We start from the raw sequence: 72,089 nt of genomic DNA, 5'->3' as shown, positions 1-72,089 counted from the left end.
ATAAAGGTAAAATAAATATACAGTATCTACCCTGACTATTTACATTGGCCCTCTTTCTATTTGCACTGACTCAATGCAACACTCACTGGACTATACCCACACACTCACACATACTACACTGACTCAATGCAACACACACTGGGCTATACCCACACACTCACACATACTACACTGACTCAATGCAACACACACTGGGCTATACCCACACACTCACACATACTACACTGACTCAATGCAACACACACTGGGCTATACCCACACACTCACACATACTACACTGACTCAATGCAACACACACTGGGCTATACCCACACACTCACACATACTACACTGACTCAATGCAACACACACTGGGCTATACCCACACACTCACACATACTACACTGACTCAATGCAACACTCACTGGGCTATACCCACACACTCACACATACTACACTGACTCAATGCAACACACACTGGACTATACCCACACACTCACACATACTACACTGACTCAATGCAACACACACTGGGCTATACCCACACACTCACACATACTACACTGACTCAATGCAACACACACTGGGCTATACCCACACACTCACACATACTACACTGACTCAATGGAACACTCACTGGGCTATACCCACACACTCACACATACTACACTGACTCAATGCAACACACACTGGGCTATACCCACACACTCACACATACTACACTGACTCAATGCAACACACACTGGACTATACCCACACACTCACACATACTACACTGACTCAATGCAACACTCACTGGGCTATACCCACACACTCACACATACTACACTGACTCAATGCAACACTCACTGGACTATACCCACACACTCACACATACTACACTGACTCAATGCAACACACACTGGACTATACCCACACACTCACACATACTACACTGACTCAATGCAACACTCACTGGGCTATACCCACACACTCACACATACTACACTGACTCAATGCAACACTCACTGGACTATACCCACACACTCACACATACTACACTGACTCAATGCAACACACACTGGGCTATACCCACACACTCACACATACTACACTGACTCAATGCAACACACACTGGGCTATACCCACACACTCACACATACTACACTGACTCAATGCAACACTCACTGGGCTATACCCACACACTCACACATACTACACTGACTCAATGCAACACTCACTGGGCTATACCCACACACTCACACATACTACACTGACTCAATGCAACACTCACTGGACTATACCCACACACTCACACATACTACACTGACTCAATGCAACACACACTGGGCTATACCCACACACTCACACATACTACACTGACTCAATGCAACACACACTGGGCTATACCCACACACTCACACATACTACACTGACTCAATGCAACACTCACTGGGCTATACCCACACACTCACACATACTACACTGACTCAATGCAACACACACTGGGCTATACCCACACACTCACACATACTACACTGACTCAATGCAACACACACTGGGCTATACCCACACACTCACACATACTACACTGACTCAATGCAACACTCACTGGGCTATACCCACACACTCACACATACTACACTGACTCAATGCAACACTCACTGGGCTATACCCACACACTCACACATACTACACTGACTCAATGCAACACTCACTGGGCTATACCCACACACTCACACATACTACACTGACTCAATGCAACACACACTGGGCTATACCCACACACTCACACATACTACACTGACTCAATGCAACACTCACTGGGCTATACCCACACACTCACACATACTACACTGACTCAATGCAACACTCACTGGACTATACCCACACACTCACACATACTACACTGACTCAATGCAACTCTCACTGGGCTATACCCACACACTCACACATACTACACTGACTCAATGCAACACTCACTGGGCTATACCCACACACTCACACATACTACACTGACTCAATGCAACACTCACTGGGCTATACCCACACACTCACACATACTGCACTGACTCAATGCAACACTCACTGGGCTATACCCACACACTCACACATACTACACTGACTCAATGCAACACTCACTGGACTATACCCACACACTCACACATACTACACTGACTCAATGCAACACTCACTGGGCTATACCCACACACTCACACATACTACACTGACTCAATGGAACACTCACTGGACTATACCCACACACTCACACATATTACACTGACTCAATGCAACACACACTGGGCTATACCCACACACTCACACATACTACACTGACTCAATGCAACACTCACTGGGCTATACCCACACACTCACACATACTACACTGACTCAATGCAACACACACTGGGCTATACCCACACACTCACACATATTACACTGACTCAATGCAACACACACTGGGCTATACCCACACACTCACACATACTACACTGACTCAATGCAACACTCACTGGGCTATACCCACACACTCACACATACTACACTGACTCAATGCAACACACACTGGGCTATACCCACACACTCACACATACTACACTGACTCAATGCAACACACACTGGGCTATACCCACACACTCACACATACTACACTGACTCAATGCAACACTCACTGGGCTATACCCACACACTCACACATACTACACTGACTCAATGCAACACTCACTGGGCTATACCCACACACTCACACATACTACACTGACTCAATGCAACACACACTGGGCTATACCCACACACTCACACATACTACACTGACTCAATGCAACACACACTGGGCTATACCCACACACTCACACATACTACACTGACTCAATGCAACACACACTGGGCTATACCCACACACTCACACATACTACACTGACTCAATGCAACACACACTGGGCTATACCCACACACTCACACATACTACACTGACTCAATGCAACACTCACTGGGCTATACCCACACACTCACACATACTACACTGACTCAATGCAACACACACTGGGCTATACCCACACACTCACACATACTACACTGACTCAATGCAACACACACTGGGCTATACCCACACACTCACACATACTACACTGACTCAATGCAACACTCACTGGGCTATACCCACACACTCACACATACTACACTGACTCAATGCAACACACACTGGGCTATACCCACACACTCACACATACTACACTGACTCAATGGAACACACACTGGGCTATACCCACACACTCACACATACTACACTGACTCAATGGAACACACACTGGGCTATACCCACACACTCACACATACTACACTGACTCAATGCAACACACACTGGGCTATACCCACACACTCACACATACTACACTGACTCAATGCAACACTCACTGGGCTATACCCACACACTCACACATACTACACTGACTCAATGCAACACTCACTGGGCTATACCCACACACTCACACATACTACACTGACTCAATGCAACACACACTGGACTATACCCACACACTCACACATACTACACTGACTCAATGCAACACTCACTGGGCTATACCCACACACTCACACATACTACACTGACTCAATGCAACACTCACTGGGCTATACCCACACACTCACACATACTACACTGACTCAATGCAACACACACTGGGCTATACCCACACACTCACACATACTACACTGACTCAATGCAACACTCACTGGGCTATACCCACACACTCACACATACTACACTGACTCAATGCAACACACACTGGGCTATACCCACACACTCACACATACTACACTGACTCAATGCAACACACACTGGGCTATACCCACACACTCACACATACTACACTGACTCAATGCAACACACACTGGGCTATACCCACACACTCACACATACTACACTGACTCAATGCAACACACACTGGGCTATACCCACACACTCACACATACTACACTGACTCAATGCAACACACACTGGGCTATACCCACACACTCACACATACTACACTGACTCAATGCAACACACACTGGGCTATACCCACACACTCACACATACTACACTGACTCAATGCAACTCTCACTGGACTATACCCACACACTCACACATACTACACTGACTCAATGCAACACACACTGGGCTATACCCACACACTCACACATACTACACTGACTCAATGCAACACACACTGGACTATACCCACACACTCACACATACTACACTGACTCAATGCAACACACACTGGGCTATACCCACACACTCACACATACTACACTGACTCAATGCAACACACACTGGGCTATACCCACACACTCACACATACTACACTGACTCAATGCAACACACACTGGGCTATACCCACACACTCACACATACTACACTGACTCAATGCAACACTCACTGGGCTATACCCACACACTCACACATACTACACTGACTCAATGCAACACACACTGGGCTATACCCACACACTCACACATACTACACTGACTCAATGCAACACACACTGGGCTATACCCACACACTCACACATACTACACTGACTCAATGCAACACTCACTGGACTATACCCGCACACTCACACATACTACACTGACTCAATGCAACACACACTGGGCTATACCCACACACTCACACATACTACACTGACTCAATGCAACACACACTGGGCTATACCCACACACTCACACATACTACACTGACTCAATGCAACACTCACTGGACTATACCCACACACTCACACATACTACACTGACTCAATGCAACACACACTGGGCTATACCCACACACTCACACATACTACACTGACTCAATGCAACACACACTGGGCTATACCCACACACTCACACATACTACACTGACTCAATGCAACACACACTGGGCTATACCCACACACTCACACATACTACACTGGCAATACAACACACACTCACACATACTACACTGACAATGCAACACTCACTGGGCTATACCCACACACTGACACATACTACACTGACTCAATGCAACACTCACTGGACTATACCCACACACTCACACATATTACACTGACAGTACACACTCACTGGGCTATACCCACACACTCACACATATTACACTGACTCAATGCAACACACACTGGGCTATACCCACACACTCACACATACTACACTGACTCAATACAACACTCACTGGGCTATACCCACACACTCACACATACTACACTGACTCAATGCAACACTCACTGGACTATACCCACACACTCACACATATTACACTGACAATACACACTCACTGGGCTATACCCACACACTCACACATATTACACTGACTCAATGCAACACTCACTGGACTATACCCACACACTCACACATACTACACTGACAATACACACTCACTGGGCTATACCCACACACTCACACATACTACACTGACAATACAACACACACTGAACTATACCCACACACTCACACATACTAGACTGACAATACAACACACACTCACACATACTACACTGACAATACACACTCACTGGGCTATACCCACACACTCACACATATTACACTGACAATACACACTCACTGGGCTATACCCACACACTCACACATATTACACTGACTCAATGCAACACACACTGGGCTATACCCACACACTCACACATACTACACTGACTCAATGCAACACACACTGGGCTATACCCACACACTCACACATACTAGACTGACAATGCAACACACACTGGGCTATACCCACACACTCACACATACTACACTGACAATACACACTCACTGGGCTATACCCACACACTCACACATACTAGACTGACAATGCAACACACACTGGGCTATACCCACACACTGACACATACTACACTGACAATGCAACACACACCGCTGTTTATACTGATTGCCAAGTCACTTTTACCCCACCTACATGTACTCTACAAATGACCTCAATCCCCTCCACTACCCCTCCACGTTGACTCAGTACTGGTACCCCTGCACATTGACTCAGTACTGGTACTCCTTGTATATAGCCTCGTTATTACCTCAACTACCTCATACCCCTGCACATTGACTCAGTACTGGTGCTCCTTGTATATAGCCTCATTATTACCTCAACTACCTCATACCCCTGCACATTGACTCAGTGCTGGAACTCCTTGTATATAGCCTCGTTATTACCTCAACTACCTCGTACCCCTGCACATTAACTCAGCACTGGTACTCCTTGTATATAGCCTCGTTATTACCTCAACTACCTCGTACCCCTGCACATTGACTCGGTACGGGTACTCCTTGTATATAGCCGCGTTATTACCTCAACTACCTCGTACCTCTGCACATTGACTGGGTATGGGTTCTCCTTGAATATAGCCTCGTTATTACCTCAACTACCTCGTACCCCTGCACATTGACTCAGTACTGGTACTCCTTGTATATAGCCTCGTTATTACCTCAACTACCTCGTACCTCTGCACATTGACTGGGTACGGGTTTCTCCTTGTATATAGCCTCGTTATTACCTCAACTACCTCGTACCCCTGCACATTGACTCAGTGCTGGTACTCCTTGTATATAGCCTCGTTATTACCTCAACTACCTCGTACCCCTGCACATTGACACAGTGCTGGTACTCCTTGTATATAGCCTCATTATTACCTCAACTACCTCGTACCTCTGCACATTGACTGGGTACGGGTTCTCCTTGAATATAGCCTCGTTATTACCTCAACTACCTCGTACCCCTGCACATTGACTCAGTACTGGTACTCCTTGTATATAGCCTCGTTATTACCTCAACTACCTCGTACCTCTGCACATTGACTGGGTACGGGTTCTTCTTGTATATAGCCTCGTTATTACCTCAACTACCTCGTACCTCTGCACATTGACTGGGTACGGGTTCTCCTTGTATATAGCCTCGTTATTACCTCAACTACCTCGTACCTCTGCACATTGACTGGGTACGGGATCTCCTTGTATATAGCCTCGTTATTACCTCAACTACCTCGTACCTCATTGACTGGGTACGGATTCTCCTTGTATATAGCCTCGTATTACCTCAACTACCTCGTACCTCTGCACATTGACTGGGTACGGGTTCTCCTTGTATATAGCCTCGTTATTACCTCAACTACCTCGTACCTCTGCACATTGACTGGGTACGGGTTCTCCTTGTATATAGCCTCGTTATTACCTCAACTACCTCGTACCTCATTGACGGGTACGGGTTCTCCTTGTATATAGCCTCGTTATTACCTCAACTACCTCGTACCTCATTGACCGGGTACGGTTTCTCCTTGTATATAGCCTCGTTATTACCTCAACTACCTCGTACCTCATTGACTGGGTACGGGTTCTCCTTGTATATAGACTCGTTATTACCTCAACTACCTCGTACCTCATTGACTCGGTACGGGTTCTCCTTGTATATAGCCTCGTTATTACCTCAATACCTCGTACCTCATTGACTGGGTACGGGTTCTCCTTGTATATAGCCTCGTTATTACCTCAGCTACAACGTACCTCATTGACTGGGTACGGGTTCTCCTTGTATATAGCCTCGTTATTACCTCAGCTACTACGTACCTCATTGACTGGGTACGGTTCTCCTTGTATATAGCCTCGTTATTACCTCAACTACTCGTACCTCTGTACATTGACTGGGTACAGGTTCTCCTTGTATATCGTGTCATTATTACCTCAACTACCTCGTACCTCATTGACTGGGTACGGGGTTCTCCTTGTATATCGTGTCATTATTACCTCACTACCTCGTACGTCATTGACTGGGTACGGGTTTCTCCTTACATATCGTGTCATTATTCCTCAACTACCTCGTACCTCATTGACTGGTACGGGTTCTCCTTACATATCGTGTCATTATTACCTCAACTACCCTCGTACCTCATTGACTGGGTACGGGTTCTCCTTACATATCGTGTCATTATTACTCAACTACCTTCCGGTACCTCATGACTGGGTACGGGTTCTCCTTACATATCGTGTCATTATTACCTCAACTACCTCGTACCTCATTGACTGGGTACGGGTTCCCTTACATATCGTGTCATTATTAACCTCAACTACCTCGTACCTCATTGACTGGGTACGGGTTCTCCTTACATATCGTGTCATTATTACCTCAACTACCTCGTACCTCATTGACTGGGTACGGGTTCTCCTTACATATCGTGTCATTATTACCTCAACTACCTCGTACCTCATTGACTGGGTACGGGTTCTCCTTACATATCGTGTCATTATTACCTCAACTACCTCGTACCTCATTGACTGGGTACGGGTTCTCCTTACATATCGTGTCATTATTACCTCAACTACCTCGTACCTCATTGACTGGGTACGGGTTCTCCTTACATATCGTGTCATTATTACCTCAACTACCTCGTACCTCATTGACTGGGTACGGGTTCTCCTTACATATCGTGTCATTATTACCTCAACTACCTCGTACCTCATTGACTGGGTACGGGTTCTCCTTACATATCGTGTCATTATTACCTCAACTACCTCCTACCTCATTGACTGGGTACGGGTTCTCCTTACATATCGTGTCATTATTACCTCAACTACCTCGTACCTCATTGCCTGGGTACGGGTTCTCCTTACATATCGTGTCATTATTACCTCAACTACCGTCGTACCTCATTGACTGGGTACGGGTTCTCCTTACATATCGTGTCATTATTACCTCAACTACCTCGTACCTCATTGACTGGGTACGGGTTCTCCTTACATATCGTGTCATTATTACCTCAACTACCTCGTACCTCATTGACTGGGTACGGGTTCTTCCTTACATATCGTGTCATTATTACCTCAACTACCTCGTACCTCATTGACTGGGTACGGGTTCTCCTTACATATCGTGTCATTATTACCTCACTACCTCGTACCTCATTGACTGGTACGGGTTCTCCTTACATATCGTGTCCTTATTACCTCAACTACCTCGTACCTCATTGACTGGGTACGAGTTCTCCTTACATATCGTGTCATTATTACCTCAACTACCTCGTACCTCATTGACTGGGTACGGATTCTCCTTGTTATATCGTGTCATTATTACCTCAACTACCTCGTACCTCATTGACTGGGTACGGGTTCTCCTTACATATCGTGTCATTATTACCTCAACTACCTCGTACCTCATTGACTGGGTACGGGTTCTCCTTACATATCGTGTCATTATTACCTCAACTACCTCGTACCTCATTGACTGGGTACGGGTTCTCCTTGTATATCGTGTCATTATTACCTCAACTACCCTCGTACCTCATTGACTGGGTACGGGTTCTCCTTACATATCGTGTCATTATTACCTCAACTACCTCGTACCTCATTGACTGGGTACGGTTCTCCTTGTATATCGTGTCATTATTACCTCAACTACCTCGTACCTCATTGACTGGGTACAGGTTCTCCTTACATATCGTGTCATTATTACCTCAACTACCTCGTACCTCATTGACTGGGTACGGGTTCTCCTTACATATCGTGTCATTATTACCTCAACTACCTCGTACCTCATTGACTGGGTACGGGTTCTCCTTGTATATCGTGTCATTATTACCTCAACTACCTCGTACCTCATTGACTGGGTACGGGTTCTCCTTACATATCGTGTCATTATTACCTCAACTACCTCGTACCTCATTGACTGGGTACGGGTTCTCCTTACATATCGTGTCATTATTACCTCAACTACCTCGTACCTCATTGACTGGGTACGGGTTCTCCTTACATATCGTGTCATTATTACCTCAACTACCTCGTACCTCATTGACTGGGTACGGGTTCTCCTTACATATCGTGTCATTATTACCTCAACTACCTCGTACCTCATTGACTGGGTACGGGTTCTCCTTGTATATCGTGTCATTATTACCTCAACTACCTCGTACCTCATTGACTGGGTACGGGTTCTCCTTACATATCGTGTCATTATTATCCCCAACTACCTCGTACCTCATTGACTGGGTACGGGTTCTCCTTACATATCGTGTCATTATTACCTCAACTACCTCGTACCTCATTGACTGGGTACGGGTTCTCCTTACATATCGTGTCATTATTACCTCAACTACCTCGTACCTCATTGACTGGGTACGGGTTCTCCTTACATATCGTGTCATTATTACCTCAACTACCTCGTACCTCATTGACTGGGTACGGGTTCTCCTTACATATCGTGTCATTATTACCTCAACTACCTCGTACCTCATTGACTGGGTACGGGTTCTCCTTGTATATCGTGTCATTATTACCTCAACTACCTCGTACCTCATTGACTGGGTACGGGTTCTCCTTACATATCGTGTCATTATTACCTCAACTACCTCGTACCTCATTGACTGGGTACGGGTTCTCCTTACATATCGTGTCATTATTACCTCAACTACCTCGTACCTCATTGACTGGGTACGGGTTCTCCTTACATATCGTGTCATTATTACCTCAACTACCTCGTACCTCATTGACTGGGTACGGGTTCTCCTTGTATATCGTGTCATTATTACCCTCAACTACCTCGTACCTCATTGACTGGGTACGGGTTCTCCTTACATATCGTGTCATTATTACCTCAACTACCTCGTACCTCATTGACTGGGTACGGGTTCTCCTTACATATCGTGTCATTATTACCTCAACTACCTCGTACCTCATTGACTGGGTACGGGTTCTCCTTACATATCGTGTCATTATTACCTCAACTACCTCGTACCTCATTGACTGGGTACGGGTTCTCCTTACATATCGTGTCATTATTACCTCAACTACCTCGTACCTCATTGACTGGGTACGGGTTCTCCTTGTATATCGTGTCATTATTACCTCAACTACCTCGTACCTCATTGACTGGGTACGGGTTCTCCTTACATATCGTGCCATTATTACCTCAACTACCTCGTACCTCATTGACTGGGTACGGGTTCTCCTTACATATCGTGTCATTATTACCTCAACTACCTCGTACCTCATTGACTGGGTACGGGTTCTCCTTGTATATCGTGTCATTATTACCTCAACTACCTCGTACCTCATTGACTGGGTACGGGTTCTCCTTACATATCGTGTCATTATTACCTCAACTACCTCGTACCTCATTGACTGGGTACGGGTTCTCCTTACATATCGTGTCATTATTACCTCAACTACCTCGTACCTCATTGACTGGGTACGGGTTCTCCTTACATATCGTGTTATTATTACCTCAACTACCTCGTACCTCATTGACTGGGTACGGGTTCTCCTTACATATCGTGTCATTATTACCTCAACTACCTCGTACCTCATTGACTGGGTACGGGTTCTCCTTGTATATCGTGTCATTATTACCTCAACTACCTCGTACCTCATTGACTGGGTACGGGTTCTCCTTACATATCGTGTCATTATTACCTCAACTACCTCGTACCTCATTGACTGGGTACGGGTTCTCCTTGTATATCGTGTCATTATTACCTCAACTACCTCGTACCTCATTGACTGGGTACGGGTTCTCCTTACATATCGTGTCATTATTACCTCAACTACCTCGTACCTCATTGACTGGGTACGGGTTCTCCTTACATATCGTGTCATTATTAACCTCAACTACCTCGTACCTCATTGACTGGGTACGGGTTCTCCTTGTATATCGTGTCATTATTACCTCAACTACCTCGTACCTCATTGACTGGGTACGGGTTCTCCTTACATATCGTGTCATTATTACCTCAACTACCTCGTACCTCATTGACTGGGTACGGGTTCTCCTTACATATCGTGTCATTATTACCTCAACTACCTCGTACCTCATTGACTGGGTACGGGTTCTCCTTACATATCGTGTCATTATTACCTCAACTACCTCGTACCTCATTGACTGGGTACGGGTTCTCCTTACATATCGTGTCATTATTACCTCAACTACCTCGTACCTCATTGACTGGGTACGGGTTCTCCTTACATATCGTGTCATTATTACCTCAACTACCTCGTACGTCATTGACTGGGTACGGGTTCTCCTTACATATCGTGTCATTATTACCTCAACTACCTCGTACCTCATTGACTGGGTACGGGTTCTCCTTACATATCGTGTCATTATTACCTCAACTACCTCGTACCTCATTGACTGGGTACGGGTTCTCCTTACATATCGTGTCATTATTACCTCAACTACCTCGTACCTCATTGACTGGGTACGGGTTCTCCTTACATATCGTGTCATTATTACCTCAACTACCTCGTACCTCATTGACTGGGTACGGGTTCTCCTTGTATATCGTGTCATTATTACCTCAACTACCTCGTACCTCATTGACTGGGTACGGGTTCTCCTTACATATCGTGTCATTATTACCTCAACTACCTCGTACCTCATTGACTGGGTACGGGTTCTCCTTACATATCGTGTCATTATTACCTCAACTACCTCGTACCTCATTGACTGGGTACGGGTTCTCCTTACATATCGTGTCATTATTACCTCAACTACCTCGTACCTCATTGACTGGGTACGGGTTCTCCTTACATATCGTGTCATTATTACCTCAACTACCTCGTACCTCATTGACTGGGTACGGGTTCTCCTTACATATCGTGTCATTATTACCTCAACTACCTCGTACCTCATTGACTGGGTACGGGTTCTCCTTACATATCGTGTCATTATTACCTCAACTACCTCGTACCTCATTGACTGGGTACGGGTTCTCCTTACATATCGTGTCATTATTACCTCAACTACCTCGTACCTCATTGACTGGGTACGGGTTCTCCTTGTATATCGTGTCATTATTACCTCAACTACCTCGTACCTCATTGACTGGGTACGGGTTCTCCTTACATATCGTGTCATTATTACCTCAACTACCTCGTACCTCATTGACTGGGTACGGGTTCTCCTTACATATCGTGTCATTATTACCTCAACTACCTCGTACCTCATTGACTGGGTACGGGTTCTCCTTACATATCGTGTCATTATTACCTCAACTACCTCGTACCTCATTGACTGGGTACGGGTTCTCCTTACATATCGTGTCATTATTACCTCAACTACCTCGTACCTCATTGACTGGGTACGGGTTCTCCTTACATATCGTGTCATTATTACCTCAACTACCTCGTACCTCATTGACTGGGTACGGGTTCTCCTTGTATATCGTGTCATTATTACCTCAACTACCTCGTACCTCATTGACTGGGTACGGGTTCTCCTTACATATCGTGTCATTATTACCTCAACTACCTCGTACCTCATTGACTGGGTACGGGTTCTCCTTACATATCGTGTCATTATTACCTCAACTACCTCGTACCTCATTGACTGGGTACGGGTTCTCCTTGTATATCGTGTCATTATTACCTCAACTACCTCGTACCTCATTGACTGGGTACGGGTTCTCCTTACATATCGTGTCATTATTACCTCAACTACCTCGTACCTCATTGACTGGGTACGGGTTCTCCTTACATATCGTGTCATTATTACCTCAACTACCTCGTACCTCATTGACTGGGTACGGGTTCTCCTTACATATCGTGTCATTATTACTCAACTACCTCGTACCTCATTGACTGGGTACGGGTTCTCCTTACATATCGTGTCATTATTACCTCAACTACCTCGTACCTCATTGACTGGGTACGGGTTCTCCTTACATATCGTGTCATTATTACCTCAACTACCTCGTACGTCATTGACTGGGTACGGGTTCTCCTTACATATCGTGTCATTATTACCTCAACTACCTCGTACCTCATTGACTGGGTACGGGTTCTCCTTACATATCGTGTCATTATTACCTCAACTACCTCGTACCTCATTGACTGGGTACGGGTTCTCCTTACATATCGTGTCATTATTACCTCAACTACCTCGTACCTCATTGACTGGGTACGGGTTCTCCTTACATATCGTGTCATTATTACCTCAACTACCTCGTACCTCATTGACTGGGTACAGGTTCTCCTTGTATATCGTGTCATTATTACCTCAACTACCTCGTACCTCATTGACTGGGTACGGGTTCTCCTTACATATCGTGTCATTATTACCTCAACTACCTCGTACCTCATTGACTGGGTACGGGTTCTCCTTACATATCGTGTCATTATTACCTCAACTACCTCGTACCTCATTGACTGGGTACGGGTTCTCCTTACATATCGTGTCATTATTACCTCAACTACCTCGTACCTCATTGACTGGGTACGGGTTCTCCTTACATATCGTGTCATTATTACCTCAACTACCTCGTACCTCATTGACTGGGTACGGGTTCTCCTTACATATCGTGTCATTACTGTTATTTTATTGTGTTACTATTTCCTTTTTTTGCAAATATTTCTTAGTGTTTAACTTTGCATGATTTGGAAAGGGCTTGTAAGTGGGCATCTCACTGCAAAATTGTAATTATTCGCCTACCTCCTCATGCCTTTTGCACACATTGTATATAGACTCCCCCTTTGTTTTCTACTGTGTTATTGACTTGTTAATTGTTTACTCCATGTGTAACTCTGTGTTGTCTGTTCACACTGCTATGCTTTATCTTGGCCAGGTCGCAGTTGCAAATGAGAACTTGTTCTCAACTAGCCTACCTGGATAAATAAAGGTGAATTTTTTTATTTATTTTTAAACAGTCTACACCTTTGTTAATCGGCATGTGTGACAAATCCAATTTGATTTGACTGCCACAATTTTAGGATTGTGTTCTAAGAAGAGGAAAGTATGACAGGTACTCCAGTGGTGTGTTGTGTGGATTCTGTCCATTAATCTGGAACACATTGGGGGTGGACCCCTTCAAAAAGGTTCCCAAATGGTTAGACAAGAGCAAAGCCTCTCCTGAGTTCTGGACTCAAATATTGTTTATGTTATTTTTTTCTTCTAATAATGAGCAGAGATTACACACTTTATGCAATGTGCACAAGGTTGCTGTGTACAATGTCAGTTCTCATTGATGAAAGGAACCTTGTGATCTTCTGTAGGCCTCTAGGTTTTATTAAGTGATGGTGATGCATGCATTGTGGAATGTTACATAATGTATCAGACTTGAGCGTTATGTGGAGTTTTTATTACAACTCTTGGCAATTGGTATGGGTTGGGACCAGGGACTGGGACCAAGCTGGTGGGGCAGGCCCTGGCGAAAGGTGGGGCAGGCCCTGGCGAAAGGCAGGGCCCGTGCAATGCAGATGCAGCACATTTTGGTCAGCTGCAGCCAACGGGCTTTCACAAATCTACTTTGCAGTCTGAATGGGGAGTCTACAGAGGGTAGTCGTCCTGCGTTTACATTTGAAGCAGATTTTCTGGTAGACTTCAGACGGAGCCTACGACGGCGGATGACTATGAACTTGGCCAAACTTCGTTGATAATCACACGTATACCAACGCGTATGAGAGGAGGCCATATTACATATATTTTTTTTATTCAAAATCCTTAGTCCAAAATGACGAATGTTCTTTGGTTTTCACCTACGGCTTTAATTTAGGCGAGGATGAAGAATGCATTTCGAATCGACTAGAGCGAACTACGTTTCGCCGCGGAGTGTTACTGATTTGAATCGTGTGCAACAGTGTAGTGGTGGAGTGGTGCGGTAATCGCTGAGCCAGTCTGTGCGCTAAAATTGGTAGCTACAAATGAACTTTGTTTGTGCAGCATATGTGTACATTTAACAAAGTCGTTGTTCAAGCGCCCACTTCATTTTGTCCTTTGGATAGTTTTACAAAATATTTACATCTGTATCTTGCGAAACAAGGACCACAGTACTGGAAGGACTTTACTGACCTCAAGATGTCAATTCTGCCTTTTACTCCCCCCATTGTGAAAAGGCTTTTGGGTTGGAAAAAAGGCGAACAGAACGGACAAGAGGAGAAATGGTGTGAAAAAGCTGTGAAAAGCCTGGTGAAGAAGTTGAAGAAAACAGGGCAACTGGATGAATTGGAAAAAGCCATCACGACACAGAATATCAACACGAAATGTATTACTATACCAAGGTAGGCGACTACAAACATACATTGCAATGTTTGCGCAAGAAATGGAATCGATTGAATGTGACAGTTTTCAAACACAAATCTGGCTAGGTAGTTAGGTTGGACTTTCCAGTTGTAGCTTTCCCTTCCTCGCAAACAATTTGATATTGTAGCCATTGAATATTTCTCATTCAATAATAGTTTGGCTTTTGGGCATCCTGCACAAACCATGGGTAGGTAACTAGCCAGCTAGCTAACTGAGCAAGTTATACAGTGAGCTGCCTCTTGTCTGCATCAGCAATCACAGTACAGTAAACATAGCTAGGTAGCAAATGTAGCTAGCTAGCGAGTGTTGAATGTTTTGAGGGTTGCCCGTGTTTCTTTTCAACAATAATCATTGCATGCCACTTTTGTTGCACAACGAATTCTAGTTCACTGTCCTAGCTGGCAAACTACACACTACCCTCGGTAGATATATTTATGATGCAGGAAACGAGGCGAATCTGCATAGTGGAATAGACAGCTGTTCAATTCTAAACACATGGGTGACGAAGTTATATAATTTGGCCTTAATCTGGGGCGCTTTCTACTAGGATGGTGCGTAGGCGAGACTGAATCATCGTTTTCGCCATGCAGTGCAATACATCCACTGCTGTCTTGACAGATTTCAACCCTTACACTGTAATACCCGAACGTACTCTCCTTAAAAAACATCAATTAGGCCTAGCCTAGTTCTTCAGCTGCATCCTTGTAAGCTTGTCATGTCACTGTAATGCTGAAAAGCTAGCTTCTACTTACACCTCCTTGTCAGCTCAGTCAATGTGTTGTTTGTAAACTCATCCGTGTTTATTGTACAGAGAGCTTTCATATCCTTCAGTTATACGGTATCGATGTTTGGTTTATTTGCAGCCACACTAGTATGTAATGCTTAAGTTTGGGTAACTTCTGTGACCGTACTGCTGTCACTGTTGGTATTTCAGAACCTCACAACAAAGCAGACCTGTGATTGGCTGAAACTTTCATGTTGTCCCATAAATTCCAGCAGTTAATCAATGAATCGGACTTCAAAATCTCATCTCCACTTTTGTCTGACATGGACTGTTGGTTAGCAAGCTGCTGGGGCGGTGGTGTGGGCTGAAGTTGGATATATTTAGCTAATCAGACACTCCCACATTCTTGTTTGACCATCACAAGTGTTGTGCATTCTTCAGTCAATTGAATATCCTCTTAGCCAGGCTTGTACCACTGAAGATATCCGGCCCGGAAGTATAATATGCTAATATCTCCCTAATACCCTGGCTGTAGTGCAAAAGCCCTTGTCACAGACCAGTGTCATATAGTGAATGCTGGGACTGGAATGGGGAAATCTGATCCAAGAGCAGTGCTTAAGGGGACTTCCTGCCCCTGAATAACGGCCCACATTGCCCGGGAGGTCTGTTCCTATTTATTCCCCTGTGGTGGGGCTGACAGCAGCTGCTTGCTCAGGCCTGTCGAGGTGGTCATGGGGGAGCTCTCCTGGCTAACACATGAATTCCCCAGCGCCTCATCATTACTATCCTCACAGCTGATGAGCTAGCTCTGGATTTCACTGAGTCACAGCTGGCTTGATAGAGCTGATGGTGGGGGACTTGTATGGGACGGTAACATGTGTAGCCTATAGGACAGGTGTTTGTGGGGAGACCCTAGTTGACAAATGATAATTAAAAAATATCTGTAAAATGTTGTCATATTGTTACATTCAATTGAGAATTGAACTCCCAGTAAATAGGCATACTTTGAATAATTTACTCTGAACAATAAAAATGGTTATTACCCATTTAGGCTTTCTGTTTTCAGAGTAGGGCAGTTCATGCCAGATTGGCCAAGAATAAATATATTTATGATGTTTTGGATCCTTCTGAGATGAAATCCATAGATAGGTCCATTGAGGGAAGTCTATACATGGGATTCCCCAGTAACACATCAGATCAAGGTACTCACTGATCTCGACCCCAAATCCTATACCTGAGGAAGTTGAGCAACCGACCAGATCTAGACCCCAAATCCTATACCTGAGGAAGTTGAGCAACCGACCAGATCTAGACCCCAAATCCTAAACCTGAGGAAGTTGCGCAACTGACCTGATCTAAATGAAGCACAATTATTTCATATTGAAACAGGAGCTGTGTTAAACACTAAAGCCTCGGTGCCCGGTGTGGATTTAGAGGCCCTGAGTTGTTAGATAACATTTCAAATGGGTTTAACAGCAGCAATCTCCTCTAAGAACTTGTGTAATCAGAGAGAATTCTAGCCTATAGCTGGCCTAGTGGGTCATGGTGGGTCATAGAGCCGTTTTAGGCCTCATGATTTTTTTTTTTCCTTCCTGATTGTCTGAATACAAAACATTGAAATAATGATTTGTTTGTTTGGAAACCAGTAGTCTTATTTCCTGTTACATTTCTCTTTTCTAAAATGTTGCGCAACAAATGGGCAGTTTTCTACCCAGAGTTTGTCTTATTTTGTGGTGCAAAGCTATTGCTCGGCATGCTTCTTGGCGCCTCTACACTTGTGGTTTTGGACAGTCATTTTTTTTGCTTTTTAAATAATGGGTAGTTCTGAGAAACTAAGGCTCTGGGCCAAATTCATGTCTTAGTCATTCTGCAGTGTGTACTTATGGCTTTGTGATGGCTCACACTCACACTCTCTCGCCTGAGCAATGCTGATGGCACTGGCAGGAACTTCGGTATGAGAGGCCTGCTTAGAGGCCCACTTCCGCCTAAAACAAACATTCTCACATCTGTCAAGTCATTTTAGAGTGACTTTCTCAGAGCCAGTGGAGGCGGCTGTTAAGTGACGGAGCCTGCTCTGTTTGAGTGGGGAGAAGACTAATGTTCTCTCCCTGTCCTTTTTAAATGTGCTTTAGTGAACTGTAGGCTAGGTGTGGCCTTCCTAAAGCAAAATGGGACAACACTATCATTTTCATGGGAGTCTCCCCTTTCTGTAGTGGGGTCATATTCGTTTGTATCTGTTTATTGTTTATTGTTTACTCCATGTGTAACTCTGTGTTGTCTGTTCACACTGCAATGCTTTATCTTGGCCAGGTCGCAGTTGTAAATGAGAACTTGTTCTCAACTAGCCTACCTGGTTAAATAAAGGTGTTCTCAACTAGCCTACCTGGTTAAATAAAGGTGAATAAATCTCAAACGGTCCGGACGCTACAGACAGAGGTTGGCACATCGGCGGTACCGACCTCTGAGTCCGTAGCTTGTGGGGGTCTTAGAGCAAAACGGAGAACACCATGGTGTTGGTGAGAGGCTAGGTCCCTGCTAGGTCGTCATTGTAAATAAGAATTTGTTCTTAACTGACTTGCCTAGTTAAATAAAGGTTAAATAAAAAATAAATAAAATCAACAGTTTTAAGGATTAGGAGGAAAACACTTGCAGAGTCAATTCCATCTCAGTGGCTGTGAATGAATAAAATAGAATGGAATTGACAATCCTATTTGAAAATTAGGAGCCAATTGTCAATTAGTTTAATGAGTTGACTGTATTTTAACTGGTCTTCCCTCTTGACCCGTCCCAAACTGTAGGCCTTTACTGTGGAGCAGAGCTGAGAGAGCAGAACTGTAACAGATGGCACAGAATTGTCTCTCTCACTCCTGGTTCGGGGCCAGGACCCGGGAACAGCAGTCTGTCTTGTCCACACACGTCCCTTTGACTGCAGGGCTGCAGGCTGCTGCCACCGACTCACACGGCAGCATGTTTGAGCAGGAGAAAGACAGTCCCTCAGTTTGTGTCTGGATTAAGAACCAAAGTCACAGAATGGCCAATATGCCTTATTTACTGTGGTATTGTTTTGGTAAAGAGTGTTGAGTATTGTTTCTTAACCTGGTATGGAAGTAAAAATTCTGGTATTGTGACAACACTAAGGGAGAGGAAGCAGGAAGATCAGAGGGAGGAACTTGAGCTGATAACAAAAATAATTAACAGATTGGTGTCCCCACTGTTGGTGTCCCCACCACAAGTGGTCTACAGTGCTGTTGTACAGCAATAGAAGCGTGGGTGATGGTGTCTATTAGATAAAGCATGTCATGATGAATAAACTGGCCTAGTTGCGATTTTAGAAAATATTTGAGAATGCATTATACCACTGAAGTGACCTACAGTGAAATCTCAACTATGTACACACGCACTAGAGGTCGACCGACAATGATTTTTCAACGCCGATACCGATTATTGGAGGACCATAAAAGCCGATACCGATTAATCGGCCAATTTTTATTTATTTGTAATAATGACAATTACAACAATACTGAATGAACACTTCTTTTAACATAATATAATACATCAATAAAATCAATTTAGCCTCAAGTAAATAATGAAACATGTTCAATTTGGTTTAAATAATCCAAAAACAAAGAAAGTAAAAGTGCAATATGTTCCATGTAAAATATGTGCCATGTAAGAAAGCTAACGTTTCAGTTCCTTGCTCAGAACATGAGAACATATGAAAGCTGGTGGTTCCTTTTAACATGAGTCTTTAATATTCCCAGGTAAGAAGTTTTAGGTTGTAGTTATTATAGGACTATTTCCCTATATACCATCTGTATTTCATTAACCTTTGACTATTGGATGTTCTTATAGGCACTTTAGTATTGCCAGTGTAACAGTATAGCTTCCGTCCCTCTCCTTGCTCCTCCCTGGGCTCGAAGCAGCAACACAACGACAATTACCGTGCGCTAACTAGCTAGCCATTTCACTTCGGTTACACGAGCCTCATCTCGGGAGTTGATAGGCTTCAAGTCATAAACAGCACAATGCTTGACGCACAACGAAGAGCTGCTGGCAAAACGCACGAAAGTGCTGTTAGAATTAATGTTTACGCGCCTGCTTCTGCCTACCACCGCTCAGTCAGATACTTGTATGCTCAGTCAGATTGTATGCAACGCAGGACACGCTAGATAATATCTAGTAATATCATCAACCATGTGTAGTTAACTAGTGATTATGATTGATTGTTTTTTATAAGATAAATTTAATGCTAGCTAGCAACTTACCTTAGCTTTACTGCATTCACATAACAGGCAGCCTCCTTGTGGAGTGCAACGAGAAAGTGGCAGGTCGTTATTGCGTTGAACTAGTTAAGGTTGCAAGATTGGATCCCCCGAGCTGACAAGGTGAAAATCTGTCGTTCTGCCCCTGAACAAAGCAGTTAACCCACTGTTCCTAGGCCGTCATTGAAAATAAGAATCTGTTCTTAACTGACTTGCCTAGTTAAATAAAGCTTAAATAAAGGTATAAAACATTTTTTTTTAAATCGTCGAAACGGCGCCCAAAAATACAGATTTCCCAACTGTTATGAAAATTTGAAATCGGCCCTAATTAATCGGCCATTCCGATTAATCGGTCGACCTCTAACACGCACACACCAAGGTTGTTATAGTAAATATTTAGTTAACTGAAATTAAATAATTATCCCCGTTTGGAAAAAACTCAAACTAGACTTAAGCTATTAACTTTTACTCCAAAAATTAACAAAGCTAAAATATAAACCATCATGAATTATGTTAATCAAAAAAAAAAACTATTCTCAATCTGTGGTTTTCAAGCTGCTGAATCTGGTGGGTAAATGCAGCCAGGAGATGGAGACGTTTCAAAAAGGCCTCGCTTGTCTATCACTGCTCCGAGGCGTCACTAGCTAACATGGAAAAACATAGTCTAGGTAGCTAACGTCAGTCTAACACGTACTACTACAGTTGAAACTGGCTTTGGATCTTGACTTTTTGGGACTCCTCTTCCTGAACGCTAAAGGTCTGCCAGATCCCATAGTGATAGTACCATTTTTATTCATTTCTGTTATGAAGAATACTATTTGTGGGGTGCTTATATTTGTCCTGTTACACACGTGTGTTTTGGAAATGTGTTTTTGGCATATCCCAACTCCCCCTGAGAAACACCCACAGGGAATGGGGTCACGGCCTGGGTCAGCGTTGTACAGCACCCTCGGAGCAATTAGGATTAATTACCTGGCTCAAGGGCACAGCGACAGATTTTTCACCTTGTTGGCTCCGGTATTTGAACCGGTGACCTTTCGGTTACTGGCCCAACGCTACCTGCCGCCCCTGCCAAATATAACTGCATAGTATAAAGTTACTGTAAGACAAGAAACACCACCTCATTTCTTATATTTCAGGATGTGGGCAAAACTCAAGTGTGCCACTAGGCAAAATATGTGCTTTGATTGAAACTTAAAAACAGGTAGGCTTTGCTGCAGTTTAACACAATCTGCTCCAAAATGTGCTCACTGTACTTAATTCAAAAAGACACTGTATAGCTCAAGTTGATCTGAATGAATATTCCCATGAAAGTGATTGAGATCACATGGTTAATATGCAGATGCTGTGTGGACATTTCACTGGAAAAACTTGAAGAATTATCATTCACGGTTTGACAGTGAGAAATGTGAAGGGAGAGTGACCACAGCAATGTGGGCATAATGTAGACGTCAATAAACCCAGGGGTCTTTTGCTCTGGGGGACACGGGATCCGCAGCCTCTGAGACAAGTTAAAAAGCATTGGATTGTCGTCAGCATGGGCTTCAGTTTCACTCCACTATATAAGTCACATTGAGCTTGGCGTTATCATTTGAACTGCCCGCCCCCAAGTGACATCCTCCAAAATCACTATACAACACATGTCTCCTAGCCTCCCAGCATGCTTTCTGTTCCTAACACTAAATAATAGAAAATATTTTAAAACCAAACTAAAGCAAATCAGGTCTAAAAACAAACAGATTTACGAATTAAAATCTAAAAATGAACAGTAGCCTTGGCGCGCACATGTAAAGTACTGATAAATATATATAAACAGAACATGTAAAGTACTGATAAATATATATATATAAACAGAACATGTAAAGTACTGATAAATATATGGAAAGTACTGATAAATATATATATAAACAGAACATGTAAAGTACTGATAAATATATGTAAACTACTGATAAATATATATAAACACAACATGTAAAGTACTGATAAATATATATAAACACAACATGTAAAGTACTGATAAATATATGGAAAGTACTGATAAATATATATATAAACAGAACATGTAAAGTACTGATAAATATATGTAAAGTACTGATAAATATATATAAACACAACATGTAAAGTACTGATAAATATATATATATAAACAGAACATGTAAAGTACTGATAAATATATGGAAAGTACTGATAAATATATATATAAACAGAACATGTAAAGTACTGATAAATATATGTAAACTACTGATAAATATATATAAACACAACATGTAAAGTACTGATAAATATATATAAACACAACATGTAAAGTACTGATAAATATATGGAAAGTACTGATAAATATATATATAAACAGAACATGTAAAGTACTGATAAATATATGTAAAGTACTGATAAATATATATAAACACAACATGTAAAGTACTGATAAATATATATAAACACAACATGTAAAGTACTGATAAATATATATAACACAACATGTAAAGTACTGATAAATATATATAACACAACATGTAAAGTACTGATAAATATATATAACACAACATGTAAAGTACTGATAAATATATATAACACAACATGTAAAGTACTGATAAATATATATAAACACAACATGTAAAGTACTGATAAATATATATAACACAACATGTAAAGTACTGATAAATATATATAACACAACATGTAAAGTACTGATAAATACAAGTGCATCATGTAAAGTGTTGGTTTCATGAGCTGAAATAAAATATCCCAGAAATTCACCATACGCTCAAAGCGTATTTCTCTCAGATTCTGTACACATTTGTTTTACGTCCCTGTTAGTGAGCATTTCTCCTTTGCCAAGATAATCCATCCACCTGACAGATGTGGCCTATCAGGATCAATCATCCACCTGACAGATGTGGCCTATCAGGATCAATCATCCACCTGACAGATGTGGCCTATCAGGATCAATCATCCACCTGACAGATGTGGCCTATCAGGATCAATCATCCACCTGACAGATGTGGCCTATCAGGATCAATCATCCACCTGACAGATGTGGCCTATCAGGATCAATCATCCACCTGACAGATGTGGCCTATCAGGATCAATCATCCACCTGACAGATGTGGCCTATCAGGATCAATCATCCACCTGACAGATGTGGCCTATCAGGATCAATCATCCACCTGACAGATGTGGCCTATCAGGATCAATCATCCACCTGACAGATGTGGCCTATCAGGATCAATCATCCACCTGACAGATGTGGCCTATCAGGATCAATCATCCACCTGACAGATGTGGCCTATCAGGATCAATCATCCACCTGACAGATGTGGCCTATCAGGATCAATCATCCACCTGACAGATGTGGCCTATCAGGATCAATCATCCACCTGACAGATGTGGCCTATCAAGATCAATCATCCACCTGACAGATGTGGCCTATCAAGATCAATCATCCACCTGACAGATGTGGCCTATCAGGATCAATCATCCACCTGACAGATGTGGCCTATCAGGATCAATCATCCACCTGACAGATGTGGCCTATCAAGATCAATCATCCACCTGACAGTGTGGCCTATCAATATCAATCATCCACCTGACAGATGTGGCCTATCAAGATCAATCATCCACCTGACAGATGTGGCCTATCAGGATCAATCATCCACCCGGACAGCTGATGAAACTGAGGAGTATTTCTGTCTGTAATTTAAAAAACTCATTCTGATTATCTGGGTCTGTCTCCCCAGTTGGTGGGCCTATGGCTGTGCCCCTGCCCAGTCATGTGGGCGGCAGGTAGCCTAGTGGTTAGAGTATTTGGCCAGTAACCAAAAGGTTGCTAGATCGAATCCCCGAGCTGACAAGGTAAAAATCTGTCGTTCTGCCCCTGAACAAGGCAGTTAATCCACTGTTCCCTGGTAGGCCATCATTGTAAATAACAATTTGTTCTTAACTGACTTTATTTAAAGGTAAAATATATTTATAATTTTAAATGTGACATACAGATCAATGTATTTAAAGCGACTGATTTCCTTATATGAACGCTAACTCAGTAAAATGGTTGAAATTATTGAGTTGAATATTTTTGTTCAGTATGGTGGTAGTTGTGGTTGTAGTCGTGGCCAATAGGACACAAAGCAGGCTTGTTGTCTGTGTGAAGAGTTAGTGTTCCTCTCCCCCACAGACAGATAGTGGTCAGGCCAAGGCAAAGCAGAGTAGAGCTTTCTCTCACTAATACAACCTAACTCCTGCCGCCTCCACACAGAGCAGCAGTTGCTAACCAAACAGCAGCCCACACCCTCCCCAAGGCCCCAGCAACCAGCCGCAGCACATTCCTCTGGGCTGACTAACCACGCCTCACACACACACACACACACACACACACACTATAAGCCCCGCACACACTCAGCGCATGGAGGGAGCGTGGAGACCACGATTGGGGCACTCACACTTAATACCATGACCAGACCTGGCACAGCGCACACACGCGTGCGCACAATACCCATGATGCCCTCTGCTTGGACACACAGAAGCAGTCAACAAGCCAAAAATGCAGATGACCCGGTGCCCACATACACTGGGGAATCGTCACACAAAACCCTCCTGCTTCTGGATGAGGTATGGTGATGGTACACGCTGGAGCTACCAGGCAGAGCAGACAGGCAACACTGTGTCCTTCTGTACCCATCTGCCAAGACTACACACACACACACACACACACAGACGGAGACACACACCGAAGGAACAGAAAGAGAGATGTCTCAGACAGCAGTATCCACTTTCTGTCAGACAAATCAAACAATGAGTTGAGCAGCCAGTGGTAATTACAACACAGACAGACACACTCTCAGTGAACCAGAGTGTATCATACCACTAGAGAACAATACAGTCTGGACTGTGACTCAGGTGCCTGCTTCAAAATGTGTGGGTGGGTGTGTGAGGAGGAGACATTGTGATGGCTCTGAGGGGTCTGTCCCAGACAGATTGAGATTAAACACCTTTGTTGAGCGAGTCAACCAGAAAGTGTGTGTCGGTCTGTTTTAGTTAGTTTTAGTTGCAGTGCTCAGGCTAGTGTCCCTGTCTGTTTGTTTTTAGTTGCAGTGCTCAGGCTTGTGTCTCTCTCTCTGTTTGTTTTAGTTGCAGTGCTCAGGCTTGTGTCTCTCTGTTTGTTTTAGTTGCAGTGCTCAGACAAGTGTCTCTCTCTGTTTGTTTTTAATTGCAGTGCTCACGCTAGTGTCCCTGTCTGTTTGTTTTTAGTTGCAGTGCTCAGGCTTGTGTCTCTCTCTCTGTTTGTTTTAGTTGCAGTGCTCAGGCTTGTGTCTCTCTGTTTGTTTTAGTTGCAGTGCTCAGGCTAGTGTCCCTGTCTGTTTGTTTTTAGTTGCAGTGCTCAGGCTAGTGTCCCTGTCTGTTTGTTTTTAGTTGCAGTGCTCAGGCTAGTGTCTCTCTGTTTGTTTTAGTTGCAGTGCTCAGGCTTGTGTCTCTCTGTTTGTTTTTAGTTGCAGTGCTCAGGCTTGTGTCTCTCTGTTTGTTTTTAGTTGCAGTGCTCAGGCTTGTGTCTCTCTGTTTGTTTTAGTTGCAGTGCTCAGGCTTGTGTCCCTGTCTGTTTGTTTTTAGTTGCAGTGCTCAGGCTAGTGTCCCTGTCTGTTTGTTTTTAGTTGCAGTGCTCAGGCTAGTGTCTCTCTGTTTGTTTTAGTTGCAGTGCTCAGACAAGTGTCTCTCTCTGTTTGTTTTAGTTGCAGTGCTCAGGCTAGTGTCCCTGTCTGTTTGTTTTAGTTGCAGTGCTCAGGCTAGTGTCCCTGTCTGTTTGTTTTTAGTTGCAGTGCTCAGGCTTGTGTCTCTCTGTTTGTTTTAGTTGCAGTGCTCAGGCTTGTGTCTCTCTGTTTGTTTTTAGTTGCAGTGCTCAGGCTTGTGTCTCTCTGTTTGTTTTTAGTTGCAGTGCTCAGGCTTGTGTCTCTCTGTTTGTTTTAGTTGCAGTGCTCAGGCTAGTGTCCCTGTCTGTTTTAGTTGCAGTGCTCAGGCTAGTGTCCCTGTCTGTTTGTTTTAGTTGCAGTGCTCAGGCTAGTGTCCCTGTCTGTTTGTTTTTAGTTGCAGTGCTCAGGCTAGTGTCCCTGTCTGTTTGTTTTTAGTTGCAGTGCTCAGGCTAGTGTCTCTCTGTTTGTTTTAGTTGCAGTGCTCAGGCTTGTGTCTCTCTGTTTGTTTTTAGTTGCAGTGCTCAGGCTTGTGTCTCTCTGTTTGTTTTTAGTTGCAGTGCTCAGGCTTGTCTCTCTGTTTGTTTTAGTTGCAGTGCTCAGGCTTGTGTCCCTGTCTGTTTGTTTTTAGTTGCAGTGCTCAGGCTAGTGTCCCTGTCTGTTTGTTTTTAGTTGCAGTGCTCAGGCTAGTGTCTCTCTGTTTGTTTTAGTTGCAGTGCTCAGACAAGTGTCTCTCTCTGTTTGTTTTAGTTGCAGTGCTCAGGCTAGTGTCCCTGTCTGTTTGTTTTAGTTGCAGTGCTCAGGCTAGTGTCCCTGTCTGTTTGTTTTTAGTTGCAGTGCTCAGGCTTGTGTCTCTCTGTTTGTTTTAGTTGCAGTGCTCAGGCTTGTGTCTCTCTGTTTGTTTTTAGTTGCAGTGCTCAGGCTTGTGTCTCTCTGTTTGTTTTTAGTTGCAGTGCTCAGGCTTGTGTCTCTCTGTTTGTTTTAGTTGCAGTGCTCAGGCTAGTGTCCCTGTCTGTTTTAGTTGCAGTGCTCAGGCTAGTGTCCCTGTCTGTTTGTTTTTAGTTGCAGTGCTCAGGCTTGTGTCTCTCTGTTTGTTTTAGTTGCAGTGCTCAGGCTTGTGTCTCTCTGTTTGTTTTAGTTGCAGTGCTCAGGCTAGTGTCCCTGTCTGTTTGTTTTAGTTGCAGTGCTCAGGCTAGTGTCCCTGTCTGTTTGTTTTTAGTTGCAGTGCTCAGGCTTGTGTCTCTCTGTTTGTTTTAGTTGCAGTGCTCAGGCTTGTGTCTCTCTGTTTGTTTTTAGTTGCAGTGCTCAGGCTTGTGTCTCTCTGTTTGTTTTTAGTTGCAGTGCTCAGGCTTGTGTCTCTCTGTTTGTTTTAGTTGCAGTGCTCAGGCTAGTGTCCCTGTCTGTTTGTTTTTAGTTGCAGACAAAGAGACTAGCCTGAGCACTGTTTGTTTTTAGTTGCAGTGCTCAGGCTAGTGTTTCCTTGGCAATATTAGGTTAAGCATTAAGCAAAGGCCCTAAAGCAACATCCAGGGTGGTCTGCAATACCTTTTATCAGTTGAAATCAAATGAAGCACAACGTATTTTGGTCCAGGCTAGATCCTCCCTGCCTCCCTGCCTATCTAATGGTTGAACCTATTTAACTTTCAGTTAGTATTTCATCTTGGCTGAACGAACATTAGCCTTTTCCCCTTGTGTTTGATGTTGGTGTTGAGACCACCCCAGACGCAGGCAGGCACACACACATTGTCTCTACTCCAGCTGTGCTCACTGAAACAGGATGTGTTTGCCTGCTGTTTTGAGCTGAGGGGAAGAGAGGAAATATCTAACTAGCTAGCAGGTGAATGACTGGCAGGGCAGGTGCACACACCCTTAGGATTTCCCCCAGACATGGAAGCTGTAAAGGTAGAGTTCAGGAAGTGTGTGGTATCATTTAGGCCTGCCCCCCCCCCCCCCCCCCATGTTTTGCTTGCTGATGCAGTGTCATTTACCAGGTTAACACTGACTGCTTCCAGTCAGATTGGACACTTTGGCTGGCCACAAGCTTTTATGATGGGGCACACAATGCTTGGAGGGTGGAGAGGAGGAGAGGGGAAGTAGTCGGGCCAGGGGGACAGACGGAGGGGTGGTGGGGGGGGGCAGCAGACACACTGAGCCGCCCTGATCTATTGAGACAGTCTGTCATTCTTTACCCCCCTTTTGTCCTGCTTGCTCTCTCTGCTCTCTCTCGCTCTCTCTGCTCTCTCTCTCTCTCTCTCTCTCTCTTCTCTCTCTCTGCTCTCTCTCTTCTCTCTCTCTGCTCTCTCTCTCTTCTCTCTTCTCCTCTCTTCTCTCTCTCTCTCTCTGCTCTCTGCTCTCTGCTCTCTCTCTCTCTCTCTCTCTCTCTGCTCTCTCTCTCTCTCTCTGCTCTCTCTCTCTGCTCTCTCTCTCTCTCTGCTCTCTCTCTCTCTCTGCTCTCTCTCTCTGCTCTCTCTCTCTTCTCCTCTCTTCTTCTCGCTCTCTCTGCTCTCCTCCTCTCTGCTCTCTCTGCTCTCTGCTCTCTCTCTCTGCTCTCTCTCTCTCTGCTCTCTCTCTCTGCTCTCTCTCTCTTCTGCTCTCTCTCCCCCCTGCTCTCTCCCCTGCTCTCCCTCTCATATTTCTGTATGAGGACATGGCCATTCTGTTATTGTAGATCAGTCTCTGTAGTTTATGGACATTAGAGACAGGAAAGGTAGTCTTTGTTGTGTTGCTCGACTGTAGTTAGTCATTATGAGGGAGCAGAAATAGAAAGTTTAGTCTAACTAGATTCTATATCAAAGCATAGCCTATAGGCTAGACCAACCAGGATTAGGATTATTAGTGAATAAACTGTCATTCATTTAAATATCTTAAATAACTACAACGATGTAGCCTGGTGGATGTTTTTCTACCAGTCCAACTTCCTTTTGACTCACTGTAGCAGTGTGCTGAGTGAGTTGAAGAATTCCGTGGCCAAAGTTTTGGCCTTGGTCCACAGAGGGGTGTGTGTTTGTTCAGAGGCGCTTGGAGCACAGAACCGTAGCCAGTGTGTGACTGTTCGTGCTTCAAAGTGTTTGTTTTGCCCTCTCAGATTAGTGCAGCTCAGCCTGGGCCAGTCGGAGTCTCTGATCTGAGGCACACACACACACACCCCACCAACCCCTTAAATCTGAGAACCCCCTCTCACACAACCCCTAACCCCTCCACCCCAGCAGCAGCCTGGGCCAGTCGGAGTCTCTGATCTGAGGCACACACACACACACACACACACACACACACACACACCCCTTAAATCTGAGAACCCCCTCTCACACAACCCCTAACCCCTCCACCCCAGCAGCAGCAGCTGTACCAACCCACAAATCTGGGCCCTTTCTTCTCCATACTACACAAACATAGACAACACACACAACAGCAGGCGATGTGGGTGAGGAAGGGGGATTTAGGTTGCAGGTCTCCCATCTCCTCCAGGGTTGTGAGGGGGCTCCGGGTCAGTCTCTGTTGGAGAGCCACAGTACCCTCCACCCAGTTCCCCCAAAGCAAATTCAACTTCTAACCCTTTCCACATCAGTTCAACACCTCCATTTAAATGTCCACATTGTTAACAGGTTTCCTTTGTCACACTTTATTCAAATGCCTGAATGCATTCTGCAAACGGTGGAACAGGCTACATCTGATAACACAACAACTTAATGACAGTGGCCAACTACTGTAGCTATCTAGCCAGCTGACCTCTGTAACTAGCAGGCAAGCCAGCAAGCAAAGCTGAAGGGATTGCAAACGGGTTAGAGTAACTCTAGCCAATGCAACCTTTGTTGGCCTAGGACCCGTCTTTTCAATGCTGTCTTCGTATTCTGATAGCTGAAGTTGCATGTAAGTGTCGGGTGTATACCGAGCTATACTGTAATGCCGCATAGGCCTAGCTGAATGGAATCAGGACTGGGGATAAATATGAGTAACCATGCTCCATTAGCTAGGTCTAGCTGAATGGAATCAGGACTGGGGATAAATATGAGTAACCATGCTCCATTAGCTAGGTCTAGCTGAATGGAATCAGGACTGGGGTTAAACATGAGTAACCATGCTCCATTAGCTAGGCCTAGTGACTCACCGCTTCTCACTAGTTTTCCCCCTAGATACACTCTAGAAGGTCATGTACTTGTTTACCCAGTTTCTGTCACTGAAATGATATTTTTGTATATGGCCTGTCCAATGCGGGATTGCTGAGAGTGTCATTCAGTGTAACTTGCCTCAGTCACACAGCCATACCTAGGGCCTGGCTGTTCTGCTGGCCTGAGTCCATGGAGGGCTTGGACTTGGACTGGGTTTTCCATTCCCCAGCACCCGATCCATCTTTCATGTCTTGTCAGAGTTCTCGCCCACCGGCACCGGCAGGGCATACCGGGTCAAAGCCATTCCTCCACTGCCATCCTGGAACATATTTGAAACACAACGCGCTCCACATACTCATAAAGCATATTTGAAGAGTGCGAGGTCGTCTGCGGCCTGGTATGGCCCCTCCAACAACATGGTAGTCGCTCGGGGACGGTGGCATGTTATGAATGGCTGGGGGTTGTTCTGGGCAACGTTTCACTCACTTTTATCGCTGTGGTAAATGTCTTGAACAGTGACTCAGCGGCTGTATGTGAAGTTGTTGGCGTTTTTGCCTAGGGCTTGTTGTATGGTCCCTTCCTCCCTCCCTGGACTGTGCTAGTGGAATCGCTCAGCACATTAAGTCTGCGTCTGAATCTCTGTGTCTTGTGTTTCCTGGACCTGAGTTGGTCCAGACCAGAAAGCTGTTGCGGGGGTGCAGTGACGAGAGTAGGGTCCCAGTGAAGGGCTGAGTCAGGGAATGAGAATGGGCAATTCCAAGGTAACGGAATTACGCAAAGACTCTAAAATGTATGCCAAACAAAAACTATTGATTTTTCAAAGTTTAACAAACCATACAATTTTATGCACAAAGACTACTTTTAACAATTACCATAGTAAATACAACCAAAAACATTTACTGGAAATTACAGTAAAATCTCCTGGTTTATTCTGTTACCAAAGTTGTATCTGCACAGTTCTGCTGTAAATGTGGTTTTGCCACACACTGTAATAGTTTTGGTGAATAGGATGTTTTTGTCTGTTCCATGTTCAGTGTCAACCCCCAGCCTAAACCCCAAAGGAATACACCCACTGTAGAGCATGGGCCTGAGACGCAGTTACATCACCTCAGCACAGTCTGTACACACACACACACACACACACACCAAACAAACCTGGGTTCAAATACTATTTCTATTACTTTTCAATACATTTCTTAACAATTATTCAGATAACTAAAGGTTATCTAGTTAGTTTTATGGAGAAAAAAAAACAGGTTGTTGAATATTGGAATGTATTTGATACACTTTTTGAAAATACTACACTGACTCAAATCCACGCCCAAGCCTAACCTTTAACCCATAACCCTACAACTATACCGAACCCCTAAACCTACCTGTATCCCATAGCCTTAATTATAACCCTAATTTGAACCGTAAATGGAACCCCTAAGCCTAAAATAGCATTTTTCCTCATGTGGACTGGAAAAATGTCCCCACTTACCCAAATGTTTCCTTGTTTTACTGTCCTTGTGAGGACTTCTGGTACCCACAAGGATAGTAAAACACACGCACACAGAACACTAGAGAGTGAGCTGAGCTAACCCAGCCCCCCATTAACCTTAATTCTTTATGATGGCCACAGGACTCACTGATGTGCAAAGCCCCAGGAAATGGCTGCTCGTTTACGGGCTGTGGCAACAGCAACCCACTGACTCCTTTTCAGCCAATTGGGGCTCATAAAAGGGGACCTTGCCCTGTGCCATGCGCTGTGTGAAATAACTTTTTGTTTAATAAGAACTGGAGGATGTGTTTGAGTAGGACCGAGAGCTCATCGGGATAGAGAACTGAATGCTCTGTGTTACAATGCGACTTCTGATTAGGGACTGTATGTTATAGATTTTCTGCTGGTGGACACACACACACACACACACACACACACACACACACACACACACACACAGAGGTTTTCATGGTTTAATTATTTAGTTTGGTTTAAGGCAACATTGTTGAATCCCAACCCCCACACACACACCTGTCCTCCACCACCACACACAGAGGGATTCTGCTTGTAACACCCCCCCCCCCCTCCCCTTTCTCAAAATGCCAAGACAGTGAAACGCTGCTTTGAAATATTAAAGGCCCTGATGTTTTTCCCACTGGAGGCACAGTAGTTGGCTGAGACTAACACACACGCGCTCAGTCTGGCTGAGTACCACTGAAGGCTCCTCCAATCACATTACAGCATGGAGCGTTGGTACGGTGAGGTCACTGGTTAGACTCCTCGTTGCTCCGCTGAGACTCTCCTGCAGGCTTCTAAAGAGCTTAGTGGGGGACCAGATTAAACCCTAACAGGGAAAAAAATGGAGGTTGACCGATTTTTATGATTTTTCAACGCAGATACCGATTATTGGAGGACCAAAAAAAGCTGCTAACGATTAATTGATATATATATATATATATATATATATATATTTGTAATAATGACCAATGAACACATATTTTAACTTAATATAATGCAGAAATAAAATCATTTTAGTCTCAAATAAATAATGAAACATGTTCAATTTGGTTTAAATAATGCAAAAACAAAGTGTTGGAGAAGAAAGTAAAATTGTAATATGTGCCATATAAGAAAGCTAACGTTTAAGTTCCTTGCTCAGAACATGAGAACATATGAAAGCTGGTGGTTCCTTTTTAACATGAGTCTTCAATATTCCCAGGTAAGAAGTTTTAGGTTGTAGTTATTATAGGACTATTTCTCTCTATACCATTTGTATTTCATATACCTTTGACTATTGGATGTTCTTATAGGCACTTTAGTATTGCCAGTGTAAGAGTAAAGCCTCCGTCCCTCTCCTCACTCCTCGCTCCTCCCTGGGCTCGAACCAGCAACACAACGACAACAGCCACCACATCGAAGCAGCATTACCCATGCAGAGCAAGGGAAACAACCACCCCAAGGCTCAGAGCGAGTGAAGTTTGAAGCTCTATTAGCGTGCGCTAACTAGCCAGCCATTTCACTTCGGGTTACACGAGCCTCATCTCGGGAGTTGATAGGTTTGAAGTCATAAACAGTGCAATGCTTGACGCACAACGAAGAGCTGCTGGCAAAACGCACTAAAGTGCTGTTTGAATGAATGTTTACGCGCCTGCTTCTGCCTACCACCGCTCTGTCAGATACTTAGATGCTCAGTCAGATTATATGCAACGCAGGACACGCTAGATAATATCTAGTAATATCATCAACCATGTGTAGTTAACTAGTGATTATGATTGTTTTTTATAAGATGAGTTTAATGCTAGCTAGCAACTTACCTTGGCTTACTGCATTTGCGTAACAGGCAGTCTCCTTGTGGAGTGCAACGAGGAGGCAGGTCGTTATTGCGTTGGACTCATTAACTGTAAGGTTGCAAGATTGGGTCCCCCGAGCTGACATGGTGAAAATCTCTCTTTCTGCCCCTGAACGAGGCAGTTAACCCACTGTTCCTAGGCCGTCATTGAAAATAAGAATGTGTTCTTAACTGACTTGCCTGGTTAAATAAAGATTAAATAAAGATGAAATAAAGGTGTAAAGAATTGTGTTTTTTTGTCCAAAAATACCGATTTCCGACTGTTATGAAAACTTGAAATCGGCCCTAATTAATCAGTCGACCTCTACTCCATACATCTGGTCAAATATAGAGAACTGATAGTGTATACTGGCTGTTGGATTGTCATAGGGTCCTTGGGTGTCTTTTTGAAAAAAGAAATTGATTCTTCATGTCTTACTCATTTGTAGGAAGTAGTTTGGTCCAACTTGGATGTTGGGTATTATATTTACTGACTAATATCTAAATCCTATAAATTCAAATGGCCAATTTGGTTGCAATCAGTTAGCTGAATTTCTCTGCTATTTAAAATGTCAACAAAATGTTTCAGGAATGGCATTTTGTTTCTAACTCCAGAAACTATTTCAGACCAATCTGAGATGGTGGGTGTCATGGCTGGCTGAAATGACCTGAAATGACCTGATGACCTCATGGTTTACTTTGGACCGTCAGCAGGATGATATCTCTTTACCGAAGATGGTAATAATTCACGTCATAATTTTGACCATGTAATTGTAACCAGAGAATTAATAGTGAAGTTACAAAAACAAGGAGAAATTCAGTCCTGATGAATCGGCTGCACGTTTCCTAACCCCCCCCCCCACCACAAGTTCTACTAATAACAAGCTGAAAGCCATGCGTAGCTTCTCCTTTTACACTTCCTGTTTCTAAGTTAGTGATATCATTGCCACTTATTATTATTATTAGACCTTAAAACCCTTCTCACACAGCTCTGACCCATGACAATAAGGGGTTGTATTAAACCAAACGTTCACAAGCTGTGGTGTGACTGCTGTGTAGTTAGATTTTATACGCTGTGAAGACGTCTTTCTGACTGTCTGAAATTCTATGAAGGAACATGTTTAATTGCATTGGTAATGTTTTGAATGTTTACACGGTTATAGTGGAATCATTTTTGTTCAGTTCAATTCAAGAGTGCAGGCTGTTTCCCCTACATGTACCCTGGCTCAGTGGTCTACATGTTTCATTGACAACAGATGGCCATGGGGAGAAACCCTGTCACTACTGTAACCTAGTAACTGGTCTTTTGTGGCCTAGACAGCCTCCCTCTGCTGCTGGGATCCTAAATCAGGGTGCATCAGAATGAGACAGAGCAACATGAGCATATTTAATACATGTTATATAGTCAGCCCAGAGATGGGCAACTGCCCCACTGTTTGTCCATAATGATCATCATTATGTTTGGAGGAAAAAGGGGGAGGCTTGCAAGTCGAAGAGCACCATCCCAACCGTGAAGCACGGGGGTGACAGCATCATGTTGTGGGGGTGCTTTGCTGTAGGAGGGACTAGGTGGCATCACAAAATAGGTGGCATCATGAGGAAGGAAAATTATGTGGATATATTGAAGTAACATCTCTCAAGACATCAGTCAGGAAGTTAAAGCTTGGTCGCAAATGGGTCTTCCAAATGGACAATGACCCCAAGCATACTTCCAAAGTTGTGGCAAAATGACTTAAGGACAACAAAGTCAAGGTATTGGAGTGGCCATCACAAAGCCCCGACCTCAATTCCATAGAAAATTTGTGGGCAGAACTGAAAAAGCGTGTGCGAGCAAGGAGGCCTACAAACCTGACTCAGTTACACCAGCTCTGTCAGGAGGTATGGTCCAAAATTTTACCCAACTTATTGTGGGAAGCTTGTGGAAGGCTACCTGAAACGTTTGACCCAGGTTAAACAATTTAAAGGCAATGCTACCAAATACTAATTGAGTATATTTGAGGGAGGCTGTCTAGGCCACAGAAGACCAGTTACTAGGTTACAGTAGTATATAGAGAACTGATAGTGAATATATTGAGTGTATTTAAACTAATGACCCACTGGGAATGTGATGAAAGAAATAAAAGATGGAAGAAATCATTCTCCTTTCTAAAATTCTGACATTTCACATTGTTAAAATGAAGTGGGGATCCTAACTGACCTAAGACAGGGAATTCTTACTGGGATTAAATGTCAGGAATTGTGAAAAACTGAGTTTAAATGTATTTGGCTAAGGTGTGTGTAAACTTCCGACTTCAACTGTATGTACTACATTACTAAAAATATGTGGAAACCTTCTAGATCAACATCTCATTCCAAAATTATGGGCGTTAATATGGAGTTGGTCCCCCCCCTTTGCTGCTGTAATAGCCTCCACTCTTCTGGGAAGGCTTTCCACTAGATGTTGGTACGTTGCTGCAGGGACTTACTTCCATTCAGCCACGAGCATTAGTGAGGTCGGGCACTGATATTGGGCAATTAGTCGGTATTCCAATTCATCCCAAAGGTGTTCGATGGGGTTGAGGTCAGGGCTCTGTGCAGGCCAGTCAAGTTCTTCCACGCCGATCTCAACAAACCATTTCTGTATGGACCTCACTTTGTGCACGGGGGCATTGTCATGCTGAAACAGAAAAGGCCCTTCCACAAAGTTGGAAGCATAGAATCGTCTAGAATGTCATTGTATGCTGTAGCATTAAGACTTCCCTTCACTGGAACTAAGGGGTCTAGCCCAAACCATGAAAAACAGCCTCAGACCATTATTCCTCCTCCACCAAACTTTACAGTTGGCACTATGCATTCGTGCAGGTAGCGTTCTCCTGGCATCCGCCAAACCCAGATTTGTCTGTCGGACTGCCAGATGGTGAGGCGTGATTCATCACTCCAGAGAACGTGTTTCCACTGCTTCAGAGTCCAATGGCGGTGAGCTATACACCACTCCAGCTGACGCTTGGCATTGCTCATGGTGATCTTAGACTTGTGTGCGGCTGCTCGGCCATGGAAAATGGAAACACATTTCATGTAGTGTTTTAAAATTGCACACTCTTCTCTCCGGATCAATGGTAGAATGTATATAATTGCAGGTGGGGGGGCTTTAAAGTGTTTTGCTCGCAAGGTGAAATGTTTTTGCCTATACTCAGTGTATTGGGGTGTGATCTCTGTACACTCGAAGTCGTGAGACTGTGAACTTACCTTTTTGGAGTTGGCCTGCTTGGCCGTTTTCAAGAACGGCAAACTATTCAAGCAACGTGCCAAAAGGCAAAACAGTTTATGAACTTATAACTCCAAAGCAGTAACAACAAAACAAACCTCTCTGTCTCTGCCAGGTCTCTGGATGGACGGTTACAGGTGTCCCACAGGAAGGGCCTCCCGCACGTCATCTACTGTCGCCTGTGGCGCTGGCCGGACCTGCAGTCCCACCACGAGCTGCGGGCCGTGGAGCTCTGTGAGTACGCCTTCCACACCAAGAAGGATGAAGTGTGTGTCAACCCCTACCACTACCAGAGGGTGGAGACGCCAGGTACGGACAACTGTCCCCTTTCATTAAAAACCATCAGAGGTTCAATGAGCTTCACCTCAGTAGCATGTATTGCACATCTTGTAAATGTATTGGCTCTGTGACTACTGGTTTGACAGGTGTGAGAGGCTCAGCCTCAACTGTCATTTGTGAAAACATAAAAGAGCTATCTATAACTTTTGGTGTGTTAGAGAAACAATGCACCGTATCTGTGCATTTGTGTTCTTTGTGTTTCTGTCTGTGTGTGATGTCTAATTGTGTTCTTTGTGTTTGTCTGTGATACATGTCTAATTGTGTTTCTGTGTGTGTGATACATGTCTAATTGTGTGTCTGTCTGTGATACATGTCTACTTGTGTGTCTGCAGTGCTGCCTCCTGTGCTGGTTCCCAGACACACAGAGATCCCCAGTGAGTTTCCTCCTCTGGACGACTACAGCCACTCCATCCCAGAGAACACCAACTTCCCCGCCGGCATCGAGCCACAGAGCAACTACATACCAGGTGACATATCAGTCACATAACTAGTGAGACAAGTCTACATACCAGGTGACATATCAGTCGTATTACTAGTGAGACCAGTGGTAAAGGAGGTGAAACTAGTCCTCACACAGACTCCAGGAGCAGGTGAGACCAGTGGTAAAGGAGGTGAAACTAGTCCTCACACAGACTCCTGGAGCAGGTGAGACCAGTGGTAAAGGAGGTGAAACTAGTCCTCACACAGACTCCAGGAGCAGGTGAGACCAGTGGTAAAGGAGGTGAAACTAGTCCTCACACAGACTCCAGGAGCAGGTGAGACCAGTGGTAAAGGAGGTGAAACTAGTCCTCACACAGACTCCAGGAGCAGGTGAGACCAGTGGTAAAGGAGGTGAAACTAGTCCTCACACAGACTCCTGGAGCAGGTGAGACCAGTGGTAAAGGAGGTGAAACTAGTCCTCACACAGACTCCTGGAGCAGGTGAGACCAGTGGTAAAGGAGGTGAAACTAGTCCTCACACAGACTCCTGGAGCAGGTGAGACCAGTGGTAAAGGAGGTGAAACTAGTCCTCACACAGACTCCTGGAGCAGGTGAGACCAGTGGTAAAGGAGGTGAAACTAGTCCTCACACAGACTCCTGGAGCAGGTGAGACCAGTGGTAAAGGAGGTGAAACTAGTCCTCACACAGACTCCTGGAGCAGGTGAGACCAGTGGTAAAGGAGGTGAAACTAGTCCTCACACAGACTCCTGGAGCAGGTGAGACCAGTGGTAAAGGAGGTGAAACTAGTCCTCACACAGACTCCTGGAGCAGGTGAGACCAGTGGTAAAGGAGGTGAAACTAGTCCTCACACAGACTCCTGGAGCAGGTGAGACCAGTGGTAAAGGAGGTGAAACTAGTCCTCACACAGACTCCAGGAGCAGGTGAGACCAGTGGTAAAGGAGGTGAAACTAGTCCTCACACAGACTCCAGGAGCAGGTGAGACCAGTGGTAAAGGAGGTGAAACTAGTCCTCACACAGACTCCTGGAGCAGGTGAGACCAGTGGTAAAGCAGGTGAAACTAGTCCTCACACAGATTCCTGGAGCAGGTGAGACCAGTGGTAAAGGAGTTGAAACTAGTCCTCACACAGACTCCTGGAGCAGGTGAGACCAGTGGTAAAGGAGTTGAAACTAGTCCTCACACAGACTCCTGGAGCAGGTGAGACCAGTGGTAAAGGAGGTGAAACTAGTCCTCACACAGACTCCTGGAGCAGGTGAGACCAGTGGTAAAGGAGGTGAAACTAGTCCTCACACAGACTCCTGGAGCAGGTGAGACCAGTGGTAAAGGAGGTGAAACTAGTCCTCACACAGACTCCTGGAGCAGGTGAGACCAGTGGTAAAGGAGGTGAAACTAGTCCTCACACAGACTCCTGGAGCAGGTGAGACCAGTGGTAAAGGAGGTGAAACTAGTCCTCACACAGACTCCTGGAGCAGGTGAGACCAGTGGTAAAGGAGGTGAAACTAGTCCTCACACAGACTCCAGGAGCAGGTGAGACCAGTGGTAAAGGAGTTGAAACTAGTCCTCACACAGACTCCTGGAGCAGGTGAGACCAGTGGTAAAGGAGGTGAAACTAGTCCTCACACAGACTCCTGGAGCAGGTGAGACCAGTGGTAAAGGAGGTGAAACTAGTCCTCACACAGACTCCTGGAGCAGGTGAGACCAGTGGTAAAGGAGTTGAAACTAGTCCTCACACAGACTCCTGGAGCAGGTGAGACCAGTGGTAAAGGAGTTGAAACTAGTCCTCACACAGACTCCAGGAGCAGGTGAGACCAGTGGTAAAGGAGGTGAAACTAGTCCTCACACAGACTCCTGGAGCAGGTGAGACCAGTGGTAAAGGAGGTGAAACTAGTCCTCACACAGACTCCTGGAGCAGGTGAGACCAGTGGTAAAGGAGGTGAAACTAGTCCTCACACAGACTCCTGGAGCAGGTGAGACCAGTGGTAAAGGAGGTGAAACTAGTCCTCACACAGACTCCTGGAGCAGGTGAGACCAGTGGTAAAGGAGGTGAAACTAGTCCTCACACAGACTCCTGGAGCAGGTGAGACCAGTGGTAAAGGAGGTGAAACTAGTCCTCACACAGACTCCTGGAGCAGGTGAGACCAGTGGTAAAGGAGGTGAAACTAGTCCTCACACAGACTCCTGGAGCAGGTGAGACCAGTGGTAAAGGAGGTGAAACTAGTCCTCACACAGACTCCTGGAGCAGGTGAGACCAGTGGTAAAGGAGGTGAAACTAGTCCTCACACAGACTCCTGGAGCAGGTGAGACCAGTGGTAAAGGAGGTGAAACTAGTCCTCACACAGACTCCTGGAGCAGGTGAGACCAGTGGTAAAGGAGGTGAAACTAGTCCTCACACAGACTCCTGGAGCAGGTGAGACCAGTGGTAAAGGAGGTGAAACTAGTCCTCACACAGACTCCTGGAGCAGGTGAGACCAGTGGTAAAGGAGGTGAAACTAGTCCTCACACAGACTCCTGGAGCAGGTGAGACCAGTGGTAAAGGAGGTGAAACTAGTCCTCACACAGACTCCTGGAGCAGGTGAGACCAGTGGTAAAGCAGGTGAAACTAGTCCTCACACAGACTCCTGGAGCAGGTGAGACCAGTCAGGATTTATGCAGCATGTTATAGGAAAGTATTTTAGTGGACGAGACTGGTCTAAGTGAGACACGTTTAAAATGAGAGGAAGGTCGGTGAGAAAAGTCTTAAAGCAAGTTAAAATCCCATTCAAGCGGACATGACCGGTGAGTAGGGGAGACTGAGTTTGCAATGCATGACCTTGTTTCACACAGCTCAGTGTCTGGGATTTGGTCTTGTCTGCCCACTCTCACACAGTCTAGTTGTGACAGACGAGGGTTTTTATCCAGTCACTTTTCCTTCAGTTCTCCTCCTGGCTTCTCAGTGAGGTTGGGTGACAGCCACTGCCCCTCTAGCCCCTCTCTGTTTTCTCTAGCCCCCTTTCCTTCTAGCCACCTAGACCCCTCTCCTTCCTTCACAGTGAGTTTGGGAGACGGTCACCTAGAGCCCTCTCCTTCCTTCACAGTGAGTTTGGGAGACGGTCACCTAGAGCCCTCTCCTTCCTTCACAGTGAGTTTGGGAGACGGTCACCTAGAGCCCTCTCCTTCCTTCACAGTGAGTTTGGGAGACGGTCACCTAGAGCCCTCTCCTTCCTTCACAGTGAGTTTGGGTGACGGCCACCTAGAGCCCTCTCCTTCCTTCACAGTGAGTTTGGGAGACGGTCACCTAGAGCCCTCTCCTTCCTTCACAGTGAGTTTGGGAGACGAGTGAGTTCTAGACCCCTACCTTCAGACAGACGCTAGCAGAGGTGTGAGCTACATCAGCAGACCGGGTGAACAGTTGCCAAACACACACACACACACACACACTCACACTGAGTCCAGAGGAGGTGGGCAGTCTCTGCCTGGCACAAATGGTGTCTGTGGTGGCTTGAGAGGCCGTCAGAAGCAGACACTGCCTCTTGGAGACTAGACCAGCACATGATCTGTTACTACCTCTGGAAGACAAGTTGACCCCCCTGTTACAGGAGTAGAACCTGTAGAACCAACTCAGTCAGTACATTCAGCCTGTTAGGAGTAGAACCAACTCAGTCAATACATTCAGCCTGTCGGGAGTAGAACCAACTCAGTCAGTACATTCAGCCTGTTAGGAGTAGAACCAACTCAGTCAGTACATTCAGGCTCTCAGGAGTAGAACCAACTCAGTCAATACATTCAGCCTGTCTGGAGTAGAACCAACTCAGTCAATACATTCAGGCTCTCAGGAGTAGAACCAACTCGGTCAGTACATTCAGCCTGTCAGGAGTAGAACCAACTCAGTCAATACATTCAGCCTGTCAGGAGTAGAACCAACTCAGTCAGTACATTCAGCCTGTCGGGAGTAGAACCAACTCAGTCAATACATTCAGCCTGTTAGGAGTAGAACCAACTCAGTCAGTACATTCAGGCTCTCAGGAGTAGAACCAACTCAGTCAATACATTCAGCCTGTCTGGAGTAGAACCAACTCAGTCAATACATTCAGGCTCTCAGGAGTAGAACCAACTCGGTCAGTACATTCAGCCTGTCAGGAGTAGAACCAACTCAGTCAATACATTCAGCCTGTCAGGAGTAGAACCAACTCAGTCAATACATTCATCCTGTCGGGAGTAGAACCAACTCAGTCAATACATTCAGCCTGTCGGGAGTAGAACCAACTCAGTCAGTACATTCAGCCTGTCGGGAGTAGAACCAACTCAGTCAGTACATTCAGCCTGTTTTCTACTGGGTTCCCCTTCCCTTCCCTGAATAAAAGCATTGGCCGAGAGCGCAATGACAAAGGGCGTTGTTAATATGCATATGTGGAGCAGTGTAGGGGCCTTTGGGACATGTTAGTAGAAGGAACCTACCAACCAATCATTGTTTACTGTGTTTCAGAGACTCCTCCACCTGGCTATCTCAGTGAAGATGGGGAGACCAGTGATCACCTGATGAACCACAGCATGGACACCAGTTCACCCAACCTGTCACCAAACCCAGTATCTCCAACACACAGCAATTTAGGTAAGCATTAGGACTGGGTATGACCATGGACCTCACAATACAATATTATCACCATACTTAGGTGCCGAGGCTGTATGTGTTGCCATTCAATACTGCAATTTGAAATTCCCAACATATCGCTCTTCAAATGTCTGCTGCAGAGAGATGAGAGGGCAGGAGAATGTTTTGGTTTGTTGGTGTAGTTACCTCGGACAAAAAACAAATACAAAAATTGCTAGCTGGTTGTCTGTTTGGGGATGTTTATTTGTGAGATTGAGACACTGTGTGTGTGTGTTTGTGTGTGTGTTAACTAGTGGACAAGTGTTGCACCGCAGCCCTCCCTCGGGAAGCCAGTCCACTGCTCCGTATTGTAACAGAGGAAACCCGGTCTGAGCCCAGAGCTGTGGCCAACTCAGTCAGCCCACACTGACATCAATGATAACATCCTGTTTATTAAATCACTGGCCCAAGCTACTATAGAAAAAAACAAATAGACTGGGCCTTCACATGGGCCCAGACAGTTCACTGTCCTTCACATGGACCCAGACAGTTGACTGTCCTTCACAGGGACCCAGACAGTTGACTGTCCTTCACATGGGCTCAGACAGTTCACTGTCCTTCACATGGACCCAGACAGTTCACTGTCCTTGACATGGGCCCAGACAGTTCACTGTCCTTGACATGGGCCCAGACAGTTCACTGTCCTTCACATGGACCCAGACAGTTCTCTGTCCTTCACATGGACCCAGACAGTTCTCTGTCCTTCACATGGACCCAGACAGTTCTCTGTCCTTCACATGGACCCAGACAGTTCTCTGTCCTTCACATGGACCCAGACAGTTCTCTGTACTTCACATGGGCCCAGACAGTTCACTGTCCTTCAAATAGACTGGGACTTCACATGAACCCAGACAGTTCACTGTACTTCACATGGACCCAGACAGTTCACTGTACTTCACATGAGCCCAGACAGTTCACTGTCCTTCAAATAGACTGGGACTTCACATGAACCCAGACAGTTCACTGTACTTCACAGGGACCCAGACAGTTCACTGTACTTCACAGGGACCCAGACAGTTCACTGTACTTCACAGGGACCCAGACAGTTCACTGTCCTTCACATGGACCCAGACAGTTCACTGTCCTTCACATGGACCCAGACAGTTCACTGTCCTTCACATGGGCTCAGACAGTTCACTGTCCTTCAAATAGACTGGGACTTCACATGGGCCCAGACAGTTCACTGTCCTTCACATGGACCCAGACAGTTCTCTGTCCTTCACATGGACCCAGACAGTTCTCTGTCCTTCACATGGACCCAGACAGTTCTCTGTCCTTCACATGGACCCAGACAGTTCTCTGTCCTTCACATGGACCCAGACAGTTCTCTGTACTTCACATGGGCCCAGACAGTTCACTGTACTTCACATGAGCCCAGACAGTTCACTGTACTTCACATGGGCCCAGACAGTTCACTGTACTTCACATGAGCCCAGACAGTTCACTATACTTCACATGAGCCCAGACAGTTCATTGTCCTTCACATGGGCCCAGACAGTTCACTGTACTTCACATGAGCCCAGACAGTTCATTGTCGTTCACATGGGCCCAGACAGTTCACTGTACTTCACATGGGCCCAGACAGTTCACTGTACTTCACATGGGCCCAGACAGTTCACTGTCCTTCACATGGGCCCAGACAGTTCACTGTCCTTCACATGGGCCCAGACAGTTCACTGTCCTTCACATGGGCCCAGACAGTTCACTGTCTTTCACATGGGCCCAGACAGTTCACTGTCCTTCACATGGGCCCAGACAGTTCACTGTACTTCACATGGGCCCAGACAGTTCACTGTACTTCAAATGGACCCAGACAGTTCACTGTACTTCACATGAGCCCAGACAGTTCACTGTCCTTCACATGAGCCCAGACAGTTCACTGTCCTTCACATGAGCCCAGACAGTTCACTGTCCTTCACATGGGCCCAGACAGTTCACTGTCCTTCACATGGGCCCAGACAGTTCACTGTACTTCAAAGGTAAATGTTGGAAGTAGTTGGAAGGAAAAGTAAAAATAAATCTTTGCTGTTACGAGAACTGTGCAAGCGTTTGCTGAATGTTTTGGTTACGGAACCCTGTAATTTGCCGTTGTCTCCACTGTCTCTGCGTGAGGGCCGAGGGAACTGGCAGACTTTGTCCTGGTTGTTTTTCTCCCTCTTTTCTTTTTCCATATTCAATCTTTATGTCCTCTACTTCCCTGGCTCTGCTGTTCTCTCTCTCTTCAGTCTCCTTCTGTCTTTATGTCCTCTACTTCCCTGGCTCTGCTGTTCTCTCTCTCTTCAGTCTCCTTCTGTCTTTATGTCCTCTACTTCCCTGGCTCTGCTGTTCTCTCTCTCTTCAGTCTCCCTCTGTCTTTATATCCTCTACTTCCCTGGCTCTGCTGTTCTCTCCCTCCATCTTTATACTCTACTTCCCTGGCTCTGCTGTTCTCTCTCTCTTCAGTCTCCCTCTGTCTTTATATCCTCTACTTCCCTGGCTCTGCTGTTCTCTCCCTCCATCTTTATCCTCTACTTCCCTGGCTCTGCTGTTATCTCTCTCTTCAGTCTCCCTCTGTCTTTATATCCTCTACTTCCCTGGCTCTGCTGTTATCTCCCTCCATCTTTATATCCTCTACTTCCCTGGCTCTGCTGTTATCTCCCTCCATCTTTATCTCTAGCTGTGTATTTTCTCCTCACTTCTGTTTCCCTTTCTCTTCCCTCTATCTTTATATCTTCACATTGTACCCACCTCTGTCTCTCTCTCTCTCTCTCTCTGTCTCTGTCTGTCTGTCTATCTCTGTCTCTATCTCTCTCTGTCTCTCTCTCTCTGTCTCTGTCTGTCTGTCTATCTCTGTCTGTCTCTGTCTCTATCTCTCTCTGTCACTCTCTCTCTCTCTCTGTCTCTGTCTGTCTATCTCTGTCTGTCTCTGTCTCTATCTCTCTCTGTCTCTCTCTCTCTCTCTGTCTCTGTCTGTCTGTCTATCTCTGTCTGTCTGTCTATCTCTGTCTGTCTCTGTCTCTCTCTGTCTCTATCTCTCTCTCTCTCTGTCTCTGTCTGTCTGTCTATCTCTGTCTCTATCTCTCTCTGTCTCTGTCTGTCTGTCTATCTCTATCTCTGTCTATCTCTGTCTGTCTGTCTATCTCTGTCTCTATCTCTGTCTGTCTCTGTCTGTCTGTCTATCTCTGTCTCTATCTCTGTCTGTCTCTGTCTGTCTGTCTATCTCTGTCTCTATCTCTCTCTGTCTCTGTCTGTCTGTCTCTCTCTGTCTCTATCTCTCTCTGTCACTCTCTCTCTGTCTCTGTCTGTCTGTCTATCTCTGTCTGTCTCTGTCTCTATCTCTCTCTGTCTCTCTCTCTGTCTCTATCTCTCTCTGTCTCTATCTCTCTCTGTCTCTATCTCTCTCTGTCTCTATCTCTCTCTGTCACTCTCGCTCTCTGTGTTCTGTATTTTACTCTGTAGTAGTCCCATATAGATGACATTGGTAAAGGCTTAGTCCCAAGTAGGATGCTCAATAACTATCTAAATAGTGTTTCCCCATTTCTCTCCTGTGTCTGTCAGACCTACAGCCTGTGATGTACTGTGAACCAGCCTTCTGGTGTTCTATCTCCTACTACGAGCTGAACCAGCGGGTGGGCGAGACCTTCCACGCCTCCCAGCCATCCCTCACCGTGGACGGCTTCACCGACCCCTCCAACTCAGAGCGCTTCTGCCTGGGCCTCCTCTCCAACGTCAACCGTAACGCCGCTGTGGAGCTGACACGCAGACACATCGGTACTGACGCTTTGAAAATAAGGGGGGGGGGGGGGCTTAGCTCGGGGGATGGGCAAATAGATTCACAACACGGGACGATTTTTGTCAGAGAGAATGGTCAAGGGGCCAGAACATAATTATATTATTTTGTACACTGCTAAGCCCAAAATGAAATTGTATTTGAAAATAACAACCATTTCATACCTTGATTACAGTGAGACACGATCACATATGTCCAATTTTTTTTTGGGGGGGGGGGGGGGATACTTGGGAACAAGTTTCCTAAATACAGCGCATTCTGAAAGTATTCAGACATCTTGACTTTTTCCACATTTTGTTACGTTACAGATTTATTCTAAAATGTATTTAATTACACACAGTACCCCATAATGACCAAGCACTAACAGGTTTTAGAAATGTTTGCAAATGTATAAAAGAATTATAATAATTTAAACGAATACCTTATTTACATAAGTATTCAGACCCTTTGCTATGAGACTCGAAATTGAACTCAGCGGTATCATTTCCATTGATCATCCTTGAGATGTTTCTACAACTTGATTCAAGTCCACCTGTGGTAAATTCAATTGACTTGACATGATTTGTAAAGGCGCACACACCTGTCTATATAAGGTCCCACAGTTGACAGTGCATGTCAGGGCAAAAGCCAAGCCATGAGGCACAGATCTGGGCAAGGGTACCAAACAAATGTCTACAGCATTGAAGGTCCCCAAGAACACAGTGGCCTCCATCATTCTTAAATGGAAGAAGTTTGGAACCACCAAGACTCTTCCTAGAGCTGGCCGCCCGGCCAAACTGAGCAATTGAGGGAGAAGGGCATTGGTCAGGGAGGTGACCAAGAACCCGATGGTCACTCTGACAGAGCTCCAGAGTTCCTCTGTGGAGATGGATTACATCTGGAAGGTTCTCCCATCTCTGCAGCACTCCACCAATCAGGCCTTTATGGTAGAGTGGCCAGACGGAAGCCACTCCTCAGTAAGAGGCACATGACAGCCCGCTTGGAGTTTGCCAAAAGGCACCTAAAGACTCTGACCATGAGAAAGAATTCTCTGGTCTGATGAAACCAAGATTCAACTCTTTGATCTGAATGCCAAGCATCACGTCTGGAGGGAACCTGGCACTATCCCTACGGTGAAGCATGGTGGTGGCAGCATCATGCTGTGGGGATGTTTTTCAGCGGCAGGGACTGGAAGACTAGTCAGGATCTAGGGAAAGATGAACAGAGCAAAGTACAGAGATCCTTGATTAAAACCTGCTCCAGAGCGCTCAGGACCTCAGACTGGGGAAAAGGTTCATTTTCCAACAGGACAACGACCCTAAGCACACAGCCAAGACAACGCAGGACTGGCTTTGGGACAAGTCTCAATGTCCTTAAGTGGCCCAGCCAAAGCTGGACTTTAACCTGATCGAACATCCCTGAAAATAGCTGTGCAGCGACGCTCCCCATCCAACCTGACAGAGCTTGAGAGGATCTGCAGAGAAGAATGGGAGAAACTCCCCAAATACAGCTGTGCCACGCTTGCAGTGTCATACCCAAGAAGAAACAAGGCTGTAATCGCTGCCAAAGGTGCTTCAACAAAGTACTGAGTAAAGGGTCTGAATACTTATGTAAATGTGATATTTCAGTGTTTTTAATACATTTGCAAAAAATGTAAAATAAAAAATGTTGCTTTCTCATTATGGGGTATTGTGTGTAGATTGATGAGGGATGATTTAATCCCTTTTAGAATAAGGCTGTAACGTAACAAAGTGGGGAAAGTCAAGGTGTCTGAATACCTTGCGAATGCACTGTATTTAGGTATACATCACATGTTCGTTGTCATCCGTGTTCAGAATTGAATGGTCTGTGTGTTCACATCAGGGGTGGTTCTGGTTCTAGACAGATGGTTCTCTGTTTGTCTGCAGGCAGAGGGGTACGTTTGTACTATATTGGAGGAGAGGTGTTTGCAGAGTGCCTCAGCGACAGTGCCATCTTTGTCCAGAGTCCCAACTGTAACCAGCGTTACGGCTGGCACCCCGCCACGGTCTGCAAGATCCCCCCAGGTGAGAGCTGAGAAGGGTGTGTGTGTGTGTGTGTGTGGCAAAGAGAGCGAGACAAAAGGTTGACACACAGTAGGTTAATTTCCACAATGACTGTCGTACTGTGGTCACTCACCAACACACGTACGACACACACACACACGTACGACACACACACACACACGTACGACACCCACACACACACCTCATTCATTGTGTCTTGACGGTAACGGTTTGTCGGACGGTTGTGTGACGGTTCCGTAGGCTGCAACCTGAAGATCTTTAACAACCAGGAGTTTGCTGCCCTGCTGGCCCAGTCGGTGAACCAGGGCTTCGAGGCGGTCTACCAGCTCACCAGGATGTGCACCATCCGCATGAGCTTCGTCAAGGGCTGGGGAGCAGAGTACAGGTAACACACAGTCCACAGCCACACGCTCTCATTAAGGGTTCATGTATTAAACCAGAGTCAACCCCTGTCGGTCGTTGATACCATGCTCCTACCTGATTAGCTGACTAGGTGATTCAGATGAGACGGTACAGGAATGGAGAAACTATGTGGGATGGCTGAGGGGTGCAAGGTTAAATAACTATGTGGGATGGCTGAGGGGTGCAGGGACAGTCTGGGATATTAAATAGAACACCCTGATAGGTTATTGTAGACAGTGGTTCATGCAGGAGTCTGATGGTAGCAGAGACAGAACACCCTGATAGGTTATTGTAGACAGTGGTTCATGCAGGAGTCTGATGGTAGCAGAGACAGAACTCCCTGATAGGTTCTTGTAGACAGTGGTTCATGCAGGAGTCTGATGGTAGCAGAGACAGAACTCCCTGATAGGTTCTTGTATACAGTGGCTCATGCAGAGACAGAACACCCTGATAGGTTATTGTAGACAGTGGCTCATGCAGGAGTCTGATGGTAGCAGAGACAGAACACCCTGATAGGTTCTTGTAGACAGTGGCTCATGCAGAGACAGAACTCCCTGATAGGTTATTGTAGACAGTGGCTCATGCAGAGACAGAACTCCCTGATAGGTTCTTGTAGACAGTGGCTCATGCAGAGACAGAACTCCCTGATAGGTTATTGTAGACAGTGGCTCATGCAGAGACAGAACTCCCTGATAGGTTATTGTAGACAGTGGTTCATGCAGGAGTCGGTCCTTACACTCTAGAGGCCTTTTATCAAGTCCTTGCTTCCCCCTCTGTATTCCTAGAACAATAAGCATTAATCTATTGTAATCACAGCTACCCACCTCTCTCTTCTCCTCCTCTCTCTTCTCCTCCTCTCTCTTCTCCTCCTCTCTCTTCTCCACCTCTCTCTTCTCCACCTCTCTCTTCTCCTCCTCTCTCTTCTCCTCCTCTTTCTTCTCCTCCTCTCTCTTCTCCACCTCTCTCTTCTCCACCTCTCTCTTCTCCACCTCTCTCTTCTCCACCTCTCTCTTCTCCACCTCTCTCTTCTCCACCTCTCTCTTCTCCACCTCTCTCTTCTCCACCTCTCTCTTCTCCTCCTCTTTCTTCTCCTCCTCTCTCTTCTCCACCTCTCTCTCTTCTTCTCTCTCTCTCTTCTCCTCTCTCTCCACCTCCTCTCTCTCCACCTCTCTCTTCTCCACCTCTCTCTTCTCCACCTCTCTCTTCTCCACCTCTCTCTTCTCCACCTCTCTCTTCTCCACCTCTCTCTTCTCCTCTCTCTCTTCTCCACCTCTCTCTTCTCCACCTCTCTCTTCTCCACCTCTCTCTTCTCCACCTCTCTCTTCTCCACCTCTCTTCTCCACCTCTCTCTCTTCTCCTCTCTCTCTTCTCCTCTCTCTTCTCCTCCTCTCTCTTCTCCTCCTCTCTCTCTTCTCCGCCTCTCTCTTCTCCGCCTCTCTCTTCTCCGCCTCTCTCTTCTCCGCCTCTCTCTTCTCCGCCTCTCTCTTCTCCGCCTCTCTCTTCTCCGCCTCTCTCTTCTCCGCCTCTCTCTTCTCCGCCTCTCTCTTCTCCGCCTCTCTCTTCTCCGCCTCTCTCTTCTCCGCCTCTCTCTTCTCCGCCTCTCTTCTCCGCCTCTCTTCTCCCCTCTCTCTTCTCCTCCTCTCTCTTCTCCTCCTCTCTCTTCTCCTCCTCTCTCTTCTCCACCTCTCTCTCCTCCTCTCTTCTCCTCCTCTCTCTTCTCCTCCTCTCTCTTCTCCGCCTCTCTCTTCTCCGCCTCTCTCTTCTCCGCCTCTCTCTTCTCCGCCTCTCTCTTCTCCGCCTCTCTCTTCTCCGCCTCTCTCTTCTCCGCCTCTCTCTTCTCCGCCTCTCTCTTCTCCGCCTCTCTCTTCTCCGCCTCTCTCTTCTCCTCCTCTCGCTTCTCCTCCTCTCTCTTCTCCTCCTCTCTCTTCTCCTCCTCTCTCTTCTCCACCTCTCTCTTCTCCACCTCTCTCTTCTCCACCTCTCTCTTCTCCACCTCTCTCTTCTCCACCTCTCTCTTCTCCACCTCTCTCTTCTCCACCTCTCTCTTCTCCACCTCTCTCTTCTCCTCCTCTCTCTTCTCCTCTCTCTTCTCCTCTCTCTCTTCTCCTCTCTCTCTTCTCCTCCTCTCTCTTCTCCACCTCTCTCTTCTCCACCTCTCTCTTCTCCTCCTCTCTCTTCTCCTCCTCTCTCTTCTCCACCTCTCTCTTCTCCACCTCTCTCTTCTCCTCCTCTCTCTTCTCCACCTCTCTCTTCTCCACCTCTCTCTTCTCCACCTCTCTCTTCTCCACCTCTCTCTTCTCCTCCTCTCTCTTCTCCTCCTCTCTCTTCTCCGCCTCTCTCTTCTCCTCCTCTCTCTTCTCCACCTCTCTCTCCTCCTCTCTCTTCTCCTCCTCTCTCTTCTCCACCTCTCTCTTCTCCACCTCTCTCTTCTCCTCCTCTCTCTTCTCCTCCTCTCTCTTCTCCGCCTCTCTCTTCTCCGCCTCTCTCTTCTCCTCCTCTCTCTTCTCCGCCTCTCTCTTCTCCTCCTCCTCCTCTCTCTACTCCTCCTCTCTCTACTCCTCCTCTCTCTACTCCTCCTCTCTCTACTCCTCCTCTCTCTACTCCTCCTCTCTCTACTCCTCCTCTCTCTTCTCCACCTCTCTCTTCTCCACCTCTCTCTTCTCCACCTCTCTCTTCTCCACCTCTCTCTTCTCCACCTCTCTCTTCTCCACCTCTCTCTTCTCCACCTCTCTCTTCTCCTCTTCTCCTCCTCTCTCTTCTCCACCTCTCTCTTCTCCACCTCTCTCTTCTCCACCTCTCTCTTCTCCACCTCTCTCTTCTCCACCTCTCTCTTCTCCTCTTCTCCTCCTCTCTCTTCTCCACCTCTCTCTTCTCCACCTCTCTCTTCTCCTCTTCTCTCTTCTCCTCTTCTCCTCCTCCTCCTCCTCCACCTCTCTCTTCTCCTCTTCTTCTTCTCCTCCTCTTCTCCTCCTCCACCTCTCTCTTCTCCTCCTCTTCTTCTCGTCCTCCTCTCTTCTTTTCATCCCCTATAATGATGAAGTGCTCTGACAGACAGAGCTGCTGAATTGATGTATCATTCATCACTGTGGACTGTGCTGGATTATGGCTGCTAGTTGTTCTCTGTCCTGGCAGACACACATTGAGGGAAGCAGGAGTATGGCTGCTAGTAGTTCTCTGGCCTGGCAGACACACATTGAGGGAAGCAGGAGTATGGCTGCTAGTAGTTCTCTGGCCTGGCAGACACACAGTGAGGGAAGCAGGAGTATGGCTGCTAGAAGTTCTCTGGCCTGGCAGACACACAGTGAGGGAAGCAGGAGTATGGCTGCTAGTAGTTCTCTGGCCTGGCAGACACACAGTGAGGGAAGCAGGAGTATGGCTGCTAGTAGTTCTCTGGCCTGGCAGACACACAGTGAGGGAAGCAGGAGTATGACTGCTAGTAGTTCTCTGGCCTGGCAGACACACAGTGAGGGAAGCAGGAGTATGGCTGCTAGTAGTTCTCTGGCCTGGCAGAGACACAGTGAGGGAAGCAGGAGTATGGCTGCTAGTAGTTCTCTGGCCTGGCAGACACACAGTGAGGGAAGCAGGAGTATGACTGCTAGTAGTTCTCTGGCCTTCTCCTCTCTCTCTTCTCCTCTCTCTTCTCCTCCTCTCTCTCCACCTCTCTCTTCTCCTCCTCTCTCTCCACCTCTCTCTTCTCCACCTCTCTCTTCTCCACCTCTCTCTTCTCCACCTCTCTCTTCTCCACCTCTCTCTTCTCCACCTCTCTCTTCTCCACCTCTCTCTTCTCCACCTCTCTCTTCTCCACCTCTCTCTTCTCCACCTCTCTCTTCTCCACCTCTCTCTTCTCCACCTCTCTCTTCTCCACCTCTCTCTTCTCCACCTCTCTTCTCCTCTCTCTCTTCTCCGCCTCTCTCTTCTCCTCTCTCTTCTCCGCCTCTCTCTTCTCCGCCTCTCTCTTCTCCGCCTCTCTCTTCTCCGCCTCTCTCTTCTCCGCCTCTCTCTTCTCCGCCTCTCTCTTCTCCGCCTCTCTCTTCTCCGCCTCTCTCTTCTCCGCCTCTCTCTTCTCCTCCTCTCGCTTCTCCTCCTCTCTCTTCTACTCCTCCTCTCTGCTCCTTCTCTCTACTCCTCCTCTCTCTACTCCTCCTCTCTCTACTCCTCCTCTCTCTTCTCCTCCTCTCTCTTCTCCTCCTCTCTCTTCTCCACCTCTCTCTTCTCCACCTCTCTCTTCTCCACCTCTCTCTTCTCCACCTCTCTCTTCTCCACCTCTCTCTTCTCCACCTCTCTCTTCTCCACCTCTCTCTTCTCCACCTCTCTCTTCTCCACCTCTCTCTTCTCCACCTCTCTCTTCTCCACCTCTCTCTTCTCCTCTCTCTTCTCCGCCTCTCTCTTCTCCTCTCTCTTCTCCGCCTCTCTCTTCTCCTCCTCTCTCTCCACCTCTCTCTCCTCCTCTCTTCTCCACCTCTCTCTTCTCCTCCTCTCTCTTCTCCGCCTCTCTCTTCTCCGCCTCTCTCTTCTCCTCCTCTCGCTTCTCCTCCTCTCGCTTCTCCTCCTCTCTCTTCTCCTCCTCTCTCTTCTCCTCCTCCTCTCTACTCCTTCTCTCTACTCCTCCTCTCTCTACTCCTCCTCTCGCTTCTCCTCCTCTCTCTTCTACTCCTCCTCTCTACTCCTTCTCTCTACTCCTCCTCTCTCTACTCCTCCTCTCTCTTCTCCACCTCTCTCTTCTCCACCTCTCTCTTCTCCACCTCTCTCTTCTCCACCTCTCTCTTCTCCACCTCTCTCTTCTCCACCTCTCTCTTCTCCACCTCTCTCTTCTCCACCTCTCTCTTCTCCACCTCTCTCTTCTCCACCTCTCTCTTCTCCTCTCTCTTCTCCGCCTCTCTCTTCTCCTCTCTCTTCTCCGCCTCTCTCTTCTCCTCCTCTCTCTCCACCTCTCTCTCCTCCTCTCTTCTCCACCTCTCTCTTCTCCACCTCTCTCTTCTCCGCCTCTCTCTTCTCCGCCTCTCTCTTCTCCGCCTCTCTCTTCTCCTCCTCTCGCTTCTCCTCCTCTCTCTTCTCCTCCTCTCTCTTCTCCTCCTCCTCTCTACTCCTTCTCTCTACTCCTCCTCTCTCTACTCCTCCTCTCGCTTCTCCTCCTCTCTCTTCTACTCCTTCTCTCTACTCCTCCTCTCTCTACTCCTCCTCTCTCTTCTCCACCTCTCTCTTCTCCACCTCTCTCTTCTCCACCTCTCTCTTCTCCACCTCTCTCTTCTCCACCTCTCTCTTCTCCACCTCTCTCTTCTCCACCTCTCTCTTCTCCACCTCTCTCTTCTCCACCTCTCTCTTCTCCACCTCTCTCTTCTCCACCTCTCTCTTCTTCTCCTCTCTCTTCTCCACCTCTCTCTTCTCCTCCTCTCTCTTCTCCACCTCTCTCTTCTCCTCCTCTCTCTTCTCCGCCTCTCTCTTCTCCGCCTCTCTCTTCTCCACCTCTCTCTTCTCCACCTCTCTCTTCTCCTCCTCTCTTCTCCGCCTCTCTTCTCCGCCTCTCTCTTCTCCGCCTCTCTCTTCTCCGCCTCTCTCTTCTCCGCCTCTCGCTTCTCCTCCTCTCTCTTCTCCTCCTCTCGCTTCTCCTCCTCCTCTCTACTCCTCCTCTCTCTACTCCTCCTCTCTCTTCTCCGCCTCTCTCTTCTCCGCCTCTCTCTTCTCCGCCTCTCTCTTCTCCGCCTCTCTCTTCTCCGCCTCTCTCTTCTCCGCCTCTCTCTTCTCCGCCTCTCTCTTCTCCGCCTCTCTCTTCTCCGCCTCTCTCTTCTCCGCCTCTCTCTTCTCCGCCTCTCTCTTCTCCGCCTCTCTCTTCTCCGCCTCTCTCTTCTACTCCGCCTCTCTCTACTCCTCCTCTCTCTACTCCTCCTCTCTCTACTCCTCCTCTCTCTACTCCTCCTCTCTCTTCTCCACCTCTCTCTTCTCCACCTCTCTCTTCTCCACCTCTCTCTTCTCCACCTCTCTCTTCTCCTCTTCTCCTCCTCTCTCTTCTCCTCCTCTCTCTTCTCCACCTCTCTCTTCTCCACCTCTCTCTTCTCCACCTCTCTCTTCTCCTCTTCTCCTCCTCTCTCTTCTCCTCTTCTCCTCCTCCTCCTCCTCCACCTCTCTCTTCTCCTCTTCTTCTTCTCCTCCTCTTCTCCTCCTCCACCTCTCTCTTCTCCTCTTCTTCTTCTCCTCCTCTTCTCCTCCTCCACCTCTCTCTTCTCCTCCTCTTCTTCTCGTCCTCCTCTCTTCTTTTCATCCCCTATAATGATGAAGTGCTCTGACAGACAGAGCTGCTGAATTGATGTATCATTCATCACTGTGGACTGTGCTGGATTATGGCTGCTAGTTGTTCTCTGGCCTGGCAGACACACAGTGAGGGAAGCAGGAGTATGGCTGCTAGAAGTTCTCTGGCCTGGCAGACACACAGTGAGGGAAGCAGGAGTATGGCTGCTAGTAGTTCTCTGGCCTGGCAGACACACAGTGAGGGAAGCAGGAGTATGGCTGCTAGTAGTTCTCTGGCCTGGCAGACACACAGTGAGGGAAGCAGGAGTATGACTGCTAGTAGTTCTCTGGCCTGGCAGACACACAGTGAGGGAAGCAGGAGTATGGCTGCTAGTAGTTCTCTGGCCTGGCAGACACACAGTGAGGGAAGCAGGAGTATGACTGCTAGTAGTTCTCTGGCCTGGCAGACACACAGTGAGGGAAGCAGGAGTATGACTGCTAGTAGTTCTCTGGCCTGGCAGACACACAGTGAGGGAAGCAGGAGTATGGCTGCTAGTAGTTCTCTGGCCTGGCAGAGACACAGTGAGGGAAGCAGGAGTATGGCTGCTAGTAGTTCTCTGGCCTGGCAGACACACAGTGAGGGAAGCAGGAGTATGACTGCTAGTAGTTCTCTGGCCTGGCAGACACACAGTGAGGGAAGCAGGAGTATGACTGCTAGTAGTTCTCTGGCCTGGCAGACACACAGTGAGGGAAGCAGGAGTATGGCTGCTAGTAGTTCTCTGGCCTGGCAGACACACAGTGAGGGAAGCAGGAGTATGACTGCTAGTAGTTCTCTGGCCTGGCAGACACACAGTGAGGGAAGCAGGAGTATGGCTGCTAGTAGTTCTCTGGCCTGGCAGACACACAGTGAGGGAAGCAGGAGTATGGCTGCTAGTAGTTCTCTGGCCTGGCAGACACACAGTGAGGGAAGCAGGAGTATGACTGCTAGTAGTTCTCTGGCCTGGCAGACACACAGTGAGGGAATGGAAACAACATAATGAAGTGCCATGACGCCAAGGGAACGTGAGGGGAAGAGAATGGAAACAACATAATGAAGTGCCATGACGCCAAGGGAACGTGAGGGGGAGAGAATGGAAACAACATAATGAAGTGCCAGGACGCCAAGGGAACGTGAGGGGAAGAGAATGGAAACAACATAATGAAGTGCCATGACGCCAAGGGAACGTGAGGGGGAGAGAATGGAAACAACATAATGAAGTGCCATGACGCCAAGGGAACGTGAGGGGGAGAGAATGGAAACAACATAATGAAGTGCCAGGACGCCCAGGGAACGTGAGGGGAAGAGAATGGAAACAACATAATGAAGTGCCATGATGCCAAGGGAACGTGACGCCAAGGGAACGTGACGCCAAGGGAACATGAGGGGGAGAGAATGGAAACAACATAATGAAGTGCCAGGACGCCAAGGGAACGTGACGCCAAGGGAACGTGACGCCAAGGGAACGTGACGCCAAGGGAACGTGAGGGGAGAGAATGGAAACAACATAATGAAGTGCCATGACGCCAAGGGAACGTGAGGCCAAGGGAACGTGAGGCCAAGGGAACGTGAGGCCAAGGGAACGTGAGGCCAAGGGAACGTGAGGCCAAGGGAACGTGACGCCAAGGGAACGTGAGGGGAGAGAATGGAAACAACATAATGAAGTGCCATGACGCCAAGGGAACGTGAGGCCAAGGGAACGTGAGGCCAAGGGAACGTGAGGGGGAGAGAATGGAAACAACATAATGAAGCATTGTCTCTTGCTTTAATCTACCGATGGGTTCATGTTTAGTCACTGCCCAGCGATGCTTCTTTTTCCCCTGTGCAGTTCCTCACTCAAATATTTAGTTGTAATGAACTAATCATGCGCATGCCGTAGGTACATTTGTACAGACGTTTTCCATCAGCAGCCATTGATAAATTTTACATGCGTTTCCACAATAAGAAATAGACCAGCTCAGACCAGCACACAGGGCTGAGACAGAGAGGGAGTTGTGTAAGGGGGATGGAATGCAGGAAAGAGGGGAGGGTAGAGCGGGGGAGGCTGGAGACACGGGGGGAGGCTGGAGACGCGGGGGGAGGGAGGGAGGCTGGAGACGCGGAGGGAGGCTGGAGACGCGGAGGGAGGGAGGGAGGCTGGCGACGCGGAGGGAGGGAGGCTGGCGACGCGGAGGGAGGGAGGCTGGCGACGCGGAGGGAGGGAGGGAGGCTGGCGACGCGGAGGGAGGGAGGGAGGCTGGTGACGCGGAGGGATGGAGGGAGGCTGGCGACGCGGAGGGAGGGATGGAGGGAGGCTGGCGACGCGGAGGGAGGGAGGGAGGCTGGCGACGCGGAGGGAGGGAGGGAGGCTGGCGACGCGGAGGGAGGGAGGCTGGCGACGCGGAGGGAGGGAGGGAGGCTGGCGACGCGGAGGGAGGCTGGCGACGCGGAGGGAGGGAGGGAGGCTGGCGACGCGGAGGGAGGGAGGCTGGCTGGCTGGAGACGCGGAGGGAGGGAGGGAGGGAGGGAGGGAGGGAGGCTGGCTGGCTGGAGACGCGGAGGGAGGGAGGCTGGCTGGCTGGAGACGCGGAGGGAGGGAGGGAGGGAGGGAGGCTGGCTGGCTGGCTGGAGACGCGGAGGGAGGGAGGCTGGCTGGCTGGAGACGCGGAGGGAGGGAGGGAGGCTGGCTGGCTGGAGACGCGGAGGGAGGGAGGGAGGGAGGGAGGGAGGGAGGCTGGCTGGCTGGAGACGCGGAGGGAGGGAGGGAGGGAGGCTGGCTGGCTGGAGACGCGGAGGGAGGGAGGGAGGCTGGCTGGCTGGAGACGCGGAGGGAGGGAGGGAGGCTGGCTGGCTGGAGACGCGGAGGGAGGCTGGCGGGAGGCAGGCACGGAGGCAGGCTGGAGGCACTGAGGGAGTGTGGCACTGTGCTTCTGTCCCAGGGTGGGACGTCGTGTGCTCTCCTTGTCCCTTCAGACAGAAACGCAATGGTTCACTGTTGACTTTTATCACTGTAGTATTACTGCCCAGTCTACGCTAGCCTGGTTCCAGATCACTGTAGTGTTACTGCCCAGTCTACACTAGCCTGGTTCCAGATCACTGTAGTGTTATTGCCCAGTCTACACTAGCCTGGTTCCAGATCACTGTAGTGTTATTGCCCAGTCTACGCTAGCCTGGTTCCAGATCACTGTAGTGTTACTGCCCAGTCTACACTAGCCTGGTTCCAGATCACTGTAGTGTATTACTGCCCATCTACTCTAGCCTGGTTCCAGATCACTGTAGTGTTACTGCCCAGTCTACACTAGCCTGGTTCCAGATCACTGTAGTATTACTGCACAGTCTACGCTAGCCTGGTTCCAGATCACTGTAGTATTACTGCCCAGTCTACGCTAGCCTGGTTCCAGATCACTGTGGTATTACTGCCCAGTCTACGCTAGCCTGGTTCCAGATCACTGTAGTATTACTGCCCAGTCTACGCTAGCCTGGTTCCAGATCACTGTAGTATTACTGCCCAGTCTACGCTAGCCTGGTTCCAGATCTCAGGGGTTGGCAAAACAGCACAAACATCTCGACCAGTCTATTTCTTCGGGATCTTTGACCCTTCCATGGGACTGTTGAGCTAACGTAGGCTAATGCGAATAGCATGAGGTTTTAAGTAACAAGAAAATTTCCCTGGACAGACATATGATATTGAAATTCTTGTTAATCTAACTGCACTGTTCAATTTGCAATAGCTCTTACAAGGAATGAATACCATGCTATTGTTTAAGGAGAGTACACAATTTTTGAACATGAAAAGTTATTCATAAACAATTTAGGCACATTTGGGCACATTTGTTTTGAACAGAAATGCAATAGTTCTTTGTATCAGTCTAAAACTTTGCACATACACTGCTGCCATCTAGTGGCCAAATTCTAAATTGCACCCGGGCTGGAATAATACATTATGGCCTTTCTCTTGCATTTCAAAGATGATGGTACAAAAAAAATACAAATGAACTGTTGTTTTTGTCTTTGGATTATCTTTTACCAGATCTGTTATGTTCTACTACATTCCTTTCACATTTCCACAAACTTCAAAGTGTTTCCTTTCAAATGGTACCAATAACATGCATATCCTTGCTTTAGGGCCTGAGTTACACACAGTTAGATTTGGGTATGTCATTTCGGCGAAAAATGGGGGCGGTTCCTCCTCCCACTGAGAATCATCTGCTTTGAGTTGTATGATATATTTAAGCAATAAGGCACAAGGGCGTGTGGTATATGGCCAATATACCAAAGCTAAGGGCTGTTCTTATGCAAGTCTTATTCACAAACTCACACACTGTGTTGAAAACCTACAAGAAAATGGATGAGTCTTTGTCACTGTCATACAGGTATAATCCAGATCCTAGTTGATTGTGTCCTGCAGTGAACTATCCTGTCTCTTATGTCTCCTCCTCTTCGGTGTCTCTATCCAGGCGACAGACCGTGACCAGCACCCCTTGTTGGATCGAGCTGCACCTCAACGGTCCCCTGCAGTGGCTGGACAAGGTGCTCATGCAAATGGGTTCCCCCAGCATCCGCTGCTCCAGCGTGTCGTAGGAATACTCTCTCCACCGTCTCTGTCACAGCACCAGTGAATTAAACAGACTAGAGACCATAGACACATCAACTAAAGGATCAGAAAGGGTTCGGCAGGTATTGAGAGAAGGCTTTGTGTCTTTGGAAGAAGAGCCTGTAGGCTGAGAAAGCCCAACCCTCGTCTGAGACATATTCTCCCCAACCCTCGTCTGTCACATACTCTCCCCAACCCTCGTCTGTCACATACTCTCCCCAACCCTCGTCTGTCACATACTCTCCCCAACCCTCGTCTGTCACATACTCTCCCCAACCCTCGTCTGTCACATACTCTCCCCAACCCTCGTCTGTCACATACTCTCCCCAACCCTCGTCTGTCACATACTCTCCCCAACTCTCCCCAACCCTCGTCTGTCACATACTCTCCCCAACCCTCGTCTGTCACATACTCTCCCCAACTCTCCCCAACCCTCGTCTGTCACATACTCTCCCCAACCCTCGTCTGTCACATACTCTCCCCAACCCTCGTCTGTCACATACTCTCCCCAACTCTCCCCAACCCTCGTCTGTCACATACTCTCCCCAACCCTCGTCTGTCACATACTCTCCCCAACCCTCGTCTGTCACATACTCTCCCCAACCCTCGTCTGTCACATACTCTCCCCAACCCTCGTCTGTCACATACTCTCCCCAACCCTCGTCTGTCACATACTCTCCCCAACCCTCGTCTGTCACATACTCTCCCCAACTCTCCCCAACCCTCGTCTGTCACATACTCTCCCCATCCACACCAACTGACAGCACTTTTTTAACGTTTTTTTTTGTACATGTTTGTGGCAAAAGGGGGCGTGTGCATTAAAACAGGAAGGCGTTGTTATCGCCTCTATGTCATAGACATGTTTTTTATTGAACATGATTAATATGTCGGCATCTAGTGCCAACACCGCTGTAGCATGGGACATTTTAAGGCATGAGATTCCTCCATTTTTCTTTTCTGTTTTTGTTATCATTGTTAGTTGTACATATGTTTATGTAGCGCTGCTAGGTAATTACTAGATTGGGTGTTTCGGAATGGTGAGTGATACTGCTTTTTATATAGCATGCTAGAAGAACATGAAGTTTTACACATTTCAGTGGAGACTTTCTATGGTTGGCAGTTTTTTTTTCGTTGTCTTTTTGTTGCAAATTTGTAGAATGCCGCCCATTTGTTAGCTGATTGAAAATATATGAATTTGTCGTGATGAAATATGTTCCTCCCTTGCCACTTCTGAGTAGTGTGTAAAGGGAAATCTAGTAAGAAGCTTTTAGGCGAGGTCTTTTTGGAAGCGCGCCAAATCTCTTTCCCGCACAGTCAGAGACCATTGGGTTGTGGATTTGAACTGTCACCCAGATATCCTCTGACTGTCTGAGGAGTTTGACATAGCAGTGTATTTCTCAATACATCTGAAACTGTGGTTTGATTATCCATAGCATTTGACAAAATTAGAACTTTACAAAAATAGTTTTTTTGTATTTTACCCCCTTTTTCTCTGCAATTTCGTGACATCTAATTGCGATCCAATTACGATCTTGTGTCATCGCTGCAACTCCCCAATGGGCTCGGGAGAGGTGTAGGTCGAGCCGTACATCCCCCGAAATATGACACGCCAAGCCGCACTTCTTAACACCCGCCCACTTAAACCCAGAAGCCAGCTGCACCATTGTGTCAGAAAACATTGTTCAACTGACGACCGAGGTCAGCCTGTAGGCGCCCGGCCCGCCACTAAGAGTCGCTAGAGCGCGATCAGGCAAATAAAGCCCCACCTGCCAAACACTCCGCTAACCCGGACAACACTGGGCCAATTGTGCGCTGCCCTATGAGGCTCCCGGTCACAGTCGTTTGTGACACTGCCTGAGATCGAACCCAGGTCTGCAGTGACGGCTCAGGCCTTAGACCGCTGAGCGACTCGGGAGGCCTTGACACAAACTTTTGTCATGGCAATGGTCGTGTTGAGCGACGTTGCCCCTGCATTTTTACAAGAAATCTCAAAGTCTGGGAATAGTTGATCCAATCATTATATAAGCAAACATACTTCAAGGGGCAATTCTTAGTGTCCATTTTGGAAAAGTGACTATTGACTGCTTATGGGCATTGCAGAGTGTTGCCAGTCAGCTGTTGTTCTCAGAACCTAGGATTAAGCTAAGTATCCTGGACTATAGATACAGGAGTGTTCCTTTCTCATCTCTATTTTACTACAGAAGTGTAATGTTCTGTATTTTGTAATGAAACGCCATGCAAGACTGTATGGTGCTGATGTGAAAACCCTGAGAGGTGCACTATCGCTTGTTAAAAGCTAGCTAGTCTGATCTCTCTCTCTCACACACACACACCAGTTGCCATACCCCCGTCCTTGGCTGATACCTGTCTCAATCTGCACATTTTCTAGGACTCCATGGGTTCCCCTGGAAGTGATAACTGTGGGTAAGAGTGGAACCTGTACTATGGTCTGTATTATTAGTGTTGTTTCATCACTGTTTCTTTGATGTAGTACTCACTCAGATCCAGCAGGGGGTGCTACTCTCACCCCCAAAAAACACACGTGTATATACATCTAGAAAAAAAATCTGATGCATGCTTATTTTCACACTCGTCCCCTTTCTTTTGTAATGTAGATTCTATTTTGCTACCAAGTATTTTTGTAAAAAGGGGATGGTATAGCATTATATGCTCTGCTCCTGATGTCGTCACGGCGATTGAGACACTGCTGTCAGGTGGAGAGGACAATGTTTTGGGGGAATGCAGATGTAGTTTAGTTTTATTTTGTTTTAAGGGAAACGTTAGCCCGACCCTGGTAATGTACATAGTAGGACCAAGTCCCCTTTCTGACAGTCTGTACTTTCTTCAATACTCTACTCCTCTTATGAAATGCAGGATTTTAAGCCTTCTTACTGTGTACCTGGAAGTGTATGAGTGTGTGTTTCTATGAATATGACCATTGTGATCCTGATGGTTTTGGGCTAGAGGAGGACAGAAGGGATGTAGGGGGAGATCAGATCTCCCTGTAATGACCGACAGCACCGCTTATTATTACAATCCCCTCACTGAAGACTGCACTGTCTGGAATGGCACCCTATTCCCTACATGGTGCACTACTACCCATAGGGCGCTGGTCAAAAGTAGTGCACTACTACCCATAGGGCGCTGGTCAAAAGTAGTGCACTACTACCCATAAGGGCGCTGGTCAAAAGTAGTGCACTACTACCCATAGGGCGCTGGTCAAAAGTAGTGCACTACGTGCCATTCCAGATGCAGCCCATTTGTCTTTATTAGGAGTGGTCTGTGTTTTGGGTGTTTCCATTCCCATCTTACTGTATGGGGGTGCTTGGTCAAGGTGGAGGGAATTGAACCATGGTCTCCTACAGCACTTAGTTACTTAAGTGCATTGACCAAGCGCATGCTTCTGTCTTGACGCTCACCCAACGGTGATAACTGCTAGCCGTTATCGTTACAGTGATGCTAACCCAACGGTGCTAGCTGTTAACATTAGTGATGCTAACCCAACGGTGCTAACTGCTAGCCGTTATCATTATAGTGATGCTAACCCAACGGTGCTAGCTGTTGACATTAGTGATGCTAACCCAACGGTGCGAGCTGCTAGCAGTTAACATTACATTGATGCTAAGCCAACGGTGCTAGCCGTTAACATTACAGTGACACAGAGCAGTGTGTATGAGGTTATACTGTTATACTGCTCTCCATGTACATTGTCCTACAAGGACATTTCAGAAAAAGTAGTATCTACCGATCTGGAGAAAGAGATTTGCTCTTTTGTAAAGCTGTCCCCAAGTGTCCAGGTGAACTGAACCCAAATTCACCGTCCTATAGGACCATTGAAAATCCAATGGTACATGCATTTACCTGATAGAATATATTTTATTAGCAAAGAAATGTTTTTAATCTGCTCTTCAAGTTGTATTGCTTGTTCTTGTTTCCACCTGTACTATTCTGTGTGTATTAGTTGTTTGTTCTTTTTATGCTCCCAAATCTTTTAATGTCATTTTGTATAAATATATATCCTTTTTTTTTTGCATAGGAAATGTTGTCGAAATGATGCATCATACTTGTATCTGTTATTGTTGGTCTTTTAATAAAAAAATACATATCTCAACCGATTCCGGTGTAGCCTATTATCATTTTATTAGCTAGGACCAAGTCTATACATTTAATGCTGCTAGATGTGATTTTTTGGGGGGCGCCCTTATCAAATTCACATAGTAATATGAGTTATAGATCAGTCATTGTCATGGAAAGCAAGTCCAAGAAGTGGTAAATCGGTTCTATGCTTGATATTTCTATGCTTCCCGTTCTTAAGTTTTGAGTTTTTTCCTCTCTTACTTTAGGTTTTGTACACCAGGTTGAAACAGTGGGAAATACAATGTGTTTGGTTTTGGAAAAGAGATTTCACAGCGGTTTAGATAGTACATTGATTCTATGCACTACTTGCTTATTTTTATTTTACCCCCTTTTCTCCCCAATTTCTTGGTATCCAATTGTTAGTGGTTAGGTGTATCTCACTGATCATCCCTAAAGCCAACACCTCATTTGGCCGCCTTTCGTTCCAGTTCTCTGCTACCTGTGACTGGAACGAATTGCAAAAATCGCTGAAGTTGGAGACTTTCATCTCCCTCACCAACTTCAAACATCTGCTATCTGAGCAGCTAACCGATCGCTGCAGCTGTACATAGTCTATTGGTAAATAGCCCACCCATTTTTATCTACCTCATCCCCATACTGTTTTTATTTATTTACTTTTCTGCTCTTTTGCACACCAATATCTCTACCTGTACATGACCATCTGATCATTTATCACTCCAGTGTTAATCTGCAAAATTGTAATTATTCGCCTACCTCCTCATGCCTTTTGCACACAATGTATATAGACTCCCCCTTTTTTCTTCCTTTTGTGTTATTGACTTGTTAATTGTTTACTCCATGTGTAACTCTTTGTTGTCTGCTCACACTGCTATGCTTTATCTTGGCCAGGTCGCAGTTGCAAATGAGAACTTGTTCTCAACTACCCTACCTGGTTAAATAAAGGTGTCCTCAACTAGCCTACCTGGTTAAATAAAGGTGTTCTCAACTAGCCTACCTGGTTAAATAAAGGTGTTCTCAACTAGCCTACCTGGTTAAATAAAGGTGTTCTCAACTAGCCTACCTGGTTAAATAAAGGTGTTCTCAACTACCCTACCTGGTTAAATAAAGGTGTTCTCAACTAGCCTACCTGGTTAAATAAAGGTGTTCTCAACTAGCCTACCTGGTTAAATAAAGGTGAAATAAAAAATCTAATAAAAAGTGGCTACTATCTTGTCTCATTGCTACAACTCCCGTACGGCTTGGGAGAGACGAAGATCGAAAGCTATGCGTCCTCCGAAACACAACCCAACCAAGCCTCACTGCTTCTAAACACAGTGCTCATCCAATCCGGAAGCCAGCCGCACCACTGTGTCGGAGGAAACACCGTGCACCTGGCGGCCCGCCACGAGTCTCTGGTGCGAGATGAGATAAGGATATCCCTACTGGCCAAACCCTCCCTAACCCGGACGACGCTAGGCAAATTGTGCGTCGCCCCACGGAGCGGCCGGCTGCGACAGAGCCTGGGCGCGAACCCAGAGTCTCTGGTGGCACAGCTAGTGCTGCGATGCAGTGCCCTGGACCACTGCGCCACCCGGGAGACCCCACTACTTGCTTATTTTGTCCCATGAACCGAAATTAGGCAAACTATTCGAATTTTAGCAACCAGGACATTCCGGAGCGATTTCTGCATAGTGCATCTTTAAGTTTATTCACACACCAAAGAAGAGCAAAACATTTATTTTTATTTTTTATTGATATTTTCTTGCTTTTTACAGACATTTTGCTGTCGACCTTTTGTTCTGTTCTGTTCCAGGCAGCAGTTATCTAGATGAACGGTAGGTATTCTCCATGTCCTTTTGTTATGTTCTGTTCCAGGCAGCAGTTATCTAGATGAACGGTAGGTATTCTCTATGTCCTTTTGTTATGTTCTGTTCCAGGCAGCAGTTATCTAGATGAACGGTAGGTATTCTCCATGTTCTTTTGTTCTGTTCTGTTCCAGGCAGCAGTTATCTAGATGAACGGTAGGTATTCTCTATGTCCTTTTGTTATGTTCTGTTCCAGGCAGCAGTTATCTAGATGAACGGTAGGTATTCTCCATGTCCTTTTGTTCTGTTCTGTTCCAGGCAGCAGTTATCTAGATGAACGGTAGGTATTCTCCATGTCCTTTTGTTATGTTCTGTTCCAGGCAGCAGTTATCTAGATGAACAGTAGGTATTCTCCATGTCCTTTTGTTATGTTCTGTTCCAGGCAGCAGTTATCTAGATGAACGGTAGGTATTCTCCATGTCCTTTTGTTATGTTCTGTTCCAGGCAGCAGTTATCTAGATGAACGGTAGGTATTCTCCATGTCCTTTTGTTCTGTTCTGTTCCAGGCAGCAGTTATCTAGATGAACGGTAGGTATTCTCCATGTCCTTTTGTTATGTTCTGTTCCAGGCAGCAGTTATCTAGATGAACGGTAGGTATTCTCCATGTCCTTTTGTTCTGTTCTGTTCCAGGCAGCAGTTATCTAGATGAACGGTAGGTATTCTCCATGTCCTTTTGTTATGTTCTGTTCCAGGCAGCAGTTATCTAGATGAACGGTAGGTATTCTCCATGTCCTTTTGTTCTGTTCTGTTCCAGGCAGCAGTTATCTAGATGAACGGTAGGTATTCTCCATGTCCTTTTGTTCTGTTCTGTTCCAGGCAGCAGTTATCTAGATGAACGGTAGGTATTCTCCATGTCCTTTTGTTCTGTTCTGTTCCAGGCAGCAGTTATCTAGATGAACGGTAGGTATTCTCCATGTCCTTTTGTTCTGTTCTGTTCCAGGCAGCAGTTATCTAGATGAACGGTAGGTATTCTCCATGTCCTTTTGTTCTGTTCTGTTCCAGGCAGCAGTTATCTAGATGAACGGTAGGTATTCTCCATGTCCTTTTGTTATGTTCTGTTCCAGGCAGCAGTTATCTAGATGAACGGTAGGTATTCTCCATGTCCTTTTGTTCTGTTCTGTTCCAGGCAGCAGTTATCTAGATGGACGGTAGGTATTCTCCATGTCCTTTTGTTATGTTCTGTTCCAGGCAGCAGTTATCTAGATGAACGGTAGGTAATCTCCATGTCCTTTTGTTATGTTCTGTTCCAGGCAGCAGTTATCTAGATGAACGGTAGGTATTCTCCATGTTCTTTTGTTCTGTTCTGTTCCAGGCAGCAGTTATCTAGATGAACGGTAGGTATTCTCCATGTCCTTTTGTTATGTTCTGTTCCAGGCAGCAGTTATCTAGATGAACGGTAGGTATTCTCCATGTCCTTTTGTTATGTTCTGTTCCAGGCAGCAGTTATCTAGATGAACGGTAGGTATTCTCCATGTCCTTTTGTTCTGTTCTGTTCCAGGCAGCAGTTATCTAGATGAACGGTAGGTATTCTCCATGTCCTTTTGTTCTGTTCTGTTCCAGGCAGCAGTTATCTAGATGAACGGTAGGTATTCTCCATGTTTTACATTGGCTGACATTATTTCAGCCACATCAAATATACATACTGTAGGGATAACTAATGGGACACATTAAGCTTGAGAGCTGTTCAGAAATCAAGTCCTAAAACCAATAGAATAATGTTATTTTAATGCTGTTTTTCAGAGTTCTCTTTTAACAATTTACAAAGACTTAAAATGATCTACTGTGTGAATTATTCTTTGAACACTTATTTTATTCTCTGAGGTAAAATCTGGATTGTACAATGATCCATGACTTCCTGTTTTGAGCTTTAGTTCAGATATTCTACTGTACTTTGAGGACCAATAGTCCACTCAGTCCCTGGTGTAAAGCACAAAGTGCTTACCTGGATAGTTTATAACCCAGGGGTCTTCAACAGGTCCATGGTCCACCCCTTCGAATTGGTGGATTCGGCCATTTCGGCCACACCCGTTGCTGACAGGTGTATTAAAATCCAGCACACCGCCATGCAGTCTCCAAAGACAAAAATTGGCAGTGGAATGGCCATACCGAAGAGCTCCGTAGCTTTCAGCGTGGCACCGTCATAGAATGCCAGCTTTCCAACAATTCAGTTCGTCAAATTTCTGCCCTGCTAGAGCTGCCCCGGTCAACTGTAAACGTCTAGGAGCAACAACGGCTCAGCCGTGAAGTGATAGGACACAAGCTCACAGAGCGGGACCGCTGAAGCGCATAGTGTGTAAAAAATCATCTGTCCTCGGTTGCAACACTCACTACTAAGTTCCAAACTGCCTCTAGAAGCAACGTCAGCACAATACCTGTTAGTTGGGAGTTTCATGAAATGGGTTTCACTCTGGAGTGATGAATCACGCTTCACAATCTGGCAGTCCAAATCTGGGTTTGGCGGTTGCCAGGAGAACACTACCTGCCCTAATGCATAGTGCCAACTAAAGTTTTGGGAAGGAGGAATAATGGTCTGGGGCTGTTATTCATGGTTTGGTCCAGGCCCCTTAGTTCCAGTGAAGGTAAATCTTAACGCTACAGAATTCAATGACTTTCTAGACGATTCTGTGCTTCCAACTTTGTGGCAACAGTTTGGGGAAGGCCCTTTCCTGTTTCAGCATTACACTGCCACAGTGCACAATGAGGTCCATACAGAAATGGTTTGTCAAGATCGGTGTGGAAGAACTTGACATGCCTGCACAGAGTCCTGATCTCAACCCCATCGAACACCTTTGGGATGAATTGGAACGCCGACTACGAGCCAGGCCTAATCACCCAACATTAGTGCCCGACCTCACTATTGCTCTTGTGGCTGAATGGAAGCAAGTCCCCGCAGCAATGTTCCAACATCTAGTGGAAAGCCTTCTCAGAAGAGTGGAGGCGGTTATAGCTGCAAATGGGGGACCAACTCCATATTAATGCCTATGATTTTGAAATTAGATGTTCGACTAAGAGACGTCCACATACTTTTGGTCATGTAGTGTATGAGTAGCTCGCCAAACAATTCTGAAAGTACATACAGTGGGACAAAAAAGTATTTAGTCAGCCACCAATGGGGGCAAGTTCTCCCACTTAAAAAGATGAGAGAGGCCTGTAATTTTGAAAATTGTAGACCTGCACCAGGCTGGGAAGACTGAATCTGCAATAGGTAAGCAGCTTGGTTTGAAGAAATCAACTGTGGGAGCAATTATTAGGAAATGGAAGACATACAAGACCACTGATAATCTCCCTCGATCTGGGGCTCCACACAAGGTCTCACCCCGTGGGGTCAAAATGATCACAAGAATGACCTAGTGAATGACCTGCAGAGAGCTGGGACCAAAGTAACAAAGCCTACCATCAGTAACACACTACGCCGCCAGGGACTCAAATCCTGCAGTGCCAGAAATGTCCCCCTGCTTAAGCCAGTACATGTCCAGGCCCGTCTGAAGTTTGCTAGAGAGCATTTGGATGATCCAGAAGATGATTGGGAGAATGTCATATGGTCAGATGAAACCAAAATATAACTTTTTGGTAAAAACTCAACTCGTCGTGTTTGGAGGACAAAGAATGCTGAGTTGCATCCATACCTACTGTGAAGCATGGGGGTGGAAACATCATGCTTTGGGGCTGTTTTTCTGCAAAGGGACCAGGACGACTGATCCGTGTAAAGGAAAGAATGAATGGGGCCATGTATCGTGAGATTTAGAGTGAAAACCTCCTTCCATCAGCAAGGGCATTGAAGATGAAACGTGGCTGGGTCTTCCAGCATGACAATGATCCCAAACACACCGCCCGGGCAACGAAGGAGTGGCTTCGTAAGAAGCATTTCAAGGTCCTGGAGTGGCCTAGCCAGTCTCCAGATCTCAACCCCATAGAAAATCTTTCAATCAATCAAATGTATTTATAAAGCCCTTTTTACATCAGCCGATGTCACAAAGTGTTGTACAGAAAGCAATGCAGGTGTAGAAGCACGGTGGCTAGGAAAAACTCCCTAGAAAGGCAGGAACCTAGGAAGAAACCTAGAGAGGAACCAAGCTCTGAGGGGTGGCCAGTCCTCTTCAGGCTGTGCCGGGTGGAGATTATTACAGGTAAAAAAAATAATTAAAAAAATTAGGAGTGGAAAAACATAAAACCAGGAAAAATAAAACGGGACTATTTGGGAAAATATAAAACAGAATTTGGGAGCAGGTATATTGACAGAAAAAACTGTGCACTACTTTCACTAAGGACCTGGGGAAGAGTTGCAGCGGAGAAGAGAAGAATGGGCCTATTTGAAAGCTAGAAATAAAATTGTATCTTGTGACATTGTTTCATTTTTTTTAAGTATCTCTCATGCTAGAAAAGGTTGGAGAACCCTGTACTAACCACTTTGCTTTGGGCACTGAATCCATTGGTGCACTGAAACCTCCATTGTATCCCTACACTGACCTCTAAAAGACTACTATGACAAGTGGAGCTACCCCAGAGAGAGAGAGAGAGAGAGAGAAGAAACTGTCTTGGATAGTTCCTCTGTTAGTTTGGGGATAGCCGGGCCCTGGTTGGTGAGTAATCTGATGCTCCTCTGGGCTGCAGAGATGAACAGGACCACTAATTACAGGCTTGCAGCCCAACGCGAGCTGTTTCTCTCTCCATGTTTCACCGTTGCTAGGTAACGGCTCATATAAACCATGCCGTCTGTGAGAATCACAGCTCCGCCCACGGTGATATGAAGACGGGCTTTGTTCAGGCGCCCGTGGGGCAAGGAGAACCTGCTGTCACTTCAGGAACCACCACCCACTGACACACACTGGGCTTAAGGGTGGCGATTTAGGTCCAGATTGACATGCCTTCGGTTAGTTTATTACACCTCAGGAACCACCACCTACTGACACACACTGGGCTTAAGGGTGGCGATTTAGGTCCAGATTGACATGCCTTCGGTTAGTTTATTACACTTCAGGAACCACCACCTACTGACACACTGGGCTTAAGGGTGGCGATTTAGGTCCAGATTGACATGCCTTCGGTTAGTTTATTACACTTCAGGAACCACCACCTACTGACACACACTGGGCTTAAGGGTGGCGATTTAGGTCCAGATTGACATGCCTTCGTTTAGTTTATTACACTTCAAAAAGCCTGTCAGATTTTTCAGACCTCAAGTCTTATGTTGAGATGCATATGTCCCAGGCCAGTCAATGTCTCAGCAGGCCAGAATGGGAAAGACATCACCGTATCTTGTTCAGATAGTTGGGCCTATACTTATTTCTACTAGTGTTTACATTTTAGTCATTTAGGAGATGTTCTTATCCAGAGAGATTTACAGGATCAATTAGGGTTAAGTGCCTTGCTCAAGAGCACATTGACAGATTTCAACTAGTCTGCTCGGGGATTCAAACCAGCAACCTTTTGGTTACTCGCCCAACCGCTAGGCTACCTGCCACTAGCAGTCACAGACATTCTCACAGACATGTTCCCTATGAAATGATTGCTGACTCATTGTTGTTAATGTCTTACGTTGTTGTGATGTCTTTTTGACCTTTGTGTTTCTGATGACTCTCGTCTCAGACGGTCTCTACTTGTATTCATTCAGCGTCACACTACACCTCATTACCAGGCTGAGCCTTCAACCCTGAAGAGCAGGTACACATGTAGATGGCCTTGGCTACATCATTAGTTGAGATGTATATTATCATGCTGCTTTACCACTGTAACACCAGTGTTATACTAGTGTATGCACCCTTATGTTACACTAGTGTATACACCCTTATGTTACACTAGTGTATACACTCTTATGTTATACTAGTGTATACACCCTTATGTTACACTAGTGTATACACTCATGTTATACTTGTGTATACACCCTTATGTTACACTAGTGTATACACTCTTATGTTACACTAGTCTATACACCCTTATGTTACACTAGTCTATACACCCTTGTGTTACACTAGTGTATATACACCCTTGTGTTACACTAGTGTATATACACCCTTGTGTTACACTAGTGTGTATACACCCTTGTGTTACACTAGTGTGTATACACCCTTGTGTTACACTAGTGTGTATACACCCTTGTGTTACACTAGAGATGCTACATTCAGAGATCCTAATGAACAGGAGAGCTGCTGGGGCGGCAGGTAGCCTAGTGGTTAGAGCATTGGGCCAGTAGCCAAAAAGTTGCTGGATAGAATCCCCGAGCTGACAAGGTAAATATCTGTCGTTCTGCCCTTGAACAAGGCAGTTAACCCACTGTTCCCTGGTAGGCCGTCATTGTAAATAAGAATTTGTTCTTAACTGACTTGCCTAGTTAAATAAATGTTACATTTAAATAGCTTTTTTTTGTTTGAAACGCGACAGTCACATCTAGTCATAGAGAGTCAGAGATCCT

At 46.2% G+C, this 72,089-nt stretch overlaps 1 protein-coding gene across 1 annotated transcript; it reads left to right on the top strand.

Annotated features, from left to right (window-relative positions):
• Positions 1-15,432: 15,432 nt before the first annotated feature.
• LOC109888272 (mothers against decapentaplegic homolog 3-like) lies at positions 15,433-60,473 on the top strand. The gene is made up of 8 exons (XM_031812742.1): positions 15,433-15,963; positions 37,423-37,616; positions 37,979-38,113; positions 42,547-42,672; positions 46,249-46,461; positions 48,367-48,504; positions 48,745-48,889; positions 59,602-60,473. Exons 1-8 carry the CDS (start codon positions 15,629-15,631, stop codon positions 59,723-59,725), a joined length of 1,410 nt encoding a protein of 469 aa, XP_031668602.1. The 5' UTR covers positions 15,433-15,628; the 3' UTR covers positions 59,726-60,473.
• The last annotated feature ends 11,616 nt before the right edge of the window (positions 60,474-72,089 follow it).

The sequence above is a fragment of the Oncorhynchus kisutch genome, unplaced genomic scaffold, assembly GCF_002021735.2.
Source record: "Oncorhynchus kisutch isolate 150728-3 unplaced genomic scaffold, Okis_V2 Okis03b-Okis08b_hom, whole genome shotgun sequence".
Taxonomy (NCBI): Eukaryota; Metazoa; Chordata; class Actinopteri; order Salmoniformes; family Salmonidae; genus Oncorhynchus; species Oncorhynchus kisutch.
This window is presented reverse-complemented; position numbering and strand designations above follow the sequence as displayed.

Excerpts from the sequence above, each read along its gene's own strand:
- LOC109888272 (XM_031812742.1), top strand. The coding sequence starts at position 15,629 with ATGTGTACATTTAACAAAGTCGTTGTTCAAGCGCCCACTTCATTTTGT. Across the intron at positions 38,114-42,546 it reads ACAGAGCAACTACATACCAG|AGACTCCTCCACCTGGCTAT; the intron begins GTGACATATCAG and ends ACTGTGTTTCAG. Across the intron at positions 48,890-59,601 it reads GGCTGGGGAGCAGAGTACAG|GCGACAGACCGTGACCAGCA; the intron begins GTAACACACAGT and ends GTCTCTATCCAG.